The 72,089-nt window shown below is 37.4% G+C and overlaps 2 non-coding genes across 2 annotated transcripts; one reads left to right on the top strand and one right to left on the bottom strand.

The window, feature by feature from the left end:
- The first annotated feature begins 2,459 nt into the window (after window positions 1-2,459).
- On the top strand, window positions 2,460-2,570 carry LOC142547892 (small nucleolar RNA R71). The gene has a single exon (XR_012820787.1). It is a non-coding gene; the product is annotated as a small nucleolar RNA R71 (small nucleolar RNA).
- A 31,976-nt stretch (window positions 2,571-34,546) lies between these two features.
- LOC142547865 (small nucleolar RNA R71) lies at window positions 34,547-34,652 on the bottom strand. The gene has a single exon (XR_012820756.1). It is a non-coding gene; the product is annotated as a small nucleolar RNA R71 (small nucleolar RNA).
- Window positions 34,653-72,089: the final 37,437 nt, after the last annotated feature.

Genomic DNA, 72,089 nt, shown 5'->3' on the forward strand with positions numbered 1-72,089 from the left:
CATAAACCAAATAGCATTCTTTTAAATGCAAAAGTTCCGAAAGGACAAGTAAAAGTAGTTTTTTCTTGATCTTCTAATGATATAGGTATTTGATAATACCCCGAATACCCATCAAAAAAACAGTAATAAGAATTTCCTGCTACTTTTTCTAGAATTTGATCTAAAAATGGTAGTGAGAAATGATCTTTTCTAGTTGCATCATTTAATTTTCTATAATCAATACACATACGCCAACTAGATGGAATCCTAGCTTGTAATAACTCTCCCTTTTCATTTTTTATAACAGTGATGCCGGACTTTTTAGGTGCTACTTGTGTTGGACTTACCCATTTACTATTTTAAATTGGATAGATAATTCCAGCGTCTAATAGTTTTAATACTTCATTTTTAACAACTTCCTTCATATGTGGATTTAACCTTCTTTGTGGTTGTTGATATGTTTTAGCATTTTCTTCCAAGTGAATTTTATGTGTACAAATTAAAGGATTCATACCTTTTATATCTTTCAAAGTCCATCCAATTGCATTTTTATATTTTTTAAGTAATTTAATCAAATCTTCTTCTTGATTTGGCAAAAGAGTGGAAGAAATTACAACAGGAAATGTTTTATTTTCACCAAGAAATACATATTTCAATTCTAATGGTAAAACTTTTAATTCAAGTTTTGTATTATCATCTTCTTTAAAATTACTTTTAGACTCAAAACTTTCTATTGAAAAAACTTCAGATTGTTGATTTAAGTTTTCTTCTTGTATATTTTCTTCCACAATTGGTTCAATTTCATTATCATATTCATTTTCATTAATACTTGGTTGTTTACATAAATTTAACACATTAAGTTCTAGAGTCATATTTCCAAAAGACAATTTCATTATTCCATTTCGACAATTAATTAAAGCATTTGAAGTTGCTAGAAATGGTCGTCCCAATATTACTGGAATTTCATTATGTACTTCTATTGGTTGTGTATCCAAAACAATAAAATCTACAGGATATATGAATTTATCAACTTGAACCAACACATCTTCTACAATACATCTAGGTATTTTGATTGACCTATCCGCCAGTAAGAGAGTAACAGAAGTGGGTTTTAATTCTCCTAAATTAAGTTTTTCATAAACTGAATAAGGAAGTAAATTCACACTTGCTCCCAAATCCAACAAAGCTTTTTTAATTTTATTTTCTCCAATAATACATGAAATTGTTGGACAACCAGGATCTTTATATTTTAAACTAGAATTATTTTGAAGAATAGAACTTACTTGTTCAGCCAAGAATGCTTTTTTCTTCACATGCAATTTTCTCTTTACAGTACATAAGTCTTTTAAAAATTTTGCATAAGAAGGTACTTGTTTAATAGCATCTAATAATGGAATATTTATCTTCACTTGTTAAAAAACTTCATAGATATCAGAATCACTTTTTTGTTTTTTATGATTTTTTAATGCATGAGGAAATGGTGGAGGTATATTTGACTTATTTACTATTTCAGATGATTTATCCTTCACCATATTATTCTTAAAATTTAAGGTATCATCATTCTCAAAAGTATCAGGATTATCATCCTTACTCTTTGATTTTAAATGATCCTTGTTTTCATTACTATATGGATCATTAACTATTTTACCACTTCTAAGGGTAATAACAGATTTTATTTGATCAAATTTTTCATTTTTTAATTCTTGATTTTGATTTTTAGGATTAGGTTGAGGTTGAGATGGAAATTTTCCTTTTTCATGAATATTAAGTGCAGATGCAAATTTTGCAAGAGTTTCTTTCAAATCACTCATAGATTGACTGTTTTGAATATTGATAGACTCTTGCTTTGGATAAATGCATGAATTACATCTTCAAAGTTTTTTCTTGGAGGTGTAACATAAGGAATATAACCTTGATGATTTTGGTTATTTTGAAAATATTGTTGTGACGGTTGTGCATTATTATCATTCCTCCAACTAAAATTAGGATGATTTTTCCATCCAGGATTATATGATGGTGAAAAAGAATCTAGTATTGGTTTTTTATAATTGTTAACATAATTTGCTTGTTCATGGAGACATTCTTTAAATGAAGGTAATGTTGGACAATCTTTTGTAACATGATCTTGTGTATCACATATATGACAAACAATTTCTTGAATACTTTTTAATTGACCACTCTTTTTCATTTCTAATGACTCAATTTTTCTTGCTAAATATGCAAATTTAGCTTGAATATCTATATCATCTTTAAGATTATAGATACCACCCCCATTTGTTGAATTATTGTTTTTAGTTGTTGGTGGTTCTATTGTGCCTATATTATCCCAATTTTGAGCATTTTCTGCTAATGAATCCAAATATTCCATAGCTTCATTTGGGTTTTTATCTTCAAAAGTTCCATTACACATGAATTATATCATTTGCCTATCTTTTGGTATTAGACCTTCATAAAAGTGAGAAACTATTCTCCATGTTTCAAAACCATGATGTGGGCATGTATTAAGTAATTCTTTATATCTATCCCAACATTGATAAAACGTTTCTCCTTATTTTTGAGAAAAAGTTGTAATTTGTCTTTTAAAAGAGTTTGTTCTATGGGAAGGGAAAAACTTTTTGAGAAATTGTTGTTGCATTTCTTCTCATGATCTTATTGAACTTGATCTTAAATTTTGTAGCCATGTTTTAGCTTTATATTTTAAAGAAAAAGGGAAAAGCTTTAATCGAAATATATTCATGCTACAATTTTGATCATTATAAGTGTTACAAACTTCCTCAAATTCTCTTAGATGCAAATATGGATTTTCAGAATCTAAACCATGAAAATTTGGTAAAAGTTGAATAATTTGAGGTTTGAAGTTGAAATTAGATGCATCAGGAGGAAAAACTAAACAAGATGGGGCACTAGTTCTAATAGGGTTCATATGGTGCCTAAGTGTTCTTAATTGATCATGTTCTTGATTATTATTATTATTATTATTATTATTATTATTATTATTATTATCTTGATTATTTGAATTATCATCCATGTTTAAATTATTTTCAGATACTCGAATAAGTCTACCACTTTTTTTTCGACTCCAAATACTCATACAAAAAAAAAAAAAACACAATACTTATAAATAAAACATAATTAACAAATATAAACTTAATTTATACCTCCCCGGCAACGGCGCCAAATACTTGCTACTACTTAAATAATAATTCACCCAAGTGTAGGTTGTCTGTAAGTAATATAATTCGTAAGTACGAGATCGATCCACAGAGAGGTTATTTTGAGTTTAAATTTATTAATTTATAGATTACCAAATGCAAGAATTAAGTTTACAAATTATAAACTTTGTCAAGGCTTGAGGATTTATTCTTAGTTTATGTAATATTGTTTAACTAAAAGTAAAACAAAAGAAACCACCATAAATAATGGTTCCAAAAAATTAAACACACACATAATATAATATAGTTCCCACTATAGAAAATACCGAATTAATCGATATTTTATATATGGTACCTATGATTATAATTATGACTATATAAATAAATAATTGCATAAAGTAAATGTTAAATTAAATCATTATATTTCATTTAGAACAACCGGCAGAGCAACGCTATTGCCTAAATGAAATATATTGATTTAATAAGTTAGTTGCGGTAAAGTAAAAGTTAGTTGCGATAAAGTAAATATTAGTTGCGATAAAGTAAAAGTTAGTTGCGAGAAAGTAAAAGTTAGATGCGAAAAATAAAAGTTAGTTGCGATAAAGTAAATGTTAGATTGTTAGATGTTAGTATTAAATCATAATATTTCATTTAGAACAACCGGCAGAGCCACGCTATCGTCTAAATGAAATATTATGATATTATTATATAAATATATATATATATATATATAATAAGTGATGAAATATTTATTGTATCAAAATTAAACAACAAATCAAGATAACACTTTAATGGTATCAAGCATTTGATGTAAATTGATAACAACAAATAATTCATTTTTATACCTACAATAAAAATATGTTAGCTAAATGAAAAGAAATAAAGAAAGAATATACAAAATATAAACAATCTTACTTCACCAAGAATGCATCATCTTCACCTTGACATAATAGATTTAGCTTGCCATAAGATTACTTTTGATCAACACTAAAATATCACTCATAGTTGAGAACATGAAAGAAAATATATTGGAACTTAGAACTTTGATACACACTCACACTATATTTTACAATGAGATAGAATGATTCTCAAGCTAGCACAATGCCTCTATTTATAGGCCAAATGAGAGAAAGGGTCAAAATTTTTATTAATGCCATGTAGTTGCAATAGTATTCTTTGTCTCCTCCAAGTTCAATTCCATGTCCCTTCTTTCAATGCTTTGTTCCATGACTTTAATCACCGAATTTGACTCTGCTCAAAATGGCAAACATGTGGGGAATTGTCTGTAGATGAATTTGGCCACTTGGTTCACCTCATTTGGTTAAATATTGAAATAGTTATGATATTTTTACTATATGCTGGTCATAGTAAAAGTAAATTTGTCCTCCTTTTGATATTTGCACAATTTGATCATCTTAAGGATCTTTTTAGGCAATCATGTCTTCTGCAAAGTTGTAGATAATTTCTCAAGGATTCAAACATGTTTGAGTCACCTGCATTTGAATTTTCTAGCTTGAGTTATCATTATTCTACCAACACGTAGAAAACCTGAAAATAAAACATATTTAGTAAGACAATTAAATATAAACAAACAATACTAAAATAACATAATTTTAAAATTTTAATGAAACTTAAATTTTAAAATACAGGTTTTAACATATAATAAATTATTAATTTTAAGTTTCATCATAGTTTGACATAAGGTATTGTCCGATTCCTCAACACTTGGTCTTTCGAGTCCACTATTCGGGTAGGGACTTCTTCATATTTGAGTTCTTCATTCAGGTTTCCTTCAATTATCAGTGGTGTAACCTTAAGTACATGACTCAGATCCGAGACATATTTCCGCAGTTGTGAGATATGGAAAACATTGTGTACTCTGGACATCTCAGGTGGCAAAGCTAGACGGTAAGTTAAGGTTCCCACTTTCTCCAGTATCTCGAACGGTCCCACATACCTTGGATTCAACTTTCCGGATTTACTGAACCGAACTACTCCTTTCATGGGAGAAACCTTAACGTAAGCTTTCTCACCAATTTCCAACTGTAAGGGTCTTCTCTTCAGATCGGCCCAGCTCTTCTGCCTATCTTGGGCTGCCTTGAGTCTCTCCTTGATTATGACTACTTTATCAACGGTTAACTGAATAAGTTCTGGTCCGGTAACAGCTTTTTCTCCGACCTCGTCCCAATATAGAGGCGATCTACACTTCCTTCTATACAAAGCTTCATACGGAGCCATCTCGATGCTACTGTGATAGCTGTTGTTATAGGCAAATTCGATCAAGGGTAACTGTTCACTCCAATTTCCAGAAAAATCCAGTGCACATGCCCTCAGCATATCTTCGAGGGTTTGAATTGTCCTTTCGGTTTGGCCATCAGTCTGGGGATGATAGGCCGTGCTGAGAGTGACATTGGTTCCCATAGCTTTTTGGAAACTTTTCCAAAATCTTGATACAAATCTTGGATCTCTGTCAGACAGAATACTCGCTGGAACTCCATGTAGCCTCACTATGTTGTCCACATACAAAGTGGCTAATTTATCCAAATTATATTTCATTTGTACTGGCAAGAAATGGGCAGACTTGGTCAATCTGTCAATGATCACCCAGATCCCATCGTGACCCTGTCTTGATCGTGGTAGTCCTACTACGAAATCCATGGAGATGTTATCCCACTTCCACTCTGGTATTTCCAATGGTTGTAAAAGTCCTCCAGGCCTTTGATGTTCCGCCTTGACTTGTTGACAGACTAAACACTTAGCAACAAAGACAGCTACATCTTTCTTCATACCGTTCCACCAGTAATTATTTTTCAAATCCCGGTACATCTTGGTGCTTCCTGGATGTATTGAAAGTCTCGATTTATGTGCATCGGCCATCACATCTTCTCGAATTCTATCGACGTTTGGCACATACAATCGTCCTTTCATCCAGAGTATCCCATTTTCGTCAATTTGTTCTTGGATTTGTTTTTTAATTTTAAGGATGGAGGTGTCTTGACTCTGCTTCAATTTGATGGTCTCTCGGAGATTTGGTTGCACTGATAGGGAATTTAAGTTCACCTTCCCAGAGTTCCTTCGACTCAACGCATCTGCCACCTTATTTGCCTTACCCGGATGGTAATTAATTGACAGGTCATAGTCCTTGAGAAGTTCCATCCACCTTCTTTGCCTCATGTTTAATTCTTTTTGAGTGAAAATGTACTTGAGGCTCTGATGATCAGTAAAAACTTCGCATTTTACTCCATAAAGGTAGTGCCTCCAGATTTTAAGCGCGAATACCACTGCGGCTAATTCCAAATCATGAGTGGGGTAATTCTGCTCATATGGTTTTAGTTGCCGTGAGGCATAAGCAATTACCTGACCTTCCTGCATAAGCACACACCCTAATCCTTCCTTTGATGCGTCACTGTATACAGTGAAATTCTTATCATCCTCGGGAAGAATGAGTACTGGTGTGGATGCGAGTTTTGTCTTCAGGGTTTCAAAGCTTCTTTCACATTCTTCATTCCAAATGAATTTCGAATTTTTCTGAGTAAGTTTGGTGAGTGGAATGGCTATCGAATAAAATCTTTCCACAAATTTTCTATAGTAGCCTGCTAAACCCAGAAAACTCCTTACTTCAGTCACTGTCTTTGGTTGTGGCCAATCTTTGATTGCCTCTACCTTCTTAGGATCTACTGACACTCCTAATTCAGAAATTATATGCCCTAAGAACGCCACACTTTTTAACCAAAATTCACATTTCTTGAATTTGGCATATAGTTCCTTTTCTCGAAGTGTCTGCAAAGTGAGACGCAGATGCTCTTTGTGTTCTTCTTCACTTGGTGAGTACACAAGGATATCATCTATGAAGACAACCACAAACTTGTCGAGATATGGTTTGAATACCTGTTTCATCAGGTCCATGAATGCTGCAGGAGCATTCGTTAGGCCAAAAGGCATTACCGTGAATTCGTAATGTCCATATCTTGCTCTAAAAGCAGTTTTAGGGATGTCTTTCGCTTTGACCTTCAACTGATGGTCACCAGATCTCAGATCTAGTTTTGAGAAGACCTTGGCTCCCTTTAACTGATCGAAAAGATCATCTATTCTTGGGAGTGGGTACTTATTCTTTATGGTGATCTTGTTCAACTCCCGGTAGTCAATACATAGCCTCATGCTTCCGTCCTTTTTCTTTACAAAAAGCACTTGGGCTCCTCACGGGGATGCACTGGAGCGAATCTGCTTCTTGTCTAGTAATTTCTGCAGTTGCTCCTTTAGCTCTTTTAATTTGACTGGAGCCATTCGGTATGGTGCCTTTGATATGGGCGCAGCACCAGGGACCAAATTGATTTCAAATTCTACTTCCCTATCTGGTATCTCTCCCGGTAGTTCCTCGGGGAAAAAATCTGGAAATTCTTGAACAATTGGAATATCCTCCAACCTTGGGACTTCTTCTTCTTTGATTTCATTGATCACTGCCAGATAAATTTCTTCTCCTCCTCTTATGGCTTTCCAGGCTTGTGAGGCAGATAACAGAGATTTTCTTTCTTTTGATTTTCCATGGAATAAAATCTCTTCTTCATGAGGAGTCTGGAGTCTAACATTTTTCTTTTGGCAGTCCACAATGGCATGGTATTTAGCTAACCAGTCCATTCCAAGAATGATATCAAACTCAACCATATTGAGTTGAATCAATTCTGCTTCAAAAATTTGTTTGCTGATACAAATTTTATAGTTTCGATACACTTTTTGGGTCTCAATTATTTTACTTGCCGGTGTTGCTACTCTTAATGGTTCACTAAGAGTATCATGTTCGAGCTTAAGCTTCTTAGCAAACCTTCTAGACACAAATGAATGTGTGGCACCACAATCAAACAAAGCATATGCAGGCATTTTATTGAGTAAGATGGTACCTGCCACCACTTCATTGGTGTTATCAGCTTCCTCTTGGGTTATTGCATAAACCCGAGCATTAGTCTTGTTTTCATGTTGCTTGCTGGGCCCCGTCCCTTTGTCCTTGTTGTCAGGACAATCTTTAATTCTATGACCCACCTTTCCGCACTTAAAACAAGCGCCTGTCTTCCGATAACATTCTCCAACATGTTTCTGTCGACATGTATCACACCACTTTCCTTCGGTGTTACTTTGAAAGACCCACCTGAATAATTTGGTTTCTTAAACTTGGGACCATTCTGAGTAGATTGACTGCTCATCGGTCTTTTGTTCTTGTTTTCTTCCTCGCATCGCTTGATATCAGTTTCTGCGCTCATTGCAGCGCCCATCAAATCCGCAAAGTTGTTTGGCTTGAATACTGCCAATGCCGACTGAATTCGACTGTTGAGGCCCTTCTTGAATCGATGCATTTTTAACGTTTCATCTGACATGATCGTTGGGACATAGGTTTCTAGATCGTTGAACCGTGAAGTGTATTCCATCACTGACATATCCGGAGCCTGTTTGAAGTTTTCGAATTCACCCAACTTCTGTAGTCGAAATTCAGCGGGATAGTATTGTTTCAAAAATTCTCTCTTAAAAATCTACCATGTGATCTCTTCCACTTCTGCCAAAGATGGTGACACAGTTTCCCACCATTTCCTAGCTCGGTCTTCCAAAAACGGTGTTACAACCTCCACTCTCAGTTCTTCAGGTATCTCCAGTAAATGTAGTTGTGTTTCGACGTTCTTGAGCCAGTTGTGGCTGACTTCTGGGTCTGGGTTCCCATCGAAAGTTGAAACTCGATTCCTTCTGAGAGATTCGTAATTGTACTTAATCCCACGCGATTGCGGTTCAGGTGGTGGTTGGATGGCGTTAGCCAATGGGTTGACGAATCCTTGTAACGTTGCAGCTACGATAGTAGCTATTGTCATCATATCCTCTTGACTGAGATTCACTCTGGGTGGTGGTGGATTTTCGTTTTGGTTGGCACCACGGGGGCTACGGTTGTTTCGGGGTGGTCTCCCTGCCATTTCCTATAAACATGTATTTTATTAATTCGTTTGCCACAATATTTAATCAAAGGAATAATTTCATTAAATTGTAAAATTTTTCTTACAACCAAATATTTTTCAAAACAAATGATTAATCAAATATTTCTAGATACAATCAAAGCCTATTCTAGAACTCTCTCTCTACTCGTCTATAATTTCTCCGTCCCCTACTGCTTCATTAATTTCTTCCTCCACAGGGTTCTCTTCCAGTTGTTCTATGAGTTCTTCCATATTGACCATCTCATTTTGTAGGTGCTCAATGTAATTCTGCAGTTGTGTGTTGTGGTGATCGAGATTGTTTACTTGATCCTGTAGTTCTTGTATTGTTGATTGGCTCACTTTTTCATCGATTTCTTGATCTTCAATCCGCTCCTGAAGACGACGTTGGGTTTTGAGAAGACTATTATCTCGAATTTCGAGCGTAAAGTTCTTATCTTGCGCTTTCTTCAACTCTTGCTTGGTGATCTCGTGCTGACGCTCTGACTCTAGATGATAAGCTGCGTAATGTCTAATGTCTTCGCGTAGTTTCTTCTCTTCCACTCTGGCCTCACGAAGATCCTCCATCATTAATTTCTGACTCCTTTTCCTGAAGTTTTTTCTGAAGTTCATTTATAATGCTTTGAAAGTCCATGTTGGTTTCCTATAAAAACATTTAAATAAGATACTCATCCATTCTTAAATATGCAATAAGATAATAGAAAGTTTCAAAATAGTTTGGTACACATATTATTTTCTTAGTCACAAGTTTACTACATTCCAGATACTTTATTATAATGCTAATCTAATTGAACATCTCTCCGCCGTCGATGTCGCTGGCACTGTCGTCTCCGGCCACCTCCATCGGTGCTATCTCCTCTTCCTCCTTGTTCTCTATCACCAAATGTAGGTAGTTATTTTGATCCTGAAGTCTGTCCATAGCGCTGTGGAGCTTCGAAATGTACCGATCCTGCCTGGCGTTGTACTCCTCCTGGCGCTGACGGGCTTGAGCAGCACGTCCTCTTTCTGTTTCTACTCTCTCTAGCAATTCTCTGTTCAGCGAAGCCAGACGCACAATGCGAGCTGAATCGGTGGGTATCTGAAGAAGTTTTCTCTCAGCCAAGTCCAGATGATGAGCAAGTCGATGTACGTCGGTCTCCAATATGTGCCTAATCTCACTAGGCTCCTGTTTTTTTCCAGCTTCTCCCTAGCCACTTGCGTCCTCAAGGTTGCAATCTCCCTAGCTTGATTATCTATGGTAAGCTGACGCATACGAAAAGCAGCCTGAGCGCAAGTACATGGAGCAGCCATTTCCTAGGATAAAATGAAAGTAAAGCATCAAAATCGTATAAAGGATAGAAATGCACAAATAAAGGGCACAATTAAAGTGGTCGTGGAAAAATTTTTGATTCTAAGAATTGCGAAGCGATTGAAGGGATAGATTTTTTGAAATCTGTTCGAAATTTAGGAACAGATGGAAGCTGATTTTCAAGAACAAATGAATGTTGGACTCAAATTGGGATGCACTAGGCTTTTGCCAAAATTTGACTTCGCCAAATTTTGTCTATCAAAATCTCAGCGGGATTATGAACCTGGTAGCTCTGATACCACTTAAATGTCATGCCCCGAGTCCGAAGCATCGGTGACATCTGGCATTGTTTAACAGTTAAATTGAAAACAATAAAGCCTCGTTTCAAATCAAACCAGTCTTTTTCATAAATAAAGTATTGTCTTACAATGACAATGGAATAAAATACATCAGAGTTTCAAATAGCGGAAACGAAAGAAAAGTAAAATCTTGAGTTCTGATCTTGATCTCCGGTTCACCAACCCCAGAAAGCATCTTGCTCTTCCTCATCCAGTTGCTCCTCATTTTTATCTGAAATTCGTAAGGGGTGAGTGTTTTGGGAAACACTCAGCAAGTAGGGGTCGATCGATTCCAAAGATACATATAGAACTTAGTTTTATTAAAACGTTCTTTTAACAGATTTTCAAAACTTAATATTCTTAACTTATCAGGACAGAGACAAATCGAATAAATGACAGAATTCATCAGATGATTCAGAACAATTCGGAAACCGATTACTCAATTCAAAACAAAACATATCAGAACAGACAGAACACTGTTACTCATCTCATTTTCATGGACAAATTGTTCCCAATATGTTAGTCCTCTAAGGGGTGAGGCCAGAACACGGTTTTATACCCACCAATGGGGGCCAGACAGAAATGGTTTTATACCCACCATTGGGGGCCAGAACAGAACATGGTTTTATACCCACCAATGGGGGCCAGACAAAATCACAATTCTCGTCCCATTTCAAATTCGAATCGTAACAGTGCAACACAGAATTCAGAGTTTACCAAACAGAACGTATCAGAGTTTTCAGATATCAGAGTTTCAGACGGATTCATCGGAACCAAAGAATTTCGAATAACAAACAGAGCACATATCGATCGAAATTTTAAAACAGAACATACTGAATTTTCGAAAAAAGGACACACATAAACGCATGTCATAACTTATATATTCAAGTTTTAAAATAAAAAAAAGTATAAGTAACAAAAGCCCACTTACTGTATTTGCAGATTTTGATACAACACGTCTTCTCAAAAATCGGGCAGCACTTCGGCGTAACTTTAACGAATGCTGTTGTTGATCGAGCAGCACTTCGACGCAAGGTTCTTGTACTGGACTGCACAAACTTCCCTTCTTTCTTCCTTGCTTGCTTGGCCGAAATTTTGGAGAGTGGGGGGAAGAGGGAGCCGAATTTTCTTGTTGGGGTGCCTTTCTCTCAACCTAGATGAGTGGTATTTATAGGCACAAAAACCCTTCCACCTAGCCACCCCTTGGCCGAATTCTTTGTCACCAAGAAAGGCTTGAATGTAATCATAATGTTGGTCCAAAATTCCATGCATAAATCTCCAAAATCCCATGCATTCTTCAAGTTCTAGATTAGTCATGAATGTGGCTCAAAATCTCATGCACTCCTTAATTGTCACCTTGATTTTCTAAAGAGTCATTTCCTGCATCATCAATATGTCCTAGCCCTTAGCTCCTCCCGCAGCTCCTTCATGGGTTAACGCAAAGGTTAATTCTTGCACATTTAATTTGTCCAAACTCTTGGCTCAACTTATAGCTCCCTTTTTGGTCTTGTTAGGACAAACTTGGTTGAGCTGCTTTGAGCTGACAGATCGTGTCTTTGAGCTAGGGTTTTACTCTTCTCGTGACAACACTTCGATGGATGTGGTAACTTGTGGCTTGGCCTCCTGCTGAGCTCATTTCCGAGCTTTGAAGTTGCTTCCTCGAGTTAAATTTAATGAAAATCTAAGTTAATAGTCAAGTTATTTAGTTGGAACAAACATTTTTGAGCTTAGTTTGAGTAAAGTTTCAAGTTCGTATTATTTACTTGATTTGCTTCGGATCGTAAAATCTCGGGTTCTCACACCCGAAGAGCCAAGAGAGGAGATACAATCTTCTAGAAGATCCAAGAGAGTCTCGAGACCACCTATGAGGTATGGTCTGCTTCTTGAAGAGGGCCATGCTGAGCCTAACCATGGATGCGATCCAAGGACCTTCAAGGAAGCATTATCTGATGTCGATTCATCCAAGTGGCTTGAAGCAATGGAATCTGAGATGAATTCCCTGCGTTCGAACCAAGTGTGGAATCTCGTTGATCCACCTGAAGGAATTGTTCCCATGGGGTGTAAATGGATTTACAAGAGGAAACTTGGGGCGGATGGAAGGTATTGACCTTCAAGACGCGATTGGTGGCAAAAGAATATACTCAAAGACAAGGAGTTGACCTTGAGGAAACCTTTTCTCCAGTTGAAATGTTCAAGTCTATAAGGATATTGCTAGCCATAGCTGCATGGTATGACTATGAGATATGGCAGATGGATGTCAAGACAACCTATCTTAATGGGGATATTAAGTAAGAGATTTACATGTCTCAATCTGAAGTGTTTACGTCTGTCGGAAGTGAGCATATGGTATGCAAACTTCAAATATCTATTTATGGTCTAAAGCAGGAATCTAGGAATTGGAACCTTAGATTCGATAGTACAATCAAAGAGTTTGGTTTTACTAAGAATCCTGAGGAACCCTGTGTATACAAGAAGGTCACTGGGAGTGCTGTGACATTCTTGGTGCTTTATGTTGATGACATTCTACTCATTGGGAATGATGTAAGAATGTTGCAATCAACTAAAATATGGTTAGCGAGTAAGTTCTCGATGCAGGACTTGGGTGAAGCATCTTTTGTATTGGGAATATAGATCTATAGATATAGATCAAGAAGATTGTTTGGTCTCACCCAGTCCACATACATTGATTCCATCGTGAAACGGTTCGATGGATAAGTCCAAGAGAGGACATCTACCAATGTGTCATGGCGTGTCCCTATCCAAGTCTATGTCTCCCAAGACTGATGCAGAGATAGCGGCGATGAAATACATTCCGTATGCATCTGCAATTGGTAGCATCATGTATGAGATGATATCTACACATCCTGACGTGGCTTTCGCACTAAGTTTAGTGAGTAGATATCAATCGAACCCTGGTCTTCCACATTGGAAAGCTGTGAAAGACATCATCAAGTATTTGAGAAGGACCAATAAGTTGTTCTTGGTCTATGGGGATGGAGAACTGAAATTGGAAGGCTATACCGACTCTAGCTTCCAAAGCGATATCGATGACTCGAAGTCAACCTCTGGGTTCATATTCATGCTCAATGGTGTTGCTGTCTCTTGGAAGAGTTCCAAGTAAGACAGCACAGCGGATTCCACCACTGAGGCAGAATATATTGCAGCATCAGCTGCAGCAAAGGAGGTTGTTTGGATAAGGAATTTTTTCCAAGAGTTTGGCGTCATTCCTAATGGAGTTGCTCCTGTCCCGGTGTTCTGTGACAACACGGGAGCCATTGCTCAAGAAAAGGAGCCAAGGTCTCATCAGAAGTCCAAACATGTATTGAGAAAGTACCACATCCTCCAAGAGATTATGGAAAGAGGAGAAGTGTCGATTGACAAAGTGGGCTCCGCAGATAATGTTGCTGATCCACTAACTAAGCCTTTACCAGGACCATTATTCGAGAAGCATCGCGAATCGATGGGTTTGAAGCATATGGGTAGTTGGCTCTGGTGCAAGTGGGAGATTGTTAGAGTAGGTGCCCGTCGAGCCCAGTGTTGGCCTAGTGTTCACAATGAAACTCTATGTATAAACAATCTTTATTTTAATAATATTTGAAATTATTGTTTTGGCACATCTTTATCTGTATACCCATGCAAGTTGCATAGACAAAGTCCTTGAATATACAAATAGTAAAAAGAATATGAGATGCTCATATGATGAGTATCATGAAACTCATATTTGGAATACTGAATATTCTAAACAGTTCCTAGTCGATTCAGCCGCCGCTAAGAAGGATATAGGCCGGTCGAGTTTAAGACTAGTATCTGAGATGTGAGTACCATGTTTCATTGGTAGGGGATATTGTGATGTCCGAGCATGCAGATAGGTGCTCCTAGTAGAGTGCACTAAACAACCCTCCATATAAGACTTTCCAAGTGGTTCTCACTTATTGAGTGGAAACATCCTAGTTTATGGTTGTACACTATTAGTCCTTATGACCCGGGACAACATTGAGACTCTATGTGCTAGCATTACACTTTGACTTGTTTACCGACTCTCATAGGGTCATCAGGTGGCAAGGTTGGGTGTTTTGTCGAAACATATAGGAGTCGATGAATTGTAGTCGGGGATTCACCACTTACCTTCGGGTATGGATATCCTATGTGATCACATGTTTATATAGTATGAAATCTCTGATCAGAGTATGGTGGTAATTATTAAAGAGGTTTCATAGATTACACCATCGATGCAACTACGACATGACACATAGTATCGATTCTTTGACTGTTCTCGATATACCAATAGTTGTCGAATCGGTCGGGATATATGAGATGAAGGGACCGTACTGTACGCTAACCATAATAGATTGGTTCTTGCAGGCACTATCATTTGATACCTAGGGAATCATTTAAGCGATGCTGCTAGGCGTTTAACATGATTGGTTGGGTACTATCAGACTTGAGTTCTGACGTTCTTAATATGAAGGAGTTGATAAGTTAGAATGAAGCAACTGGGGTATGCTTAAATAAGGAAATGTTTAGTCCCGAATCACATTGAGATGTGAACTCAAGGCTAGTTGTATCATTGAACCATTGAGGGTCACACAAGTGCCAATTTTCTAGATCCCGTTGAGAAGTAAAATAGTTCAATGTGTTGAACGGCTTATAAAGGAGTTTATAAGCGCAAATAAAAATAGAAGTATAACTTCTATAATGAGAATGTAACTTTTAATTTGAGGAAGTGTTCCTAAATTAAAAGTTGACAAAACAAATAATGTATTTGAAAATTGTGATTTTCATAAACATTATTATGGACTAAATTAAATTAATTCAAGTGTTGAAATTAATTAAACACTAGTGGACCTAGTATAGTCCAAAAAATTTAAATTAATTCAAGTGTTGAATTAATTAAACAGCATTGGGTCTTGTAGAGCCCAATTAGAAATAATTATTAAACTAGTGGGCTTGAGTAAAATCAAGTAAAGCTTAAATGGTCTCAAATGTGTTTGACACATTTAAATAAAAGTCCATGAACCTTGTAATTGTTACAAGCCCAAGTCAAAAGGCATGCAAAGAAGGTGAAAGGTTGGAGACAACTTTTTCATAAAACAATGCATGACATGCTCATGCATTGAATCACTTTTTGAACAATCAAGAAACTCTTCCTTCTCTCCCTTTTGAACATGATGGCCGAAACTTAGGGGGCCTTTTTTTCCATATTTTTCTCTTCATTTTTGTTGAGGAATCCTTACACTTCTAAAATAAATCCTCTTATTTTTCTATTGCAAAATAAGAGGGGTTCTAGCTTGTTGGTAGTGGGCTTAATATTTGAGCAAGGAGTGCTCAAAAGAAAGCTTGAAGATTATTCTACCATTCAAGAGCTAAGGTGTTTAACATCTTAGTTGAAGCCATCATCAATCTTACGAGATTGATAAGTATTTCTTTAAAACATTCTATGTATGACATTTTGTTGTTTTCGTATTTGCTACACACTTAGTGGGTGCTCGGTTTTCATGTTCTTGTTGTAACAAATTTTAAACTTCCGTTACGCAACCGGGCACCGTAACCGATCCCCTTTCAGCAGTCGAACTCAGTGGTCACCAACTTGAACTCAAATAAATATGGCGGTGAATAGTCCTATCTATATGAAACTCTCGTGTAAATCTTCGGGATAAGGAAAGAATCCAAAGAAATCCGTGATATGACATTCAAATTCAAAAATTACTAAAGATGATATGAGATCAACACAAGTCTGATACCTCGGAAAACTTACCCTATCAGATTCATGTTCATATGAAAAACTTGTCTTGCTAGAGTACCTGTCATACAAGGTAACTATTCTTGACTTTATAAATATCAACTATCCTTTACAACTTTATTCATTCACTCATTGCTTACACAAGCACTACTTATATCTAACACACTTAAATTTGCTCTCAGAATTAACTCTAGCATCGGAGAGGCTACGTTGAAAATATTTTTGATACCCTCTAACGTTTTTTCGTTCCCACATGATTCTCCTCAGCTATTTACAGATCAAGAAGTTCTGCTCGGATCGGTCTGCATGAGCAAAGTTCTATATCATGAATTGTCAAGTTTGTCTTTTGCTTTTATATATTCCAAAAGAATCTTAAAAAATAGGTGGAGATGTTTTTGTAAGCTAAATTATCATGGCAAGGGCAAAATAGGAAAACGTAATATATATGTCTTGTGTTAATAAAAAAGAGTCTAACGTTAAGTGAAAATCTACAAGATAGGTTTATGAAGTAATTAAAATCAAAAACATATACTATTCAACTTAAAATCAATAAAGTTGTCGTCGATTTTTTAATCTTAAATTTTTTAATTGTATCGTGAACCACATTAAAATTTTGAAAGATAAAAATTAAATGCATCGTAATTTGGGGAAGAAATTATAAAATATTTTAAATTTTTTAATATTATTTAAAATAAAAATAATATTCCGCTAAATATATTTTATGTCAAGTCATCTATTATATAATTTTATGTAATGATTAAAATTAAATTATACTTATTATAATTGTATTATATAAAATATAAGTGTGGGGATAAATAAATTTTCATTATTAATCGTAAACTTTGTCTTTCATTATTATTTTTACAAAAATGATGAAAATTTGAACTGAATATGTTCTGATTAAGCGTTTATAACTAGGTCAAAAGCTATAATTGTTATTCAATATGCAAATTTATTTTTTTATACTTGTGACATCACAGAGTACACCTACTTGAAAGCTAATGGATCGGGTTGTTAGGCTAATGAGTACGGGGATGTGTATGTCTATCTGTTGATGTTGTCTCATATCCATTATAAATCAGTTTTACACTTTAGCTATCGCCGATCATGTCTCTAGCAGAGACGATATTACCTGTTAAGATCTGACGTCACTCTTTTACTGCTCACCTAGCCAACCAGATCAAGCGACACAATATCAACAGCTTGACGCAAGAGAAATTTCTAGGAGGTCACACATCTTTGTACTACTCTCACTCATTCTAGCTACTATACACTTGAATAAGTATCTTGCAAACACAATATTAGGATTAAACGCTTACCACTAAGATAAAAGTTATAGTTGTTAGCAAAAATGCAACTTTATTTCTTTATACTTGTATTAGCATAGAGTGCACATACTTGGGAGTTAACGGGTCGGGTTGTTAGGCCATGAGTCTAAGGAGGTGCGTGTTTATCTGGTGGTGCTGTCTCATATGTCTTAGATATCTGTCTTACCCTTTCCTTACAACCAACCATTTTCCTCAGCAGAGACATTATTACACATTAAGATTTGATGTCACTCTTTTACAACTCACATATCAAACCATATCAAGTGGAACAATGTCAACAGCTTGGTGCACGAGAACTTCCAAGTAGGTCACTCATCCCAGTACTAATCTCGCTCATCCACGCTTAAACCAACATTCTCCCCAGGGACTATAGAAATATGTTTCTTGGAAGATTTGAACTCATGACCTCGCTCCGATATCAGTTGTTAGGATCAATCGTTTACCACTAGGCCAAAAGTTATAGTTGTTAGCAAGACGTAAAGTTATTTCCTTATACTTGTAACAACATAGTGCACTTATTCGGATGCTAATGGGTCAGACTATTAAGCTCATGAGTCCAGGGAGTCGTGTCTAACTTCTGGTGTTGTCTCATATCCCTTGAAGATCAGTTTTACCATTACCCTACTGCTGGTCCTTGTACCTAGTAGAAAATATTACTCGTTAAGATCTGACGTCATTATTTTGCATCTCACCTAACCAATTATATCAAGCGCCTCAACATCAACAGCTTGACGCACGATAAATTTTCAGGAGGTCACACATCTCATTACTACTCTCATTCGTTAATGCATAACCCAACACACAATAACAAGTTTTGATATCATAAAAATCAAGATTGTTTATGTTTCTAGACTCAAAAATCTTGTGTTTTATGATCACAAAATATGGATGATAACAAGAATGATTTTAATCTAACACATTTTTCTCCTTTTGTGAGAATAAAAAAAGGTTTTTCTAATTAAACAAACAAACCAAGCACAAAGTTTATCTTCCCTCGAGATTTAAATTCAATCTCCTCTTAAAATTATAATTATCTCCCCCCTATATTTTTGAAAATTTTGGATTACAAAAAATGAAGAAATAACCAAAAGAATGCACAATAATAACACTAACATTGAATTTCAACTCAATTTAAATGTCATTTATGAAACATATTCAACACATAGATACATAAATTTTAAGTTTCAACAAGAATAAAAAATTTTATGTCAAAAGTTTCAAGCAACACAAAATCAAGATAAATTTGCCAATCCAAATACTCATTAAACAGTTAAGAGATTCTCTTCTTATTCACTAAATACAATAATAATTGAAAGGAAATTGCTAAGCATGCGAACATACAAAACAATGCTAACACGAAATAGAATATAATATGGACAACAAATTCAAATACTTCTTGCAAATTAATATGAAAGTTTTAAAAAGAGTGTACTGAGTTTTATTCATGATGTGTAAAATGTTGGGTAATCGTTTTCTCCTGTCTAAATCGCAGCGGAAGTTTTAAAATTTTATTTTAACAATCAAAATATTTGGACACGCGTATGATTTAAATTAAATAAACATACATAGGATGTTTAGTAATATACTTTTAGTGAACAATTTTCACTTGGCTCCAACTACTCCTGTAAAAGCGGACGTAGATATCGTCGTAAATCCCTACGAACTTTCTTCAAAATCATTTCTTTGATCTTCGAATCAGGTCCACAACTAGAACAAAGGTTTTTCTTCTAAATTGCACTAGAAATTTAGAACAAGTTTTGCGTAGAGATTAATTAAAACGAGAGGCGGCTCAAAACCCTTGAAATTATTCAAGGTGGTGGCCGAAAATTTTGGAGGATATGGGAGGTGCAATTTTCGAAAATATGCAATGATAAGGAGGCTAGGGTTTGTGCCTCTTTACTTAATTATCAAACTATGACCTAATTTCCATAAAATTAGATTTAGGTTTCATAATTAACACTAATAGAATTGATTAATTAATTGGACTACTCCAACTAGTTTAATCAATTAATTCAAAGTCCATTAAGAACTTTAATTATTTAATATGTTGGAATTGTACTCGTACAAGCCCATTAAACATACCTCCCACTATATATTTAATTTAATATCTAGTAAACTCAACTTTTGAGTTTAATAAATTAAATTCTCAAATTTTATAAATTCAACTCTTTGAATTTATTATCTCCAAATTTTAAATATCATAAATTAAACTTCTTGAATATATTATCTCATAAATTTAACTCATTGAATTTATTTCTCAAAATTTAATTAACGGCGCGCATTAAAAGCACGCTACGGAAAGTAATATTATATACTATCCGCAGCGTGCAATAATGTGCGCTGTTAATACCCTATGCATTCACGGCGTGCATTAAAAGCACGCTGCGGAAAATGGGTCTGAATTTTTATATTAGCGACAGTTGTGGTAAAACCGTCGCTAATTTAAAGGTTGCGACGGTTTAAAAAACCATCGCTATATTTAAAGACGGTATACGATAAACCGTCGTCGATTTTAAATCGGCGACGGTTTAATAAATCACCGTCGCTTTTAGCGACAGTTTTTATTAAACTGTCGCTAATAGCGGTAAATCAGCGACGGTTATATTTAAACCGTCGCTGGAAAACCGTCGTTAATAGTTGAAAATTGTCTATAAATATCAGATTTTCTTTCCACTTTCCTCCACACCACTTCACAACACTAAAAATTTTTCTCTCTTATACGATTTTAATTTCGATTTAGGTACATTTTTTTGTTTCAATTTTTGGTTAATTTTTTAAGTGTTAGTTAAGATTATCAGTCAATTGTATTGTAGTTTTTTTAAAATTTATTAAATTATAAAAGTATTTTTTTTATTTTTACACAAACTTTAGCGACGGTTTTTGAACTGTCGCGAAATGTAGCGAAGGTGTTGTAATCGTCGCTAAATTTAAATACCGTCGTTAATTTAACGACGGATTAAAACCGTCGTTAAGTTAGCGACGGTGTCTTCGGTTTTGAACTGTCGCCAATTAGCGACGGTTTTGTCAAAAACCGTCGCTAATATTTAGATTTTTTTTAATATTAACGGTGTACATTGCACGCTGCGGATAGTTGTATTAACGGCATACATATGCATGCCGTCGATAATAGTATTAACAGCGTGCACATGTACGCTGCGGATAATTTTGAACTTTCAACAGCTTGCACTGGCTCCTACACATTTTGCAATTGCACCCAACCTCGTCACCTTGTGTCCCTCGCGGAGTCGGTGAACAAATCGAAGCACAATCCTAGTATGTAGAGCCTCAGTGTTGTCCCGGTCGTAAGGACTAATATTGTACAATCACAACCACGGACTTTTCCTCTCGATAAATGATAACCACCTAGAAAGTCCGAAGGAGGGTTGTTTGGTACAATCATCGTATGATTACCTGCATGATTGGACATCTTTATGCCCTTACTGTGACGTCTACTGTTTTAAAAGTGCGGAAATATTTTTTTTTTTAAAATAAAAGCTCGCATTTTTGAAATAACATTTAAACATTTCGCATTACAAAAAAATATAACATTTAAAAATGATCTTAAGTATATGACAATAAAAACAGTGCAGTTTGAAATAACCAAATTCGTCCAAAATCATACGTAAACATAAACCTATAAAAATCGTAAAATCATCGTATGAAAATGTTCGTATGCTCTCAAAACCCGTAAATCATAATGAGGAAAACATGCGGTTCTCGGGTCGTGTCACCGCACCAGATCTGCCTACTCATAGTTCGGCACCTCCAGTCCCCTCATCATCAAGCTCATCTGCATCACACACGCTTAGTGAGTCTAAAGACTTAACACACCTGTACCAGGAATAACAAGTACATATACATGGCACAAAGCAGTGAAAAATATCATACTCAACATATCTTTCATGAACTTAAAAGCATAACATAAACGTGTCATATAAAATCGTAACGTATCAAAGGCATGTCTCATCATGTCATCATATACGTATACATTTCATTTAATTGAATTCAGTTCATTAGTTGTGACTTTCGCATCAGCTCTATTCGATGGATCCATCTACGTATAACCACAGTACTGGGCGGCGGGGACTTCAGCGACAGCATTACCCGTCCACTGAGCCTTGGCCTCAGCTCATCATATCTCATGTCATCGTATACATATGCATCGTCAGTCACAACCAACTCTCATCCTTCAAAAACATCATCATATTCATCACTTAATAAACATGCATATACGTAATTTTTCTTTATAAAGATGCATATACGTAATTTTTCCTTTAAACCAAGCATGCAACTTATTTATCGTAATTACATAAAAATCATAAACATGATGCATAAACATTTAAATCATGATAAAAAGTGCTCAGGGCGCTGTCAGGACAAAAATCTCACCTCGGGTGCAAAATGAAAATTTTGCCCCTGAAAACCCAAAATGACCGTTTTACCCCTGAACCTCTAAAATTTGACCCGAAACTTACCAAAATCCTTAAAATATCCCAAAACATATTTAAAAGTATTTATTAGACGTAAACTCGAGCCCGTTTCAAAACTTAAACGATTTGTTTTAAAGCTTGGACCGGCGTCCCGGTTTTAAACCGAATCAACCCGAAACTCAACCAAATTTTTCCTAAATCGAACCATGACTCAAACCTCCATGACCAGACTCTAACCCACTTATTTCAGAAAACTTAGGACCTAGAAACAATCCCAAAGTTTGCTGGAAATCTCCAGCATATGTGCACAAATTTTCCAGCTTGAGCGATGTTACGATAAAAATCATATCTATCTCATTTCTTATCAGAAAATTACAAATTTACTATCGAATTGAAGTTAACAGAGAGTGCTACAAATCATATTTTGAACATATTTCCAGAAAACCAACCAATAAGTCCTAGAATTTGAACTAACCAAGGGTGATGGGTTTTGAGACCTAGAAATTCTACATCTTGAGCGAATTTACGATAAAAATCATATCTTCCTCGTTTCTAATTAGAAAATTATGAATTTGATATCAAATCGAAGAAAACAGAGAGTACTATGTTGAACACATTTCTAGAAAACGAACCAGTAAGTCACAGAATTTGAAATAACCGAGGGTGAAAAAAATCATATCTCCCTTGTTTCTTATCATAAAATTACGAATTTGCTATCGAATCAAAGATAACAAGGAGTTCTACAAATCATATGTTGAACAAATTTCCAGAAAACCAAACAATAAGTCGCCGAATTTGAAATAGCAGAGGGTGACGGGTTTTGTGACAAACTTCAACAACAAAAACCGATCGACCCTCGAGTTAACCTATCTAACCATCGAGTCCAGCCTATTGAAACCCTCTAACCATCTTGTACAGCCCTTAGAAACACAAAAACCGGCAGCCCCTTGCACATATACAAGAACACGTGAGTTTCATGCAACAATAAACGAATTTCATGTCAAACTTTTCACAAAAATGAATACACAAGCAAGATCGAAGGATGAACATGCAAATACATATATTTCAGCATATTTATGGCGTGAATGAAGAGAAAACATGATACAAGAGTGCTTTTGCATTTATACGCTCGAAAACTAGAAGAACCGCGTGAAGGGGAGGCACCGGAGGAGCTATGGACGACCTTGCTTGAAAGAAAACTAAGGGGCCGAAGCTTGCTGATGGAATGAGAAAAAAATGCTGCTGAAAACGTGGGGAGTGGCTGCTAAAAAGTGGAGTGGGCGGCTGCCAAATGGAGGTAGGGAGATTAGGGTCTTAATGATAGGTTTAGATATAATATAATTAGTATAATGGGCCTTTAATTAAAATTAATGAGGTTAAGTTGAATTTTAGGCCCATTATGCATAATATAATCCCATTAAGCCCAAAAACACTACTGAAAAATATTTCGTTTAGGTACGTTTTTTAAAATATTTACTGAACCCTCAAAAAGTCTCCCGATTCGATAAAATTTACGTACCAATTAAAAACATGCTCCAGCGGGTAAAAATACCCAACAAAGCTCATTTCTTGAAAATACCTTATATTAATTAATAAAAATTAATCATGTAATAAAAATTATTTTCCTGATAATTCCCCGGTCTTCGTTCCTCGTTCGAGCGGGAAATGCATCTTAAAAACCATTATTCATGAACTTTAAATAAACAATGAATTAAAACACAAATTAATAAAATAAACATGCATTTAATGCTTTAAAACAATTTAATCAAATACTAAAGAAATTTAATAACTTACATGCATGTGGTTCACGTGGATCTTCAAATTTTTGGGACGTTAATCTTACCATGAAACATGGCACACAACATCACAGATGTTAATCTCAAGCTCAAGCGGCCTTTATCCTTGTTTTTAGGCGGCTGGATCGAGTAGGAACGAATTCAGAATATATAGTGTTTACAAATGAGTTTCAAGATCGAACTATGATTTATTTGTATTAAAGTATAATCAAACACTTTATATATGATGATTGCATGTGTATACATATAAAGTAAAATGAAACCATAAAAAGTCAAATTATATTAAAATACAGATTGATTATTATACTTGAGTCAATAAATTCGCTAGCCAATTGTTGGCTTGCAGGGCATCTACTCTAACAATCTCCCACTTGGGCTAGAGCCAACTATCTATAAACTTTAATCTCATTGTCTCGCGATGCTTCTCAAACAATGGTCATGGCAAGGGCTTTGTAAGTGGATCAGCAACGTTATCTGCAGAGGTGACTCTTTCGACTGATATATCTCCTCTTCCCACAATCTCCCGAATGAAGTGGAATTTCCTCAGTATATGTTTGGACCGCTGATGAGATCTTGGTTCCTTTGCTTGTGAAACGGCACCAGTGTTGCTTACGCCCAACTCTTGGACGAAATTCCTCATCCAAACTGCCTCTTTGGCTACAGGAGATGCAACAATATATTCAGCTTCAGTGATGGAATCCGCAATGGTGTCTTGCTTGGAACTTTTCCAAGAGACAGCCCCACCATTGAGCATGAATACATACATAATCAGAGGTCGATTTTGAAATATCTACATCATTTTGGAAGATAGAATCAGTGTATCCTTCCAATTTCAATTATCCACGCCCATAGACCACGAACAAGTTCTTAGTCCTCCTTAGGTACTTAAGAATATCCTTCACAACCTTCCAATGCATTGAACCAAGGTTTGCTTGATATCTGCTTGTAACACTCAGAGCATAAACAACATCAGGGCATGTTAATATCATACCATACATGATACTACCAATCACTAAAGCATATTGAAACGTGTCATCATCTCTATCTCTCCATCAGTCTTGGGGAACATTGCTTTAGATAGAGTAACAGCATGACACATTGGTAAGTATCCTCTCTTAGGCTCTTCCATAGAGAATCTCTTCACAATTAAATCGATATAAGTCACTTGGTTGAGTCCCAGCATCCTCTTTGTTCCATCTCTATAGATTTATATTCCCAATACATAGGATGCTTCACTCATATCTTTCATTGAGAATTACTTGCTAACCATACTTTAGTTTATTACAGTAATCATACATCATTCCCAATGAGCAGGATATCATCAACATAAAGTACTATGAATGTCACCAAACTCGCACTAACTTTCTTGTACACACATGGTTCCTCAAGATTTTTGGCAAAACCAAATTCCTTGATAGTGTTGTCGAATTTGAGGTTCCAACTTCTGGACGCCTGCTTGACACCATATATTGATATCTGAAGTTTGCATACCTTATGCTCACTTCCTACTGATGTATATCCCTCAAGTCACATATAAATATCTTATTTAATGTCTCCATTGAGGAATGTCATCTTTACATCCATTTGTCATATCTCATAGTCATACTATGCTGTTATGGCTAATAGTATTCTAATGGACTTAAACATAGCTACTGGTGAAAAATTTTCCTCACAGTCTGATAGGATCGATTAACTTGCGAAAGAGTGTTTAGAATGGGGGGTTGAATAAACACTCACGATTTTCACAATCTTTTCGAATGTTGATTCAGTTTAGTTACAAACTGAAACTCGGAATCTTGTCAGTCGATATTAATAAGTTAACAATAAAGTGCGGAATAAACTGACTAATAGATATAACAAAAACTGAAATAAGAATACACGAGATTTTATGATATTCGGAGATTTCAATCACTCCTACGTCACCCTTTCTATCACAAAGATAGGATATCCACTAAAAGACTTTGATCGATACAAACACTTGTACAGACCCACTTCAGTTTGGAATTAACAATGCCAAAACTGAAACTCTTAGTTTACAATATGTTTCATAGTACTCAACTGGACTTAGCACAACTAATCTCTTTAAAGATCGAATATACAACAAAACAATTTGTGCTAGTAAGCTAGAAAAATAGCCTAGAATGCTACGAATAAATATGATAAGTGTGAGCTTCTAATATTTGAATATAAGCCAGAATTTCAGCAGAGTAACAACAAGATTGATAGAATAGTGAATCGTTGTTTTTCAACTGATCTTCCCTGATATTTATAGGCTTCTCTTCAACGGTAATAATCAATGTAATTTGAATCTTTATATCTATTGTTTATCACGTCAATATCTTTCTGAAATTCGTACACTGCAGCTTTTCTAATATGCGGCATTCCCACTGTTAGTTGCAGTCTGCTTAGTACTGTTGTCGGTTGAATGTCCTTTTCGTTAATTGATGATGTGTACAGCTGAAGGATCAGCTGATAAGCAATAGATGATAAGCTCACAACTGAATATATCAACTGATCAGTTTCCAACTGATAAGTCAGTTGTTTGCGTAAGTTCAGCTCAATTGATTCAGTTGCCTTTGTTAATTTGCGCATTAATCTTCAGTTATAGGCAACTGTCAGTTTGAGTATTTTTTCAGTTACTTTCGAACATCTTGATCAGTTCTCATCCAATTGATTTAAGCATTTAGTTTGTCAAACTACCGAAATTTATCTTCCATAAATTTCTCCCTTTTTTGTGTTTGACAAAACTTGGAATATATGAACTGATCAACTGCAACTGAAAAAAATCTTTGAATTCTTTGTAGATAAAATAATTCTTACAATGTACAGATTCGTACAAAGAATAAAAGAATGAAATAATCTTCAAGAATATTAAAAAATATGCCATAATCTTCAACCTCTAACTGAAATCAGTTGATTACTTCTGTTGATCTTCATCTTTTCTTTTTTCCTTTGTCTTCTCATTTTTGAACTTTTTCTTCTCCTTTTTCTCCCTTTTTGTCAAACTCATCAACCTTTCTCGATAATATACGAACATCCGAGGTGATGTTTGACACAACTTTTGTAAGGCTCGAGATTTATTAGTCTTCATTGATGTGATATTCGGAAGATATGAGTATGCATGACATGTAATGAGAAGCACTAAATGAGATTATGAAGTGGTGCATGAAATATAGACCGCACCCGCGGTAAGGAAAGGACCGCACCCGCGGTTGAGCTCATGAATTGTGGAAGAATTACAGTAGCATGAGCGCACCCGTGCTACGAACAAGACCGCACCCGCGGTTGATGGACAGAGAGTTGGAGATTAATTACGGAAGTGACACCGCACCCGCGGTGCTAGACAGACCGCACCCGCGGTGTTGTACCAGTGAGGTCAGCGCACCCGCGTTACAGGACTGAGCGCACCCGCGGTCGAAGCTTTCGGAAAAGTTGATGTATATCATTACACTGAGCGCACCCGCGGTGTGACGTGCAACATGAAAAATAAGCCACGTTTCCTGGTGTTGCATGCAGTATATATATAAGAATTGCACGCTTCTCCTTATCAAAATTCAGAAAAGGGATAAAGCTTTTGAGAGAAAATCCTTACGCCTTTGTAGATTTGTGATTGTGAAAGATCAGCCCGTTAGATTTTCAATCCGACTTCAGCACCGAGTTCCTATCAACGCAGGCTATAACTGGACGTAAGTTTTGTTACGTTTAGACACGATTTGAAGGTATGATATTGTCAGAATTGAATATGAATCAGATATGATGTTTCTGCTACAGTAGACATTGTATAACTTAAGCCAGATTAAAGAATAGACTGTTTATGAAATTGTTATGAATTTCAGAGTTGATTTAGTTGAGATTCTATATCAGAGTTGTGTTATTATTCAGATTGTGGGTTGTACTGAATTCTGGTATTATATCTGTGATGTTGAGATAGACGGGGTTATCGTGACGGTATTGCTATGCCGTCGAAACATCATTAGATTGATATTGATCAGATTCCGTAATGATTTCGATGATATCGTTGATATGAATTAGATTGTACCTTGTTCAGATATGGATCAGATTATATACTGATTTGAGTATTGATCAGAACAGGTTTTGAATCGAATTATATACTGATATTGTATTTATACGATTGTCATTGCCAGACTGGTTATGGACAGATTGGAATACAAGACTTCGTCTTCGTCAGACCGGGAAGACAAATGTATAATTCATGTTTTGTTTTGGGGAAGACACAACTCAAATGAGATTCAATTTGAGTTGCCCAACAAAATCACATACTAGGGTTGTTGTTTACCTTTTGATATAATTGATTTGTTTATGGAATTATATTCAAATATCTTGATATGACGATGTCTTGTTTATAGATTTATATTCAAGCATTTGACATAGGAGAGTCATTGGCAGACTTGCCAAACTAGATGTTCGGTGGTATCGACGCTTCGGATCAGATTCAATCCGATTGTAGACATTCGATACAGACAGGACCAAAGTCTAGGAATAAGACGTACAGTTACCCCGATTGGGAGGGTAGGTGACAGACAGTGACGTCTTATTCACACCGGGATCCCTAGAGTTAGAGTCGAGTCGAGTCAAGATATGAATTGAATTGAGTTGCATGCTTATTTTATTTTGGTTTCAGAGATTATGGAACCCATTGTTACGGCATGCTTATTTTGATTTGATTTCCTAGACTATGAAACCTATTGTTATGAATTTTATGCATGATAATATGCTTTATGATTTATATTGTGTATATGCATGTATACATGTTTTATACTGGGATTTATTCTCACCGGAGTATCCGGCTGTTGTCTTGTTTTGTATGTGTGCATGACAACAGGTGGGACAGGATCGGGGTCAAGAAGATGATGAGAGAAGATGAGTTAGAGTGGTGATTCCGGACTTGGATGTAGACTTGGTTTGATACTTGAAATTTAGTAGTTAAACCTTAGACTAGTTTGAACTAGAAGCATGTTGTACAAGATTTGTATTATTATACTGGTTTGTATAATCGATTGATTCCATTACCTTCCGCATTTTAAAGAAAAATTTTTAGACCCTGTTTATCTTAATTGATAATTAAATCCCAAAGATGATTAAGTTGATGATTAGCGTCCGGGTCCCCACAACAGGTGGTATCAGAGCGATAGATTCTTTAGACTGAGATAGAAGAGAATGAGCGGGGTAGATTGAGTTTTCCTTCCTTGCATGTGATTGCTAGCATGAGATTTATTTTAATGTTGACTTACATTGTGTGTGCTAGCATGACATTATGCTTTACTGCTTTGAAATACATGTTTACCTGATTATCTGATTTGAGTTGGTATTATGTATCACTGAGTATGAATCAGATCTGATTCATGATCAGCAGTAAGATGATCAGAGAAAGATTGGAACAGATTTGTAGTATTTGAGTACTAATGGTTTGATAAGCAGATATACCTCCACGGAGAATTCCAGAAAGGGGTAGTACTTCGACTGAACAGATAGATGTATCAGAAACTCAGATGGAAATACAGTTGGAAGAATTTCAGTTATTTCAGCCGCCGATTCTGAGTGGTGTCGAGACGTCTGAAGATCGTGAGAACTGGTTTGATGACATAGAAATACTGTTTGAGTTACTTGATTATTCAGATGAGCAGAGAATTAAACTGATATTCCACCAGTTACGAGAGACTGCCAGAAGTTGGTGGATTACAAGTAAAAGAATGCTAGAACAGAGAGGTACAGTGATTTCGTGGTAAATATTCAGAACTGAATTTTATCGAAGATTTTTCTCAACTTCGTACCGAGAGGACAAGAAAGCAGAGTTTGAGAATTTGAGACAAGGTCAACTGAATGCAGCTGAGCCTCTTCAGCTGGCACTTCTTCAGTTTCAACTGAGTGCAGCTGAGCCTCTTCAGTTTCTTCAAGAACTGTCTGTTCAGTCATGGCAGCTGACTGAACTGGCTCTAGAGTCTCTTCAAAAATTGTATGTTCAGTCATGACAGCTGATTGAACAGGCTCTTCAGTTTCTTCAAAAATAGCCTGTTCGGCTGGTTCTTCACTTGAAAAAATTTCTTCAACTGCTATAGTTGTATCCAGCTGAATATCAGTGGTTACTGAATTGATAACCTCATCAAGATTCTCCAATGATAGCTCAACATTAGAATAAAGTTTAAGTTCAGCAGTTGAGGATGTAGGTGTAGGCGAAGATGGTTGTGCATTAGTTGTAGAAGGATCAGTTTCTTGCTGATAAGATTCAACAACTGGGTCCTTGGTTGGATTTTAAACTGATTGTTCAGCTTGCTCTTCTGATGAAGCATCTTGGGATTCTGCTGGAAGAATCAGTTCTTGGTCCAGTTCCAGTGTTTAATCTCCGTCTGTAGCGTGATAAGATCCATTTCCAGTTGGTTATAGACATCTCTGTCATTGTAGGCAGTTGGACTGGTAGGATCATAATTCAAGCGCAAATGAGCAACCATTTTTGATAACTGCTTGGCTTGTATCTGATCGAATAAATACTTCTCACGCTGCAAGGCCTGTTCAACTGAAGCATCTTTGACCACCCTCAGAACAGCTCTTTCCAGATTAACAAATTTCTTTAGAACTGATTTCTTCTGAAGTTGCTTTGCAAAAACTTCAGTTCTGAATTTGACTCATTCCTTGTAGACTGTGAGCTTGTCCGTGGAAAATTCATTGATCTCTTTCCAAATAAGATCAATGTGAGTTTGGATTGTGTCGGTTGGTCGGGGCTTTTCTTGCAACTTTCCATTGCCTTTAGGATCAGTCGGGACATGAGGGAGACTCAGTCCTGATGTTGTTGCATCAATTCTCTCTCCAATCATTTCCCTTTGGGTCTGAAAAAAGTTAGAGTTGAGAAACAAGAAATAGTGATTAACGGAGCCTTGACTACAGTTTATTTCTTCTTATCACCAGATTTGGTGATCTTCTTCTTTGACTAGTCATCAGAAAGAGGTAACTGAACCTCAGTTGATGGTTCAGATGGCACAGCTCTCAGAGGTATAGCCTGGATAGGCTGTTGAGCTCCTGAATGAATCAACATTTTAGTTGGGATGGTTCCAACTGCAGCACCAGGTTTTGTCTTCTGAGTCCTTGGTCTCTTGGTGATTTTGGGTGAAGGAGTCTTCTCAAAATCAGACTCACTGATGATCAGTTTCGCTTGATTGTCTTCCTGTGAACTGTCTTCTTGGTCTTCTGAGTAGATTTGGGGGCCTCCTGCATCCCGATTTCCTTCTTCACCTTCAAGAATTGCTCAGGAGACATATCCAGTTTGGGCTTTGGCGGCTAGACATTCTTGGCATTGAAGATTTTGAGCTTGGATGATCTTTCAGAATCATCACCCACCAACCCCTTGACTTTCAGCAAATAGCTGAGCTGCACTACATATCCCTTTGATTGCTTGGACGACTGAAACATGTTCTTTAAAATGTTGAATATGATATTCTTCCAGTTCAGTCTCCTGTCAGCCATGATAGCAGTCATAGCTTGAAATTATTCCAGCATGAGAGCAGCAAAGGATCATGCCTTCGCTAATAGTCCCTTGGCTACAATATCAGCCAGCAACTGAACTTCTGGCTTTAGTTCCTTCTTTGGATCGGAAACTTTGATTTTGCGTCCATCAGCGGAGAGTGCAGTTTGCATCTCATCAACATCAGCAGTTTTGATCTCATAAATGTTAGCTAGCCCATCAGTAGGCAGCTGAAATAGATTGTTTAAGGAGTCCTAATCAATGATCAGCAACTGACCATTGACAGTAGATGTGATGTTGCCAGTAGTAGTGACGTAGCCATTTGCGTAAAGCTCTTGAATCTCTTTAGGGTAAATTTCCTGGGAAGATAATCCCAAAAATGATTTGAGTCCAGCTGCTTCCAGTTTGCTAAAGATTTTCTTCATAGCTTCATCAGGAACAGCCATAACTGAGGCAAAATTTATTGTCATAGCATTCAGAAAGTGAGCTGGAACTTGAGTTTCCATTTGATGAAATGATTTTCTGCGAGAAAGAGTGCTTTGAGTTGGATTTGCTCTGTAAATCTGAATAAGCTTAAAGAAAAACTGAATAGGAGCGGGGTATAGAACAAATGTATGTGACGATTCAAATTTTGGACACGTGTCAGTCCAAGAGAATTTGAATAAAAGTGTGTGTACGTGTGATGAAAACATGTGTAGAATATAAATGGATCATGTGGGTCCATGTTTCAAATGCTATTCATTGAATGACAGCAATTAAATGCGTAATCAATCAGTCACATTACTTAATATGGAATATTATTCGATTTATCAGTTAACTTATTGGAGAATATCAGTTAGGTCAGCAACTGAATGATCAGTTATGAGCTGAACCAATTCAGTTAAGGGCCTCCTAACTATTGTCTTCTCAGTTAACCAATTATATTCGACATTTCCCCTCAACAAATGCATAAAAATTAAAAGAAGGGTAAGAGAAACTTAGTCTGGGTCAGTTAAGTCTATTTTGTAATTGATGACTGATATAGGGGGATTTTACTTGTTTTTCATATCATGTTATGTTGCATTGTGTTGCATTTATCATTTAGATTGCATGCATTTTGTATTATTTTGGCATAATTTATGTTTTATTGTTGCTCATGCGTTTAGTTGGTGAAAATGAAGGTGAGTCGTGCATAAACTGAAAATTAAAGAAAAGACTCGAAAGCCATCCGCCCGGGCATTTCCAGGGCGTGAGTGAAGGATTTTTTTTTCAAAGGTCATCCGGCCGGGCTGAAACTTAGGTCCACCAGGGCGCGTCAAAGAAAAATGAAATTACAAGATTTACAAAGGTCATCCGCCCGGGCGGAAACTTATGTCAGCCCGGGCGCGCTTGTATTTTTGGAAAGATTTTGGACGATTTATTCCCTTAATTTTGAATGGGGAGGATATGGAAGGGAGATTGCACGAAAATTGCATGATTATTCATCAGCCAAAAAGTCTAAGTAGGGGAGAAAAGCTTGGAGAAAGTGCTTGGAGTTGAAGATTCGAAGATTTCCTAGCACAGTTCTTCGCAGATCTCGTCTAGTCTAGTATTTCTAATTTAGTTTTTATCCTTTAAACACTGTTGTGTTTATTTTTATTATGAATTCTAGTAGATAACCTAAAATATTTGTAGGGATTTAAGGGGATCCTACCTTGAACTCTGATTTAGTTAATTCATATTGCAGTTGTTGGTTTATTCTTGATTGTGTTACTGTTTTTCCTTTTGTTGTTAGAGCGTAGCTAATTTTAACAACGTTTTATATTGCGAGTGAGTTCGAGAGAATAGCTTGTGATAGGAACGAGTAACATAATCCGTGGATCTACAATTTACATAGATATATGAAATTGGATACGCGCCGATAGTTATAGTCCTAAGGGTCGAAAACTAGGGGATTTTATAGATCGACATGCAATTGGCTCTTGATAAATAATTAAAGACATTTAATTACTTCACTGAGTAGAATTAGTTTAGCATAGCTCGAGAAAGTGTGTTCAATTGAATAGGAAATCCTGTCGGAAGCGTAAATCACTTTCGAAAGAATTAATAAATTAACGAGGGGTAAGTGAACTGAAATTCCCAACAAATTCATTTCTCATTGAATTTTAACCAACCATTTTAGATTTTATATTTCATTATTCAAGTCTTGAATCTTTTTTATTTTCATGTTTATTTGAGTATAGTAGTAAAATATATCAACCAAATTTCGTTGCTAAAGATTTAATAAATGAAAATAATAATTGTCAAATACATTCTTCAGTGGAATGATACTCATACTCACGTACATTATACTATTACTTGACATCGTGCAATTGCGATTAATTTTGAGCATACAAAACCATATTTTTATTGAGGATTCTACAGTGCAAGTTTTGCTCGATCAAGTTTTTGGCACCGCTGCCGGGGACTGTTAATTCACAATTTTATTTTAGTTATTTTCTTTCGCATTGTTTCATTTTATTAAGTCAACACTCCATATTCTATTACACATATCTCTTCCAGTGCATGCCAAAGTCACTTAACGTGGAGTTTGAGCAGTTTGACCCTGAAATTGAAAGAACTTTCCACATGAGAATACAGCAGCAGAGACTGAAGGAACTGATGGAGAGACACGAGCACGAGCATGAGGAGGAACATCATGAACATAGACATGTTGAGATGCCACGCCGCATACCGATGCTAGAGTATGCCCAGCCTTCTTTGGATGGAGCACGCCCCAGTATTGTGAGACCTATTGTGCGGGAAAACCACTTTGAAATCAAGCCAGCGATAATTCAGATGATTCAGAATACAGTCCAGTTTGGAGGATCTGCAGTAGATGACCCAAACACGCACATCGCCGATTTTCTTGAAATTTGCGATACTTTTAAATTTAATGGAGTTTCTTATGATGCTATTAGATTGCGTTTATTTCCTTTCTCCTTACGTGATAAAGCTAAAGCATAGTTAAATTTTTTGTCTGTAGGTTCGATCACCACATGGGAGGACATGGCGAAAGCGTTTCTCATTAAATACTTACCTCCATCTAAGACCATGAAGCTGCGGGCGGACATAACCACATTTGCTCAATTCGATCAGGAGTCTTTATATGAAGCATGGGAGCGCTTCAAAGATCTATTACGAAGATGTCCTCATCACGAACTACCACTTGGGTTAGTTGTTCAAACCTTTTACTATGGCTTGCTTACTCCTAATCGTACTATGATAGATGCTGCTGCTTGTGGAAACCTGCTGAGAAAAACTGCTGAGGAAGGATATGAGCTGTTGGAGGAGATGGCTGCTAGCAGCTATCATCCTCAATCTGAAAGGAACAACCAGCGAAGAAGTGCGGGAGTTCACCAGGTAACTGACCTTTCTGCTATCACAGCACATCTTGATGTTTTGAACAGGAAGTTGGATGGGTTGAATATGAGTGGCATGACTATGCGTCTTCAAGAGATATTTTGTGAAAAATGCGGAGGAGAACACTATGTTAAGGACTGTCAAGACAATGGTCCTTTTTATGTGCCAGAAGGGGCACTTGTGAATCAAGTGGGAGTCCAAAACCGTCCAAGGAATGATCCGTACTCAAACACTTATAATCCTGGATGGAGGCAACATCCCAACTTCTCATGGGGTGGTCAAAATAGTCAGAATCGACCACAGGGAGGACAACAATATGAGAAACAACCAATGTACATATCTGACCCTCCTAGAGAAGAAAAGTCCAATTTGGAGCAGATGATGTCTAGGTTCATCTCATCTACTAAAACTAGACTCCAAAACCAAGATGCATCGATAAAAGGGCTAGAGAATCAGATTGGACAGTTAGCAAAGATGGTAGCAAGTAGAGAGCCGGGCACCATGCCAAGTAACACCGAGACCAATCCAAAAGAGCAAGTGAAGGCCATTGAGTTGAAGAGTGGAAAAATTTTAGAGTCGAGAGAAAAAGAAAAAAAATCAAGTGCCGGATGAACAGATTGAGACATCTAAAGGTAAGTTTTCTAACTCTACACCAGCACCCACTGCACAATCTAAAATTGTTATACCTCCTCCTTTCCCTGCAGCACTGAAAAAAGCAACACTTGACGCACAATTCTGTAAGTTTCTTGAGGTATTTAAAAAATTGCATATCAATATTCCTTTTGCTGATGCTTTGATGCAAATGCCTAGTTATGCTAAATTTTTGAAAGACATATTAGCTAATAAGAGGAAATTGGAGGATCACATGACGGTGAACTTAACTGAAAATTGCTCTGCTTTGGTGCAAAACAATATCCCACCGAAACTAAAAGACCTAGGGAGTTTTTCTATTCCTTGCATGATTGGTGATGTTGTTTTCCATAAAGCTTTGTGTGATCTTGGAGCAAGTATTAATCTTATGCCTTTATCTATATTCAGGAAACTCAGATTAGGAGAGCCTAAGCCAACAAGGATGTCCTTGCAACTAGCTGACAGATCTGTCAAATACCCGCGAGGAGTCATAGAGGACGTCTTGGTAAAGGTGGGCAAATTCATATTTCCTGCAGATTTTGTGGTACTTGACATGGAGGAAGACGTGGAGATGCCCTTGATTCTAGGAAGACCATTCCTTGCGACTGGCAAGGCCCTTATTGATGTTCAAGAAGGGAAGTTGAGATTGCGAGTGGGCGAGTAAGAAATTACTTTTGACGTCTTTAATGCTCTTAAGCATACACTGCACACTGATAACTGTTTTAGAATTGATGCTATGGATTCACTTGTGTCTAGCTATGTGCAGGCGGTGGGGTCATTTTTCAAGATGACGATGAGTGGTTGCCACCGACCAAGGCCCTTGATGACGCTAGCTGGATACAGAAAATGGCAGTACGGCGGAAGGCTTTTCCCCAGTTTGGCCCTATATGGGATGGTTTGACTTTCGATCCCGTGCCACAGCAGCCCCCACCACCGGCCCCGCGACCTCGACGTCGCCTTCTTCAGGACCGGATGGACGAATTTGCTGCCTTCGCGGACCATCAGTTACAGTGGCAGGCTGTGAGTCAGACGTATCAGACTGCTACTGATGCCATGCTGCGTCTATCCCTGAGCCACAGTGGTATTGACCCAGCCCTTATGCCACCATCTATGCCAGCTTTGCCGCCACCATTTCAGTTCCACTATGCCGATGCCCCAGAGCCGGATGCTGGTGTCATTCCCCAGAGGCGCACGAGGAGGACGATCTTTGAGAAGGGAGTCACTTCTGTCCCTTCTTTTTATTTCCTGCATTTTGTTTAGATCATTTTGTTTATTTCTGTTTCTGTTGAATGTTTAGGTCATATTGCATCTATTTTGTTATACACTATCTGCCTGATTTTCTATCGTCTGTTGCATTGGGGACACTGCCCGACTTTAGTATTTGGGGGTGGATGGGTGTTGTTTTATGTGTTCATTTTTTTTCTTTGTTGGTTTTATTTGTGGGCATTTAGTTTTAGTCGTTTTTTTAAATTGGAGTGTGTCAGCCGACAGTGTTCCAAGTAGTACTAGTTAGCCAAGGATGATTAAGAGGTGATGAGACATGCCCTATCTGTCGTGTACTTGCACTTCTTTAGCACCTACTGTGGTAAAGACATGAAGTTTTATTTAAAACGTTGAACTCTCTTTGCACAAATGTTAGAACTAGAAGCATGCATGATAAGATGGTGAAAATTTAAAACTAAAGTGGGGAACGAAGATGTTTGAAGGTGTAAATTGAACTTGATGATATTCTCTAGAATCGAGGTATCTATCAGCAGCGTTAAAAAAGAGAACGATGGAGATGTAAGGTGTGGGGGAGCCGAATAAAGGAATGAAATCCTATTATTGGCTAAAGTTGGAGATGTAAGGTGCTGGGGAGCCAAATAAAGGAATGAAATCCTATTCCTGACTAAAAATGTAAAACACATGGATTTGAATCTGAGATGAAAGACTCTAATTTAGTCCTTTTATTACTGTATTCCAATTCAGTCAAAAAAATAATAATAAAAACTGCTGCTGGTGATTACTGAGTGCAGAGGAATAAAGGAGAGTAAGATTTACACTAATATACTGATTTAAATCTCTGACCATGGTTGAGAATGAATCCCTCTGTCATTTATGTTGCTAGGACTAACGACACACACATACATGTTCAGGTTTTATTTGAAACAATGTCTAGACCAAAAGAAAGTGCGAAGAATTGTGCTTTTGCATTGATCGACAAGGGAATATGTTGAGTTTCGCTGAGGCTAGTTGATGAATATGAATTCACTGTCGAGCTACTTTGTGTCATGTTCCATTTTTTCTTGTCACCTGTTTTGCTCGAGGGCGAGCAAAAGGTTAGTATTGGGGGGTTGATATAGGGGGATTTTACTTGTTTTTCATATCATGATATGTCGCATTGTGTTGCATTTATCATTTAGATTGCATGCATTTTGTATTATTTTAGTATAATTTATGTTTTATTGTTGCTCATGCGTTTAGTTGGTAAAAATGCATGTGAGTCGTGCATAAACTGAAAATTAAAGAAAAAAGTCGAAAGCCATCCGCCCGGGCGCCTCCAAGGCGTGAGAGAAGGATTTTTTTTCGAAGGTCATCCGCCCGGGCGAAAACTTAGGTCCGCCCGGGCGCGTCAAAGAAAAATAAAATTACAAGATTTACGAAGGTCATCCGCCCGGGCGGACCGCGCTTGTATTTTTGGAAAGATTTTGGACGATTTATTCCCTTAATTTTGAATGGGGAGGATATGGAAGGGAGATTGCACGAAAATTGCATGATTATTCATCAGCCAAAAAGTCTAAGTAGGGGAGAAAAGCTTGGAGAAAGTGCTTGGAGTTGAAGATTCGAAGATTTCCTAGCACAGTTCTTCGCAGATCTCGTCTAGTCTAGTATTTCTAATTTAGTTTTTATCCTTTAAACACTGTTGTGTTTATTTTTATTATGAATTCTAGTAGATAACCTAAAATATTTGTTGGGATTTAAGGGGATCCTACCTTGAACTCTGATTTAGTTAATTCATATTGCAGTTGTTGGTTTATTCTTGATTGTGTTACTGTTTTTCATTGTGTTTTAGAGCATAGATAACTTTAACAACGTTTTATATTGCGAGTGAGTTCGAGAGAATAGCTTATGATAGGAACGAGTAACATAATCCGTGGATCTACAATTTACATTGATATATGAAATTGGATACGCGCCGATAGTTATAGTCCTAAGGGTCGAAAACTAGGGGATTTCATAGATCGACATGCAATTCGTTCTTGATAAATAATTAAAGACATTTAATTACTTCACTGAGTAGAATTAGTTTGGCATAGCTCGAGAGAGAGTGTTAAATTGAATAGGAAATCATGTAGGAAGCGTAAACCATTGTCGAAAGAATTAATAAATTGACGAGGGGTAGGTGAACTGAAATTCCCAACAAATTCATTTCTCCTTGAATTTTAACCAACCATTTTAAATTTTATATTTCATTATTCAAGTCTTGAATCTTTTTTATTTTCATGTTTATTTGAGTATAGTAGTAAAAATCAATCAACCAAATTTCGTTGCTAAAGATTTAATAACTTAAAATAATAATTGTCAAATACAGTCTTCAGTGAAACGATACTCGCACTCACGTACATTATACTATTACTTGACATCGTGCACTTGCGATTAATTTTGAGCATAACAAAACCATATTTTTATTGAGGATTCCACAGTACAAGTTTTGCTCGATCAATGACTCTTCGTCTTCCTCTGTCTCTTTAAGGGCTGTCTATAAATAAGACCTTTGTTATTCGATAACAACATCTAAACACTAATGGATTGCTCAAGCAGTTCCAACGTTCCTCATCCTTTATGGACACCTAATCATTTTGAAAGATTCAAGAAGGCTCTTGAGAAGTACGTCTTTTCAAATGTTATATCCGAATGGACCACGGTTCATGATCTCCAATCAATTCACAGTGGTGAATTTCCTGCTACTGCTAAGCAGAGATCAATTGAAAGGAAATACAAAATCCATTTTGATGTCGACCACATTTCAGAGCTTGTCACTGATCAAGTTCTATTGCATGTGATGCTGTGGAAGGAGTGGCACTTGCTTGAAAGTATTTCTACTACAGAAGCCTTCAGGAGTATCAACAGTCATGATTTAACTAACTAGTTGACTGTTTGGCAAGATGCTGTTGGGAGAGAAATGAATCGTGTAGTTTGGTTTAGATTTCATTCGCAATAAAATCCTATTATGATTCATTGTTCTTTCCTTTTCTTATCTACAAAACTAACTGACATAAGTTGACAAAACAATTAACTAACTGAATAAGGTAACTGATAAGTGATTAACTGAATGAACAACAACTGACAGAACAACAATAAACTGATATAAATAAGACAAGTCAATTAAACAAAGAATATTGCAAAAGTGAGAAAAACTTAGTCTCTGGTAAAGGTTTGGTGAAGATATCAGCAGCTTGTTGTTCAGTTGGCACATATTCTAGTCAGATTTCTTTCTTCAGAGTATGATCTGTGATGAAATGATGCCTGACATCAATGTGCTTGGTCCTTGAGTGAAGAACTGGATTGTATGTGATTGCAATTGTGCTTGTATTTTCACAAAATATTGGTGATTCTTTTGCATCGACTCCATAATATTTCAGTTGTTGCTGAATCTAGAGAAGTTGGGCACAGCAGCTTCCAGCAGCAAGATATTCTGCTTCAGTTGCGGAAGTAGCTATGGATGTTTGTTTCTCACTGGACCATGAGATCAGTTTCTAACAAGATCCACTGGTGCTTTTACGATCTAGCTTACATCCTGCATAATATGCATCTGAATATCCAACTAAATTGAAAGAAGATTCTTTAGCATACCATAATCCCACATTTTGTAAGCCTTTAAGATATTTTAAAATACGTTTGGCAGCTGAAAACTGCGATTTCTTAGGATTTGCCTGAAATCTAGCACACATACAAACAACAAATACAATATCAGGACGACTAGCAGTTAGGTACAATAAAGAACCTATTAAACCTCTGCAGAGTGTCGTCTCAACTGATATTCCCCCTTGATCATTGTCTAGTTTGTGTAGAGCCCAAAATCAGTACACGTAAAACACATGCATTTATTTAAATTGTTACTTAATTAATTAATTTTAAAATGATTTTTAGCGACGCATGATTTATGAAATTGCATTATTTTGAATTATTACAAGTTAATGTGATGCGCGTTAAAATATTTTTTGAGTTTCATGTTTCAAGCGAATATTCGATGCGGGATCGAGGAAAGGAGACCGGCGACGATTTAGACGATTTGTAAAATGTGGTATTTTATTTCAAGTCAAGAAAGTGTCATTTTAAATGATTTATGATGTTTTAATTATTTTAAAGCTTAATTTAATTATTAGATGATTTTTAAGATTTTAAAGTTTCAAAGTTATCACTTGAGTATTTTATTCTAAATTATTGGATTTTTAGTAAAAATTAATAGTGATTTAGTATTCTTAATTAACAAGTTAATTAGTTATTAAACCCTTAATACCCCACTAATCCACTAACCCACCAACCATTAACACAAACACACGTTACACACACACATGCAGTATATATACACACACACTTGTCCTATGATACACACATCTCTTGCATCCTTTCATTTTTTTTGTTTGGCGAGAATTTGGATGGTTCTTAGGCTCTTTATTCAGCAGCCCCATCTCCACCTTTCTCCTTCAAAATTTCAGCAACCACACGTTGATTTTAGTAGAAAAATCGTGCCTCAAGTTGCCTGGATCGCTTCCCGCACCGCGTCGTTTCGTTATTCGTTGTATCGTGAGTTTTAAAGATCAAATGCATGTATATTCTTTCGTTTTTGAATCGATCTTGTCATAGTAATTATTTTGATGTATATTTTATGAAAAACATGTATATGTTATGCAAAAGTTTGAGCAAAAATGTTTGAAACGATTTTGGATCAAAATTTTGGATCTCAAAAACCGAGTCTTCTGTATTTTCAAATACTGGGAATTTTTGGTCGATTTTCTGAAAAGCCTTTCAACATATAAAACATAGGAATTTTTGATACCTTCAATTTGACAGTAAACTCGTAATTTTTAGATAAGAAACGAGTGATTTATGATCATTTTCGTGGGACTGCACAAGCTGTGAAATTTCTGTGTCATAAAATCCGTAACCCTATGTTATTTTGAATTCTGCGACTTATAGGGTGGTTTTCGGGAAATGTTTTCAACTTATGATTTTTAGTACATCATGTTATCTTTGATTTGACAGTAAATTCGTATTTTTTTGATAAGAAATGAGGGAGATATAATTTTTACCGTGACATCGCTCAAGCTGCAAAAATTTGTGCATGTTCTTCTCATTTTCTCAGGTTTTGATTGCAGGCTTCATTGGGATCTTCTGAATCTTTGCTGCTTTGGTTAGGGCAGCATGTCCAGAGCATTCCAACGAAGCCCTTGACGTTTTTAAGTATGTTCGATGTGCAAAAGAAAATGTTTTATTTCTGAGGTATGTTAAATGATTTGGGACCAAATATGAACGGGTTTGGAAGTCGGTGAACATGGCCGAAGACCTCTCCACCCCGGTAACGTATGACCGGGTTTGATCAGGATTGGAAAGCGGTAAAGTATGACCAGGGACTATTCCACCCGGTAAAGTATGACCGGGGATCTTGTGTTTGTGGTAGTGGAAATCCCTGCCAGCCCAGTACTGTGGTTTAGTCTGATCAGGCGCATTTATGTATGGGTCACTTGATTTGAAACATATCTGTACGGAAAATGATGTTATGCATGTTCAAGTATGTATGATGCAAGTATTTTAATGTAAAGTTTTACGATATGATGGCACGTCTGCGTTTATGTAAGTACGTTAATGTTCAAGTATGTATGTCCTACTTTAAACTGCATGTGGTTTTATTATGTATTATTTGTTATTCTCAGTTTATACATGTTGAGTCTTTAGACTCACTAGACTTGATCGGTGCAGGTGAGGACGAGGTTGAGGAGACGAGAGGTGGGGACCAGTGAGCCGGTTCGGACTACGCAGAGGCTAAACCCGAGGACCGCTGTAATGCCCGAGATTTTATCCTGTAAATCCGATATTATTGATTTATGAATTGATGTGATTATGAAAGGACAACTCCGAGAAAGAATTTGGAAAAGCATGAGTATTGTGTGTGTGAAGTCCAGCAGACCTCGCGCGGAGATGAGACGCGCATCTGCGCGAGAAGCACATGCCGAGACAGTAAGTCTCGCGCATATGCGCGAGATGGGGCGCGCATATGCGCGAGCTTGTGACTTTCATAATTGCCGAGACATGCGCGAGCAGGCGGATTGTCCAAGCGCTGAGACAGAAAGTCTAACGCATATGCGCGAGGACCGAGCGCGCATATGCGCGAGCAGTGCTCTATGGGAACGTTACACTTGTCTTGCCATGCATTTGAACATGTATAACTCTCCATCTTCAGTCCATTCAGAGGTGAATAGCAGGAATCGAGGCCCTCCATGAAGAATCCTCAAGGTTTTTCTCTAAATCCTTTGGAATTTTGATTGTGCGAAATCCGGCCGTCCGATTTTCAATCCGAGTTTAGTTTCGTGCTTCTCTTGTCAAGAGCTTCGAAAGGATGTAAGTTTTATTACTTTCCTACATGGTTTGAAAGTTTGGTGTTGGAAGATTCATAATATGATTGATATTATGTGTTCTTGAGATTATAGTAATCGTATAATCGAAATCGGATCGAAGAACAGACACCGTACGCAATTGTTATCATTTTCCAGCTTATATGTGATTGAGACTATGCAGATTTTGAGAACTCTAGCTTGTATTTGTTATTGATTATGAGTTGTAATTGGTATCTATTCATATTGAGTTGCCGGGGTATCTTGAGTTTGCGTCGTTATGCCGTCGAAAGTTAACTAGATTGAGTGTTGATCAAATCAAGTCTTGCCTTGAGTTGTATGTGATATTGTACTTCTCGATTATGTCATTCAAGATTTGGTATTGAAGGCTTCGAAGACCGAACAAAGCCAGATTGATATTTGATTTCGTCAACCAAGAACTACGAAAAGAAAGGTATAAATCAATGTTAAACCTGGAGAGATAACTCGAGTAAGAGATAGCTTGAGTTTCCCAAAACCACATACTATATTGTTATTGTTTTGTTGTGTCTGCAATTCTTGAGATTAATATGCTTAGTCTATTGATTTATAGCAAAGCATGCATTTGAGTCTTTGGTAAAGGTGCCAAGTCACTGGACGTTTGGTTTATATCAATGTGCTTAGGAGAAGACCGACTCCTATTGTAGAGATTCGATATAGTGGGCCAAAGTCTAGGAATAAGAACGTACCACCACCTAGCAGGGGAGAGTAGGTGGGAGACTTGTTATGTTCTTATTCAAACCGGAATCCCTAGATAAGAGTCGAGTCAAGATTAAGAGTTTAAGAGTTTGATTTACAGCATTGTATCGATTTATGTTTCATAGAGTCTAATACATATTGTTTTACAAACGTTATATGCTTCTGTATATGTTTGTATGAAATGCATGTATACATTGTTTATACTGGGAAATATGTTTCTCACCGGAGTTATCCGGCTGTTGTTGTGTTTGTATGTATGCATGACAACAGGTGGGACAGGATCAAAGTCGAGAAGAGCATGAAAGATCGAGATTAGAGTGATGATCCGGGCTTAGATGTAGAACTGGTTGTTATACACTTGACTTGTGGTTAATAACACTAGTTTGTTATGACTTTATTTTGTACAAGACTTGTACTTTTTATCATGTTGTAGTTATTGCACTTGATCTTGTAATTAAATAAGAAGGAGCATAACTTGTTGTAGTATTTTGTACACTTGCTTATGAGATGCTCGACTTTAAAAAAAAAATTCGACCTAGCTTATTTAAATGATCCATTTAATCCCAAGAATGATTGAAGAAAATGAGTTAGCGTCCAGGTCCCCACAGCTGCCTATGTTTCCAGAATTTCTTTATGCATTTAAACTCATTTACTCTGATGTTTTGTAAAAAACATTTTATGTTGTTAAAAAAGAGTACTTTTGCAAGCTCGTTTACATTCAAAAAATTTTGTCAAACATTTTATTTGTGATGCATTTTGAAAGATGATTTTCTTATTTAAGAAAATTTTTATTTTTCCGCAAATTTAAGTAGTTCAAAATATGGTACGTTACAGTTGGTATCAGAGCGGTGTTCTTGTGAACGGTTATGCCTACTGACAGTTGCGAGAAGCTCACGAAGTCACACCTCAAATCCGTAAGTTTTAACGTTTTAAATTCTTTCATGTAGTAAGCTTCAAGTCATGATTTCAGCATGTACATGTTTTAGACTCGAATTACGTGCATCTTATGATATAGATATTATGTTTATGCACGTTGGGTTTACGTGTTGGGTAAATAATGGAACAATATGCCTTCTAGATGTATGGTTGCCCGTGGAGCAAGGGATGAGAAAGGGGAAGCTAAGGATGGGGATAGGGCCACTCCTCCTCGTCCACTGCCAGACATGCAAGCTCAGATGTTTGCAGGGATGACTCAATTCTTCGTACAGTTTGCGGGGAACAATACGGCCGTAGATACAGGTGTGAGGCCCAGACCAGAGGATGTTTATGAGAAGTTCAGGAGGATGGACCCAAAAGAGTTCCCGGGGACTACTGTCCCGATGGTAGCTGAGGGATGGATTAAGTCCATCGAGGTGATTTTTGCATTCATGGAGCTGCAGGATACAGACAGAGTTAGATGTGCCACTTTCCTGTTGACAGGAGATGCCAGAATATGGTGGGAGAACGCATCTGTGTCGGTGAATTTGCAAATACTGACTTGGAATAGTTTCAAGGAGGTCTTCAACTCCAAGTACTTCACTGAAGAAGTACGATCCCGCCTGACTAGGGATTTTATGACTTTGCGATAGGGAGACAGCAGCGTCGCAGAGTTTGTCAAGAAGTTTGAGAGGGGGTGTCACTTTGTGCCCCTAATGCTAATGACGCCCGGGAGAAGTTGAGGCACTTCATTGATGGGTTATGGCCGATCTTGCGCCGTGATGTGAGAGTTGCTGGTCCTACCACCTATGCCATTGTCGTGTCGAGAGCCCTGGCGGCGGAGCAGGACCAGAGGGAGATTGAGAACGATAGGCAGGGCAAGAGGCCCTATCAAGCACCTCAGCAGCAGCGACCCCAGTTTAAGAGGCCTTTCCAAGGACAACAAGGGAAGAGGCCATTTCAGGGACCGCCGAAGGGCAAGGTTCCTATTCCACAACTGAAGTCTCCTCAGAGGCCGGAGTACCCAGTGTGTCCGAAGTGCAACCGTCAACACATGGGCCAGTTTTTATGGGTTCTGGAAAATGCTTCAAGTGCGGAGCCAATGATCATATGCTGAAGGACTGCCCGCAATGGAAGCAGCCTACCTAGGGGAGAGTGTTCGCCATGCAGGCTGAGGAGGCGAACCCAGATACGAATCTTCTGACGGGTAACCTATATAATTCAGCACCGTATTATTTTTGCTATGCATGTTTAAAATTTGAGTTGGGATTATTAGTGTGGTTAGTATTTTTGGTGACTCGTGTAGAGATTTTCTATTATGCTTGAGGGTAAGATTAGTATTTTGAGATATAAGTTTGGTGTGTGGTGCTACGTCTCTCAGGAAATATTTTCAAAAAGAGAGTAGGCACGAAGGCCTTGATAGATTTCGGGGCCATTCATTCTTTTATATCTGAGACGTTCGCTAATCATTTGGACGTGAAGTCCATTGGACTCGACGTGAACTATTCAGTGACAGTCCCATCAGGGGAAGAGTTATCAGCTACTAGCATGGTCAGAGACATCGATCTCGAACTGCAAGGTCACCTAGTGTATGCCGATCTGATTGTGTTTCCGATGCCTGAGTTTGACATTATCTTGGGAATGGACTGGCTAACAAAGAACAGAGTTCTTATTGACTTTCAGAAAAGGTCTGTGCTAGTAAGACCGTTGGGCATGGAGCAGTTTCTCTTTGAGCCGGATAGATGGAGGAGTTTTCCTCGCATGATCTCTTGCATACAGGCACGGAGACTTATTCATAAGGGTTGTCAGGCTTTCTTGGTCAGCATTGTTTCAGCACCTAACGCACCCACTCCGTCGATATCTGATATACCAATAGTCAGAGATTTTCCTGACGTGTTTCCTGATGACATCACAGGACTTCCACCAGAGAGAGAGGTGGAGTTTTCCATTGACCTTATGCCAGACACTGTGCCAATCTCTAAGGCACCATACCGTTTAGCTCCATGGGCCGCACCAGTGCTTTTCGTAAAGAAGAAGGATGGGAGCATGAGGTTGTGTATCTATTACCGAGAACTGAACAAGGAAACGATCAAAAACAAATACCCACTTCCAAGGATTGAGGACTTGTTCGATCAGTTGCAGGGAGCCACAGTTTTCTCTAAGATAGATCTGCGATCTGGGTATCATCAGATGAAGGTAAAAGATGCAAATGTTCATAAGACAGCCTTCAGAACATGATATGGGCATTACAAATTCTTAGTGATGCCATTCGGATTGACGAATGCTCCTGCAATTTTTATGGACTTGATGAATCGAGTATTTCAGCTCTACCTAGATCAGTTCGTCATAGTGTTCATTGACGACATTCTTATCTACTTGAAGAGCCAAGAGGAGCACGGTCAACATTTGGGTACAGTTTTGCAGGTCTTGCAGAGTCGCAAGTTGTTTGCAAAATTTATTAAGTGTGAGTTATGGTTGGAGAAAGTAGCATTTTTGGTCATATAATATCTAGCAGTTGTATTGAGGTGGATCCAGCAAAGGTGGTAGCAGTTAAGGAATGAGTTGAGCCTAAGAATGCGTCAGAGATTTGCAGTTTCCTAGGCCTGGAAGGCTATTACAGGAAATTTATTCAGGGGTTCTCCTCGATTGAATTGCCACTCACTTCATTGACTAAGAAAAATGCTAAATTCGTATGGAGTGGAGGGTGTCAGAAGACCTTTGATACTTTGAAGCAAGCTCTTATCACAGCGTCAGTGTTAGCCATGCCAGCAGGGCAAGGCAATTTTGAGCTATACATCGATGCTTCTAAGCTCGGTTTAGGCGCAGTATTGATGCAGCACGGTTGAGTTATAGCTTATGCCTCCAGATTCGACGACTGTCCTCACTGTATCAAGACGGGTCTTTCCAGCGTGCTTATGTTCTCACTCACACGCATCCTAGGAAACTTCCCAGGAGGTCAACCATCCCAAAATTTCCCCAAGTCAAGCACGCTTAACTTTGGAGTTCTTATTTGATGAGCTACTGAAAAGAAGATGCACCTTCGTGATATGAGTAGTACCAATCAAATCTTTTAAGCCCTCTTCAACTGTACAGTCCATTACATTGAACAGTCTCGGGATCCCTCTCATTCCCGTGTGGGTCGGTTCATTCATGTTCCATCCACATAGAAGCCTGCCAGGAGCCGCTCATTGTCCGTGCAACTGATGGCACCGGCGATCACCCCCCGCCCTCTTCGGCCCCGGGCCTCACATGCCCACCAGCTTCCGCTTGGTTCGTCCCCGAACCACACCGTACTAAGAGAGGTCGGCTCTGATACCAACTATAACGCCCCAGATTCGACGACTGTCCTCACTGTATCAAGACGGGTCTTTCCAGCGTGCTTATGTCCTCACTCACACACACCCTAGGAAACTTCCCATGAGGTCACCCATTTCAAAATTTCCCCAAGTCAAACATGCTTAACTTTGGAGTTCTTATGTGCTGAGCTACAGAAAAGAAGATGCACTTTCATGATATGAGTAGTGCCAATCAAATCTTTTAAGCCCTCTTCAACTGTACAGTCCATTACATTGAACAGTCTCGGGATCCCTCTCATTCCCGTGTGAATTCCCTCCACATAGAAGCTTGCCAGGAGCCACTCATTGTTCGTGCAACTGATGGCACCGGCGATCACCCCCCGCCCTCTTCGCCCCCGGGCCTCACATAACCACTTAATCCTAAGTTTCTTAATGACTTACAAGGATTTCTCAAAACAACGTGCCTGATAGGGCCTCATGCCACGCCTATCGACCTCAATGTCCATCTGGTCCTGCCCTGCCGCCAAAGCTCTCGACACGGCAACTGTATAAGTCGTAGGACCAGCAACCCTAACACCAAGGCACAAGATCGACCGCAAACAATCCATACAATGCCTCAGACTCTCCCAGACTTCGTTAGCAATTAGGGGTACAAAGTGACACCCCCTTTCGAACTTCCTGACGAATTCTGCCACGCTGCTGTCTCCCTGTTGCAGCGACATGAACTCCCTGGTCAGGTGGGAGCGTACTTCTTCAGTGAAGTACTTGGAGTAGAAAACCTCCTTGAAGCCATTCCACGTCAGTATTTGTAAGTTCACTGACACTTACGCGCCTTCCCTCCAAAGCTTGCGTCTCCAGTCAACAAGAAGGTGGCACATCTAACTCTGTCTGCATCATGCAGCTGCATAAACGCAAAGATTACTTCGATGGACTTAATCCATCCTTCAGCTATCATCGGGTCAGTAGTCCCCGAGAACTCCTTCGGATCCATCCTCTTAAACCTCTCGTAAATTGTCTCCGGTCTGGGCCTCGCCCCTGTGTCTACTGCAGTCTGGTTCCCTGAAAACTGTGCCAAGAACTGGGTCAGGCCTGCAAGCATCCGAGACTGAAAATCTGGGGGTGGAGGAGGAGGAGTGTCTCTCCCATCCTCTCGAGTCTCTCTGTCCTCATCCCTTGATTCCCGGTTAATCATGCGTCTAGGAGGCATACTGTCCCAAAATTTTCCCAACACATAAACCCAACATGCATGAACATACTACTAATATCATAAGATGCACGTGAATCGAACATAAAACATGGACATGCTGAAATCATGACTTAATGCTTAATACATAACATAATTCAAAACTTTAAAACTTACAGACTTGAGGTTTGGTTTCGTGAGCTTCTCGTAACTGGCAGTAAGCATAACCCTTTACAAAAAACATCGCTCTGATACCAACTGTAGCGTACCGTTCTATTTAACTACTTGAAATTTGCGGAAAAATAAAAATTTTCTTAAATACAAAATAAACTTTCAAATTTGCATTAAAATAAATTTCTCGTCTAAAACATTTGCAATAAAAACAACCACAACCAAATTTTCCAAAAGTAATAATCGTTTAAACATCATAAACACTTCATAAAAATCATAGTATTTGAAACAACATGCATAAAAGTATTCATAAAAACATGGGCGGTCCTCGGGTTTAGCCTCCTGCTCAGTCCAAGCCAGCTCATTGGTCCCCACCCCTCGTCTCCTCAAAGTCATCCTTACCTGCAACGATCAAGTCTAGTGAGTCTAAAGACTCAACATGAATAAACTAAAAATAACAAGTAATAAGTAATAAAATCACATGCATCTTTAAAATAGAGCGTACTTACTTGAAACTTGAACTTGCATACTTAAAGCCTAAAAGTAACATCCTTGAAACTTGTACATACGTATATAAACATAGACGTGCCATCATCATAAGACTTTTCTTAAACATGCTTACATACTTGTACATACTTGAACATACATAAACTTCATCATTTTGAGTAGAGGCATGTTTCAAAGCAAGTGACCCATACATAAATACGCCTGATCAGACTAAACCACAGTATTGGGCTGACAGGGAAGATCCACTGCCACATACATGAGATCCTCGTTCATGCTTTAACGGGTGGATTGGTCCCCGTTCATGCTTTAACGCTTCTCAATCCTGATCTAAACCCGTTCATGCTTTAACGGGGTGGAGAGGTCCTCGGCCACGTTCACCGACTTCCAAACCCATTCATAATTTGGTCACAAGACATTTAGCATACCTCAAAAACTTAAAATATTTTATTTTGCACGTCGAACATGCTTACTTGGTGTTGAGAGATTCGTTGGATCTCGCTTGGGCCATTGTTGCACGTACTAACATGAGTTCAAACACTTATCTTTCATAGCTTAGACGTAGGTACTCGTTCTCACCACCGAAGTAAATAAATGGCTTATGACATTCTAAATCTCTCGGAACTTGACCTCGTTTAATAATCGTACTAAACCATTATATAGAACCCCAAAACAAATCCTATATTTTTACACAAAAAAATTTTAACCATCGTACTAAACCATGATATAAAACCCCGAAGCAAATTCTAAATTTTTTTTTTATTTTTAGAGGGGGGTACACGGACCCCGTGTAGGGGTCCGGGTAGGCACGAAAATTTCGTATTTTTGAAGGAAAAAGGACACGGACTCCGTGTCGAGGTCCGGGAAAGGGTCCGGGTAGCCTCTGTACATGGAAATTCACGAAAATTCACTAACTTAATGATTCATTCTTCCAACCCAAGCCTAAGGAACATGAACCAACACCTCGAAACTCATCCTAGGATGTTATTTCGTTGATTCAAACCCGTACAAACCCTCAAACGTCCCCAAACATCAACATCGTTTCGCTTCCTACAACTTCTATTACATCCCAAGCCAATTCCGACACAAACGAACCACCAAATAACATCTAAACACATCTCATAACATATCTAAATGTAGTAGCACAAGCCCGGCGATACCCAACGAAATCTACAACTCAAAAACTTCAAAACATGATGACATCATTTTCATAAGATAAAAGGTTTGAGCAGTCACACAAAAATAACCATAACTCACTTGTTTCTTGACCAAAAATTTTGAATTAAATATCAAATCGAAGGTATCGAAGAGTACTACGTTTTATATGTTGACAATTTTTCAGAAAACGAACCAAAATTTCAAAGGAACCGAAATGACAGCAAAACGTCTTTTTGAGATCTAAAATATTTCAGAAATCGATTCAATGCATAATCGCTCAAACTTTGCTCATAATAATCAAACTTTTATGCATAACATACATCAAAATATCTACTATGACGAGATCGATGCATAAAACGAAAGATTATACATGTCTTTGGTCTTGAAACGATTGAAGATGACGAATACCGGTGCGGTGGAATACGGGGGAAAACGATCGGTTGACGTCTGCTGCGCGATTTCTTGAAGAAAAATGACCGAAAATCTGCTTAGAATTCGTAGGGAAAGGGGATGGTGGCTGCTGAAAAGAAATCGCCTCAAGAACCCTTGGCTTCTCCAACAAAAGAAACGTGTGTGTGTTGTTTATAGTGAAGGGGTGTGTGTGTGCATACTTGAATGTGTGTGTGGTGTGTATTAAGCCACAAGGTGAGTAAAACGTGTGGGTGTGTTGTAGTTAGGAAAAATTTTGCTTAATTGACTAATTAGCAATCTAATTAATTAACTAACTCATTATTACTTTACAAAAATCCCAAAATTAAAATAAAATACACAATTGATAAACTTTAAAAGTTTAAAACTTAAAATCATCTAAAAAAAATTAAATTAAATTTTAAAATGCTAAAAACTTCATAAATCATTTAAATATAAAATTCTTGACTTTAAATAAAATACCACATTTTTTTTATCGCTTAAATCGTCACCGGCCTCTTTTCCCGATCCCGCATCGAATATTCGCCTGAAACATAAAACTCAAGAAAATATTTTAACGTGCATCTTAAAAACATAAATAATAAAAATAATGCAATTTCATAAATCATACATCTCTAAAATCATTTTAAACTTAAGTAATTAATTTAACAATTTAAATACATGCATGGGTTTTACGTGTACTGATTTTCGGGCTCTACAGAATGTGCATGAGAATAACTACCCGACTCATGATCTTTAATTAGCTGCCGTTGTCTTTGGGTTGAAAATTTGGAGACATTATTTGTACGATGAGAAATGCTAGATATTCACTGATCACAAGAGTCTCAAGTATTTCTTTACGCAGAAAGAACTGAATATGAGACAAAGACGATGGTTGGAATTAGTGAAAGACTACGATTGCAAAATTAGCTACCATCCGGGGAAAGCTAATGTTGTGGCAGATGCTTTGAGTAGAAAAGTTGCAGTCGTAGCACAGCTGTCAGTGCAGAGATCTTTTCAGTCAGAGATTCATAATTTTGGACTGGAAATTTATCCTAAGAGCAAAGCTCCTAAACTGTCTAATCTAAAAGTCTAGTCCTCTTTGCTAGACCGAATACGTAAAGGTCAGCCTTCGGATGAGAAGTTACAGAAATGGAGACTGAAGGATGAAGCCAAGGGCAGTGTACTCTACACAATGTCCGATGGTATTGTGAAGTACAGAGGAAGGATGTGGGTGCCTAGTGTTGATTCAATCAGAGAGGATATTCTGACAGAGGCACATGCATCTCCGTATTCCGTTCATCCAGGGGTTACCAAGATGTACAAGGATTTGCAGATGCTGTATTGGTGCCCACGTATGAAGCGAGACATCCGCCGATTTGTATCTGAATGTCTCACTTGTCAGCAAGTAAAAGCAGAGCATCAGAGACCAGCAGGAATGCTTAAGCCGCTCCCTATCCCCGAGTGTAAATGGGAGAATATTACCATGGATTTCGTTGTTGGTTTACCGAGGTCAGTAAGAGGATCCAATGCAATTTGGGTTATAGTGGGTCGACTAACTAAGTCAGCACATTTTCTACTGGTGAGTACGACTTTCTCCATGACTCAGTATGCAGAGCTCTATATCAGGGATATATTTCGATTGCACGGGATCCCAGTTTCTATTGTGTCCAACAGGGACCCGAGATTCACATCGTCCTTCTGGAAGAGTTTACATGCAGCCATGGGGATGAAGTTGCTATTCAGTACTGCATTCCACCCTCAGACAGATGGTCAGTCTGAGCGAGTGATTCAGATATTGGAAGATCTGTTACGAGCTTGTGTGATCGATTTTCATGGGAATTGGGAATCCAAGCTACCTCTAGTGGAGTTTACCTACAACAACAGTTTCCAATCATCTATATTTATTTCTCCCTACGAGGCTCCGTATGGGAGGAAGTGCAGATCGCCGATTCATTGGGATAAAGTCGGTGAGAGATTGGAACTAGGTCCAGAGATTGTTCAGCAGACTGCAGATGTGGTGGTCAAGATCCGAGACAGGATGAAGATCGCTCAGAGTCGTCAAAAGAGTTATGCTGACAAGAGAATAAGGGATATTGAGTTTGCCGTAGGAGATCACATATTCATTAAGATAGCACCTATGAAGGGTTTTATGAGATTTGGGAAGAGAGGCAAGCTGAGTCCAAGATTTATTGGGCCATTTGAAATTCTTGACAAAGTTGGGACACTAGCCTATCGTGTAGCCCTACCGCCGAATCTGGCCGGTGTACACAACGTATTCCACGTTTCAATGCAGAGAAAGTATATAGCAAATCCTTCGCATGTCTTGAGTATTGAGCCGTTGCAGTTGGCTCCAGATCTGTCGTATGAGGAAAGACCTATCCAAATTCTAGACAGACAAGATCGGAGGCTTCGGAACAAGGTGACCAAGTTGGTCAAAAGCCGGTGGCTGAATCAATCAGTGGAGGAGGCCACTTGGGAGGCCAAAGCAGACATTAGAAGCCGCTACCCGGAGTTGTTTGGTAAGATTTAATTTCGAGGAATAAATTTATTTAAGTGGGGGAGGAATTGTAGAGCCGTAAAACACATGCATTTATTTAAATTGTTACTTATTTAATTAATTTTAAAATGATTTTTAGCGACGCATGATTTATGAAATTGCATTATTTTGAATTATTACAAGTTTATGTGATGCGCATTGAAATATTTTTTGAGTTTCATGTTTCAGGCAAATATTCGATGCGGGATCGAGGAAAGGAGACTGGAGACGATTTTTAAAATGTGGAATTTTATTTCAAGTCAAGAAAGTGTCATTTTAAATGATTTATGAAGTTTTAATTATTTTAAAGCCTAATTTAATTATTAGGTGATTTTTAAGATTTTAAAGTTTCAAAGTTATCACTTGAGTATTTTATTCAAAATTATGGGATTTTTAGTAAAAATTAATAGTGGGTTTGTATTCTTAATTAACAAGTTAATTAGTTATTAAACCCTTAATACCCCACTAATCCACTAACCCACCAACCATTAACACACACACACGTTACACACACACATGCACTATATATACACACACACTTGTCCTATGATACACACATCTCTCGCACCCTTTCATTTTTTTTTGTTTGGATAGAATTTGGAGGGTTCTTAGGCTCTTTCTTCAGCAGACCCATCTCCACCTTTCTCCTTCAAAATTTCAGCAACCACACGTTGATTTTAGTAGAAAAATCGTACCTCAAGTCGCTCGGATTGCTTCCCGCACTGCGTCGTTTCGTTATTCGCCGTATCGTGAGTTTTAAAGATCAAAGACATGTATATTCTTTCGTTTTTGCATCGATCTTGTCATAGTAATTATTTTGATGTATATTGTATGAAAACATGTATATGTTATGCAAAAGTTTGAGCAAAAATCTTTGAAACAACTTTGGATCAAAATTTTGGATATCAAAAACCGAGCCTTCTGTATTTTCAAATACTGGGAATTTTTGGTCGATTTTCTGAAAAGCCTTTCAACAAATAAAACATAGGAATTTTTTATACCTTTGATTTGACAATAAACTCGTAATTTTTGGATAAGAAACGAGTGAGTTATGATCATTTTCGTAGGACTGCACAAGCTATGAAATTTTCGTGTCATAAAATCTGTCACCCTATGTTATTTCGAATTCTGTGACTTATAGGGTGATTTTCTGGAAATTTTTTCAACTTATGATTTGTATTAAATCATGTTATATTCGATTTGACAGTAAATTCGTATTTTTCTGATAAGAAATGATGGAGATATGACTTTTACCGTGACATCGCTCAAGCTGCAAAAATTTGTGCATGTTCTTCTTGTTTTCTCAAGTTTTGGTTGCAGGCTTCATTGGGATCTTCTGAATCTTTGCTGATTTGGTTAGGGCAGCATGTCCAGAGAATTCCAACGAAGCCCTCGATATTTTTAAGTATGTTCAACGTGCAAAAAAAAAATGTTTTATTTTTGAGTTATGCTAAATGACTTGTGACCAAATATGAACGGGTTTGGAAGTCGGTGAACGTGGCCAAGGACCTCTTGACCCCGGTAAAGTATGACCGGGTTGATCAGAATTGGAAAGTGGTAAAGTATGACCAGGGACCAATCCACCCGGTAAAGTATGACCGGGGATCTTATGTATGTGGTAGTGGACATCCCTGCCAGCCCAGTACTGTGGTTTAGTCTGATAAGGCGCATTTATGTATGGGTCACTTGCTTTGAAACATATATGTACGCAAAATGATATTATGCATGTTCAAGTATGTATGATGCAAGTATGTTAATGAAAGGTTTTACGATATGATGGCACGTCTACGTTTATGTAAGTACGCTAATGTTCAAGTATGTATGTCCTACTTTAAAATGCATGTGATTTTATTATGTATTACTTTTTATTCTCAGTTTATACATGTTGAGTATTTAGACTCACTAGAATTGATCGGTGCAGGTGAGGACGAGGTTGAGGAGACGAGAGGTGGGGACCAGTGAGCCAGCTCGGACTACGTAGAGGCTAAACCCGAGGACCGCCTATGTTTCCAGAATTTCTTTATGAATTTTAAACTCATTTACTCTGTTGTTTTGGAAAAAAAACATTTTATGTTGTTAAAAACAAATACTTTTGCAAGCTCGTTTACATTCCAAAAATTTTGTCAAACATTTTATTTGTGATGCATTTTGAAAGATGATTTTCTTATTTAAGAAAATTTTTATTTTTTTGCAAATTTAAGTAGTTCAAAATACGGTACATTACAGCTTGACTAATGAACTAATGGGAGTACTTGCAGCTGAACATGTTTACATGCCAAATTTCTTGAGCAGTTCCTTCGTATATTTGGTCTGACTGATAAAAATATCAGTTTCCAGTTGCTTCACTTGCATATCGAGGAAAAATGTCAGTTCATCCATCATACTCATCTCAAATTTGTCCTGCATTAACTTGGCAAACTTCTCACATAATTTGGGGTTAGTTGACCCAAATATAATATCATCAACATAAATTTGCACAAGTAAAATGTGGTCATTCTTAGAGAATTTGAACAAATTCTTATCAACTGATCCAACAGTAAAATCATGATCCGTTAGAAATTTTGAAAGTGTTTCATACCAAGCTCTTGGAGCTTGTTTAAGACCATATAAAGCTCTGTTCATGTGATAGACATGATAAGGAAAAGAGTGATTGATAAAACCTAGTGGTTGTTCAACATAAAATTCTTCCTATAACTGACCATTCAGAAAGGCACTCTTCACATCCATCTGGTAGACTTTAAGTTCTTGAATGATGCCTAGGCAAGGAACATTCTAATTTCTTCCAGTCTTGCAACTGGTGCATAAGTTTCATCGTAGTCAATTCCTTCTTCTTGCCTGTATCCTTGAGCTACAAGTCTTGTTTTGTTGCGTATAACTGAACCATCTTCGTTCAGTTTGTTTCTGAATACACATGTTGTACCTATAACAATTTTAGAAAATGGTCTTGTAACTATGTTCCAGACATTGTTATGGGTAAACTGATTTAGCTCTTCTTGCATAGAATTTATCCAGTTAGGATCAGCAAGAGCTTCATCAGTTTTCTTCAGTTCCAGTTGTGAAACGAAGGCTGAATGAATAAATAGATTAAGCATTTGATTTCTAGTTCTTACCGGGTCAGATGGATCACCTATCACTAATTGTGGAGGATGTGATTTCTTCCATCTGAGCTCAGTATTTGTTGCGTCCATATCAGCAACTGCTTCAGTTGGCAACTAAATCTTCAGTTTCAGTTGGAGCTGTATCAGTTGGTTAGTGAATATTATCAATATGCTCCACCAACTGATTATCAGGAACAACTTCTTGTTCAATTGATTGATCCAGTACTTCTGGTTCAGGTGTTTGAAGGATGTTTCGATTGATATGATTCTCTTTTTCATTATCATCTGCAGCCGAATATTTTGAAGTAGGAAACCATATTTTTTCGTCCATGCCAGATCTCATATGGTGTTTTCAGATGATTGTTATTAATCATTGATCTGTTCTGAGTGTAACTTCTGCCCAAAACCTTTGAGAAAAACTAGAATCAGCAAGCATTGTTCTAGCAGCTTCTTCAAGGGTCCGATTTTTTCTCTCAGCTACACCATTTTGCTGAGGAGTTCTATCCGCTGAGAGCTCATGCTTGATCCCTGTATTTTCTAAAAATATTGAAAGATTTTGATTGATGAATTCAGTCCCTCTATCAGACCTTATTCGATCAATCCCAACTGATTTTCTATTTAATAATCTTTTTAAAAGCTTAATCAGTTGTGCAGCAGTCCGGTCTTTGGATTTGAGAAATATAACCCAAGTAAATCTTTAAAAATCATCCACAACTACTAAAGTGTATTTCATTCCCCCTAAACTCATGACTGGTATTGGACCAAAAAGATTCATATGTAACACTTCTAAGCATCGGGAGGATGATTTACAACCTCTATTTTTGAATGACGATCTTACTTGCTTCCCAAACTGACATTCTGAACAAATTTTATCTTTTGAGAAATCTATTTTTGGCAAACCAGTGACAAGATCATGGTTACTCAGACAGGCAATAGATTTAAAGTTTAAGTGGTTCAATCTCTTATGCAACAACCAGTTTTTAGAAGATTTGGAAGCAATTAAACAAACTGTTGCATAAGGTTGATCAGTCAAACTGACTTTGTAAGTATTTCCACAACGATTTCCAGTTAGGATGACCTCATCAGTTGAGTTTCTAACTGAACAAGTGTGTTTGTCTAACTGAACTGAGAAATTATTATCGCATAACTGACTGATACTAATCAGGTTATACTTCAAATTCTCAACTTGTAAAACATCTTTGACAGTAAAGTTACCATGGATAAGCTTACCCTTACACACAGTTTTACCTTTGGAGTTGTCTCCAAAACTGATGTTTGGTCCAGTGTATTTGATCAGTTGAGATAGCAGACTTGCATCCCCTGTCATATATCGTGAGCATCCACCGTCTAGATACCAGGTGGATTCCTTGTTTGTACCTGTCACCTGCAATCACACACAGTATAGATCTTGGTACCCATATTCATTTGGGTCCTAAAATGATTAGTCTTTTAGGAACCCAGAATTGGACCAGTCTAACTGACTTTCCAGTTGCTGTGTTCCAAATAGTTTTTCTCGACTTTTGGGTATTAAGTGTGTGGTGTGAGGAAGAAACAATATGATTTGTATCCTTTTTCAGCTGACTGTTCTTTTGATATCGTTTCTAAACTGACTTACAGTTGTAGTAATAGTAATAGACATTCCTTAAGTGTTGATTTTTGTTACTGAACCGTTTAGCTGACCAGTTTCTTGAATCAGTTGAACTCTTAGAGCTATATCCAATTCCATACCGTTTGGTTCTGTTCTTACTTTCAGTCGATTGAACAATTGGTTTACTTGGTTCGGAAAATTAATTTACCATAATTGATTTTACAAAGGTAATGTACTTTCCTTTGTTTTCATTCAACCTGAGTATCACTTGGAGAATTTTCAACATGACTGTTAAAGCCTAAATAAGTTTTATCATCAACTGATTTTTGTGAATTCTGCATTTCATTCAATGTAACTGAAGACTTGTTCCAAGCTTGAATCAGTTCAGTATTTTTTGAAATTTTAGTTTTTAACTGATATATCAAAGCTTGGTTCTCAATCATTTCAGTTTTTTGCTCTGCAATCTCTCTTTTTAGACTCAACATTTCAACTGACTCATCAGTTTCAGTTTTGTCATCATTGGGATCATTTTGCTCAGCTTTGACCTTCCCAAATGATCGAGCAAGTTTGTGATACTCATTTACTATGTCATGCAAAGTGATAAAGAGTTCCTCACGAGTGAAATCAGTATAGCTGAAGTCAAATACATGTTCACTTGTTGACTTCAGTTCAGCATCATTTGCCATTAAGCATCTGACTTCTTCTTCTTCATCACTTGAACTCATTGGGCTTTTAGGTTCTGACTCATCACTGTCAGTTTCTGCCCACTTTGACTTACTCTCCTCAGCTAGAAGCACCTCATGTTTCTTTCTGAGAGATTTTTTGTCATGCTTGGTTCTTCTTCTGTGCTCATAGAGCTTCTTTTCTTTTTCAGTTGATCCTCGACTCTCCTTCTTTGGCTTGGTACAGTCAGTAATGAAATGGCTAGTCTTGCTACAGTTATAGAAAGCATAAGGTTCTTCTTTGGAGTGATTTTTCTGATAATATTTTTGGAAGTTTTTTAGATTTCTCCTCATAAACCTTCCAAACTTCTTGACAAACAATGACATTACTTCATCGCTCAGCTGATCAGCAGATTTGTCAAATGAGCCGGTTGGTTCCAGCTTGACAGCAGTTAAAGCAGTTGTGAAATTTTATGTAGAAGTGTTAGGATCGGTTGATAGGTTAAAATGTGTTTAGAAGGGGGGGTTGAATAAACACTCACGATTTTTTTAATCTTTTCGAATGAAGTGTCAGTTCTGTGACAAACTGAAACTAGGAATCTTGTCAGTCAATGACAATCAATATAACTGATAACAATTGCAGAAATAAACTGACTGAAAGATAGAATAAATAACTGAATAAATAACACGAAGATTTATGGATGTTCGGAGAATGAAATAACTCATACGTCACCCCTACTATCACAAGGATAGGATATGCACTAAAAGATTTTGATCGATACAAAGATTGTACAGACCCACTTCAGTTTGGCCTTAACACTGCCAAAACTGAAACTCTTAGTTTTGCTAAATATCTCACAGTTCTTCGACTGAACTTAGCACTGATCTAGTTAAAAATCAGATAAAAATACAACGATTTGTGCTTGTAAGCTCGAAAGGTAGCATCAAATGCTACAAATAAATCAGATAAGTGTGAGCTTTTGATCTTTGAGTAAGAGCTATGAATTCAGCAAGGTAACAACAACCTTAAGAATAGATAGATCGATTGGTTGCTTGCTCAACTGCTCTTCTCACCTATTTATAGGTTTCTCTTCAACGGTAAGTTTAAATGTAATTTGAATCAATATATCCGTTGATTGCCACGTCGATATTCTTCTGACATTCGTACACTGTAAGCTCTGAAATGCGGCGTTCCACTACGAGTTGCAGTCCGCTTTGTACTTTTGCCAGTTGAATGTCCTTTTCAACTGATGACGTGTACAGCTGAATGATCAGCTATTAAGCTCACGACTGAATATGTCAACTAATCAATTTCCAACTGATCAGTCAGTTGTCTCCGATAATTCAATTCAGCTGGTTTCAGTTTTCTTCGATAAACTGCGCATTAATCTTCAGTTAGGAAACTGTCAGTTGATCTGTATAGTTCAGTTACTACAATTAACTTGATCAGTTAGTCCAATTAATTAATCTCTTAGTTTGTCAAACGACCGAAATTAAGTTTCCAAGAATTTCCTTCTTTTTGGTGTTTGACAAAACTTGTAAAGTATGAACTGATCAACTGAACTCAAAAAATATTTTCGAACTGATTGTAGATAAAATAATTCTTCTTATGTATAGATTCGTACAAAGAATAAAAGAATAAAGAATTCTTGCTAAGGTCTTCAATTGATCTTTATCTTATGTACATATTCGTACAAAGAATAAAAGAATAAAGAATTCTTGCTAAGGTCATCAACTGATCTTTATTTCTTCTTATTTCCTTTTTCTTCCCCTTTCTGATATTTTATTTCTCCTGTTTCCCTTTTTTTGTCAAACTCATCAACTTTATTTGATAAATTCCGTACATCTGAAGAAAGATTAGAAACTGCATTCATTAGGATTTCTTGCAGTAGATCCATTCGTTTTGAGACAGTACTTTCCAGATAGTCTAGACGTCTTGTCACTAAAGCTTGCGTCTAGAAGTGTGCTTCAGTTGAAACTCTTTCTTTACGGAGCTCTTCCATCTGAAAGAATAAGGAAGAAACATCCTTCTGGATTTGCTGCAGTCTACCCATGGTATTATCATTAATAGAATCAATTCTCATTGTGTGCAACAATTGCATTGATTTGATGTCAGAAATGGAAGTCATTATACCGACGAGGTTGGTCTGAATATTTGTAATTTCCTCGAACAGAGACTCAGTTTCTATTGAAATGCCTGGAGATATGGCTCCGGAAGTTTCTGGGTGCTCTCTGTTTTCTTCATTGAAAATGATCAGTGCCCCCTCAGTTGGTTCAATTGTAACTTTGACCATTTCTGAAGTCTCTTCTGGTAAGACTTCTTGTTGAGCTTGAGGAGGAGAAGCTGGATCAGTAGCAGGGTCTGATGATGCTTTAAGTAGTTGATCAGTTGAGACTGCAGTTATTTCTGGAATAGAATGTCCATCTGATGCTTCATTTGACTGAATGATAGACGGCTGATCAGCTGCCACTTTGTCAGTTACAACTGAGTGCAGCTGAGCCTCTTCATTTTGTTCCAAAACTGCTTGTTCAGTCATGATAACTGACTGAACTAGCTCTTCAGTTGTCAAAATCTCTTGTTCAGTTGTGAAGGGCAACTGAACTGGTTCTTCAGTTCTGAAAGTGACAGGTTCTTCAGCTGGTTGAATAACTGGCTATTCAGCTGGCACCCCTTCAGATTGTTGAAAAACTCCCTGTTCAGTTACAACTTCTGGATCTTTAGTCATGATAACATCTTCAACTGAACTTGATGTTTCTAGCTGAATATCATAAGTTACTGATTTGATGACTTCATCAAGATTTGCCAATGATAATTCAGCTTCTGAATAAAGCGTTGTTTCAGCAGTTGAAGATGGTGTAGGTTGAGCAACTGATGTGGAAGGTTCAGTTGCCTGTTGAGTAGTTTCAGCAGCTGAGTCTTTGGATGGCTCTTGAACTGACTGTTCAGCATGCTCGTCTGATGATAATTCTTGGGAGGCCGATGGAATGATCAGTTCTTGACTCATTTTCCAGTTTTTTATTTCCATTTGTAAAGAGAGAAGATCCGAGTCCAGTTGATTATGCACAGCTGTATCATTGAATGCTTCTATCACAAGGATAGGATATGCACTAAAAGACTTTGATCGATACAAAGATTGTACAGACCCACTTCAGTTTGGACTTAACACTGCCAAAACTGAAACTCTTAGTTTTACTAAATATCTCACAGTTCTTCGACTGAACTTAGCACAACTGATCTAGTTAAGATCAAATAAACAATACAATGATTTGTGCTTGTAAGCTCGAAAGGTAGCCTCAAATGCTACAAATAAATCAGATAAGTGTGAGCTTTTGATCTTTGAGTAAGAGCTATGAATTTAGCAGGGTAACAGCAAGCTTAAGAATAGATAGAAAGATTGGTTGCTTGCTCAACTGCTCTTCTCACCTATTTATAGGCTTCTATTCAACGGTAACTTTAAATGTAATTTGAATCAATATATCCATTGATTGCCATGTCGATATTCTTCTGATATTCGTACACTGTAAGCTCTGAAATGCGGCGTTCCAAGTTGCAGTCTGTTTGTACTGTTGTCGGTTGAATGTCCTTTTCAACTGATGACGTGTACAGCTGAATGATCAGCTGATAAGCTCACAATTGAATATGTCAATTGATCAGTTTCCAACTGATCAGTCAGTTGTCTCCGATAGTTCAGTTCAGCTGGTTTCAATTGCCTTCGATAAACTATGCATTAATCTTCAGTTAGGCAACTGTCAGTTGATTTGTATAGTTCAGTTACTACAATTAACTTGATCAGTTAGTCCAATTAATTAATCACTTAGTTTGTCAAACGACCAAAATTAAGTTTCCAACAAGAAGGTTCCCCTTCTCTGGTTTGTAGTTCAAACTTGTATGCCTTTAGATCTGCAAACAAATCATGAAGTTCAACCTTGTTAAGGTCTTTTGATTCACGCATAGCCATGGTCTTGACTTCCCACTCTTTAAGAAGACCTCTTACCACCTTCAGTGCTATTTCTTTGTTAGAATAAATTTTCCAAGTGCATTCAGCTCGTTTATAATACCACTTACCCTCTCATCATATTCGTGCATCGATTCTCCAACCTTCATCTTGATATCGTCTAATTTCTAAACAACAAATGATAGCTTGTTTTCCTTGGTTTGTTCGTTTTCTTCACAAAACAGAATCAGTTTCTCCTATATCTCTTTAGCAATTTTGCATATTTTTATTTTGCTGAAAGTGACTTTATCCAGCGTTTTATATAAGATGTCCTTAGCCACATTGTCAAGGTTGCCTTTCCTCTTATCATCAGTTGTCCATTCCTCTCTGGACTTCTCAACGAGATGAGGTGCCCTATCAATTATTGCAACTGATGTATTTGCTTTTAAGATTTTCATGGGACCTTCACTAATGACATACCACATGTCGTCGTATTGTGCAGCTAAATGAGCCTGTATTCTGATATTTCAGTCATCGAAATCTTCTCTAGAAAACATTGGTATTTTATTGAATGAAAACATAATGATCAGCTTTGTGGATAAGAATATTCTGAGACAAGATTCAACTGCTCTGATACCATTTGATAAGATCGATTAACTGAAGAGTGTTTAGAATGGGGGGTTGAATAAACACTCACGATTTTCACAATCTTTTCGAATGTTGAGTCAGTTTAGTGACAAACTAAAACTCGAAATCTTGTCAGTCGATATCAATCAGTTAACAATAAAGTGCTGAAATAAACTGACTGAAAGATAGAACAAAAATTGAAATAAGAACACACGAGATTTTACAGATGTTCGGAGATTTCAATCACTCATATGTCACCCCTTCTATCACAAGGATAGGATATCAACTAAAAGACTTTGATCGATACAAACACTTGTAAAGACCCACTTCACTTTGGACTTAACAATGCCAAAACTGAAACTCTTAGTTTACAATATGTTTCACAGTACTCAACTGGAGTTAGCACAACTGATCTCTTTAAAGATCAAATATACAACAAAACTATTTGTGCTAGTAAGCTCGAAAAATAGCCTTGAATGCTACGAATAAATCTGATAAGTGTGAGCTTCTAATTTTTGAATATGAGCGAGAATTTCAGCAGAGTAACAGCAAGATTGATAGAATAGTGAATCGTTGTTTTTCAACTGCTCTTTCCTACTATTTATAGGCTTCTCTTCAACGGTAATAATCAATATAATTTGAATCTTTATATATGTTGTTTGCCACGTCAATATCTTTCTGACATTCGTACACTGCAGCTTTTCTGATATGCGGTGCTCCCACTGTTAGTTGCAGTCTGCTTTGTACTGTTGTCGGATGAATGTCCTTTTGTTAACTGATGATATCTATAGTTGAAGGATCAGCTGATAAGCAATAGCTGATAAACTCACAACTGAATATATCAATTGATCAGTTTCCAACTGATCAGTCAATTGTCTGTGTAAGTTCAGTTCAGTTGTTTCAGTTGTCCTTTTTAATTTGTGCATTAATCTTCAGTTATAGGCAACTGTCAGTTTGAGTATTTGTTCAGTTACTTTCAAACATCTTGATCAGTTAATACAATCGATTTAAGCTTTTATATGTCAAACTACCGAAATTTAGTTTCCAACACAGTCAGTTCCTTGCCTTTGAGTATAATCTTTTGCTATCAGTCTTGCTTTGAAGTTCAATACATTCCCATCCGCCCCAAGCTTTCTTTTATAAATCCATTTGCATCCTATGGGAACGATTCCCTCATGTGGATCCACCAATGTCCGGACATGGTTTGAATACATAGAGTCCATTTCAGACTGCATGGCTTTAAGTCATTTGGATGAATCAGTATCAGATATTTCTTCTTTAAAGTTTGTTGGATTGCATCCAACACAAGGCTCATCGTGGAATTGTTCGTGAAAAAGCGTATATTTAGCAGGTGGTCTAATAATCCTATCAGTCCCCTAGGTGCGTGTACTTCAACTACTGACTGTTGGGGATCATGTTCAACTTCTATTGTTGAGGGAGTATCTTGAATTTCTTCAAGATCTATCATCACACCTTTTCTATCTAATAGAAATTCCTTCTCTAGGAAGGTGGCATTTCATGAGACAAAACACTTTTGCTTCATTGGGATGATAGAAATAGTGTCCAACAAAATTCTTTGTATACCCCACAAAGTAGCACAAAATGGATCGACTATCCAATTTGTCTCCTACTGCTTTCTTTACGTAAGAAGGACATCCCCATATTCTTAAGTAAGAATATTTGGGAGTTTTTTCATCCATATCTCATATGGTGTTTTATCTACTACTTTTGAATGGACATTATTCAACAACATTACCGCAGTTTCAATCGCAAAACCCCCAAACGATGTAGGTAATTTAGTGAATCTCATCATAGATCGAACCATGTCCATCAAAGTTCGATTACAACGATCAGAAACTCCATTCAATTGTGGTGTTGCTGGTGGAATCCACTTTGAGATAATCTCATTCTTTTTTAGATAATCCAAAAATTCAGTACTCAAGTATTCTCCACCTCGATCAGATCGAAATGTCTAATACTTCTTTCTAATTGCTTTTTCCATTTCTGATCTGAGTTCTTTGAACTTTTCAAATGCTTCAGATTTGTGTCTCATCAAATAGACATGCACATACCTCGAATAGTCATAAGTAAAGGTAATGAAGTAGGATTGACCATATTTTGTGATAACACTTAGCGGGCCACAAACTTCTGTGTGGATCAAATCCAATAGACTGTGTGCACATTCCACGTTTCCCTTAAAGTGAGCCTTTGTCATTTTTCCTTTTAAACAGAACTCACATGTAGGTAGAGAATTTATATATGACAAGTCAAACATGCCTTCTCCCACTACTTTGTGCATCCTTCTTTGGGAAATGTGACCTAGTCTAGCGTGCCACATTTGTGCAGTATTTAGATCATCTATTTTTTTTCTTTTGTTCTTGGATATTGTTCAACAGAATATCTTTCAATTTTAAGTTATAGAGATCGTTCATTAATTCTATGGTTTTATCAAACACTCATTCTTGTAAATATTGCAAACACATTTAGCAAAAACACAAGAATAATCATCTCTTTCAAGCATAGAAATAGAAATAATGTTTTTTAACAAATTCAAGAACATATAAAATATCTCTCAAAAGTAATTTAAATTATTGTTCAAAATCAAAGTTATGTCTCCTAGAGCAGTTGCAGCAACTCTTGCTCCATTTCCCTATCTTAGAAATGTCTCACCATCACTAATTCTCCTGCTTTTTTCCATTACCTGCAAATCATTGCATAGATGAGAACCACATCCGGTATCCAATACCAAATAAGAGAAATTAATTGAGAGGTTTACTTCTATGTAAAACAAGCCATAACTAGACACTTCTGGGCAATATACTCTGTTCAGTTATGTCTCCAATGTATAGGCTTGTTGAAGTGGAAACAGAAATGTTCTGACTTGTCGGGATTTGAGGCCCCCGAAGTGGGTTTCTTGTATGACTTCTTGTTGGGCTTGTTCGTCTTCAGAGGGGCAGAACGCTTCTTACCTTTATTTTGGGCTCCCTTTTTCATACCATACGATGAGCCAATTAAAAGAACATGCTTTTCTTTCTTGATTGTGGCCTCTTAAGTAGAAAGCATTTTGACCAACTCTTCAAGGGTGGCCTCAAGCTTATTCATATTAAAATTAACCACAAATCCATTGAACGATGGGGGCAGTGAAAGCAGGAGAATATCACTCGAGAGCTCACTAGTAATAACCATGTCGAGTCCCACCAATTTCTCAATGAACCCAATCATCCTAACACCATCCTCATGGACCGAAGTCCTATCTCACAAACGTGCAGTCATGAGTTCTTTAACAGTAGCGTGTCTTTATGATTGCACATACACAATCTTTTCCGAATTCAAAACAATTTTTAAATTTCGAAACCATTCATTATAGTTATGGCCAATCAACTTGTTTTGATCGAGAATGATTGATCGAGAATGATTGAAAGCGGGTTATGAGTCTTCATCGTAAATATACCGAAATGTAAACAGAATAATGGTTATTGATTATTTTAAAATAATTTTAAGATATAAAATATGGATTTTTATTTTATAAATTTATCTCCCAGTATTTTGACATTTCCACCACCTCCTGATGAAAAAGAGAAATCGTATTTTCTTAATGGGCACGTAGAGTCCAATTGGGCAATTATGATCCCGAATAATATCAACCAATTATACTTTCTAAAAGGTAGAATTCAATTGCATCCCTATGCAACCTCTCCATGTTTCGCCTTAGGTTTAATAAGGACCCAATAATATGATGTCATTTATTTTCACGTGTCAAACCGACCCATCAATATCGAATTGTGATCGACGGTCGCCATGAGTTCCCCCAATAATATAAGCTGAAGTCATGAGAGTTCCACTGAATTCACATCATATGTCCGGTGAAAGTAAAAGTTTTCCTGTAACGTACCGTACTTTTTACTACTTAAAAATTTGCGGAAAAATTTAAAATTTTCTTGAATAAGAAGTAAACTCTCAAAATTCGACGAAACAAACTTTTCATCCCAACGTAGTTGCATAAAAGCTCTCAAAGTAAAGGTGCCAAAAGTATTTGTTTAAAATCTCATAACCTGTAACATGAAATCAGAGTATGTTGGACATTCATAAAAACTTAAAACATGGTGGTCATCGGGTTTAGCCTCCCGCTCAGTCCAAGCCAGCTCACGTGTCCGCACCCCTCGTCTCCTCACATGCATCCTCACCTGCATCTATCAAGTCTAGTGAGTCTAAAGACTCAACACGTATAAACTGGAAGTAACGAGTAATACGTAATAAAACCACATGCAACTTCAAAATAGAACGTACATACTGGAACTTGAACTTGCAAATAAACTTGAACATACGTACATAACATAGACGTGTCATAACGTGAAAACTTCTCATAAACATGCTTGCATACTTGTACATACATAACTTCATCATTTTGCGTAGAGGCATGTTTCAAAGCAAGTGACCCATAACATAAATCGCCTGATCAGACTAAACCACAATACTGGGCTGACAGGGAAACATCCACTGCCACATACATGAGATCCCCGTTCATGCTTTAACGGGTGGATTGGTCCCCGTTCATGCTTTAACGCTTTCCAATTCCGATCTAAACCCGTTCATGCTTTAACGGGGTGGATTGGTCCCAGATCATGCTTTACCGCTTTCCAATCCCATACATAAATTGGTCACAAGACATTTAGCATACCTCAAAAACTTGAAATATTTTCTTTGCACGTCAAACATACTTACTTGGCGTTGGGGGATTCGTTGGATCTCGCTTGGAGCCGCTGCTGCACAAACTAACATGAATTTCAACACTTAACTTGCATAACTTAGACGTAGGTATTCTTGCTCACCACCGAATTAAATAGATAGCTTATGACATTCTAGGTCACTCGGGACTTGACCTCGTTAAATCATCGTACTAACCATGACATCAAACCACGAAACAAACTCTATGCCGACATGTGAACATTTCCCAACCATAAAAAACATGAACTCACTATTCGAATTTGAAAAGAAGGGGAAACCAAATATTCGGACAGAAGGAGTGGCGCTCGGGTGGTAAGAATTACCGCTCAGGCGCTGAGCAAAAAAAAATAATTTCTTCGAAAGTGAGGGTGGCGCTCGGGCGGTAAAATGTTACCGCTCGGGCGCCGAGTTTTCTGAAGCTCTACTCTCGGACAGAATGAGTGGCGCTCGGGCGGTAAGAAATTACCGCACGGGCGCCGAGTGTACTGAACCCGCGATCTGCCTCTTAATACCATTAACCAAAAAATACGATTCGTGAACCAATCCATCGAGACTCATCCTAGGACACTATGACACTGACTCGACTCCATAACACATCCCAAACGTTCCCAAAGAAACGACGCACCACACGCAACGCAATAAAACTCATAAACTCAAATTTTAACACCAAAATAGTTTTCACTCGTCCTCCCAAGTGCCTAACGACGCGAAACAAAACATCAATGACCTTCCCAACATCATTAACCACATACCTAAACACAGCAGCGATCACCAGTCAATCTCTAACGAAGCCTGCAATCATAAAACTTCAAGAACACATCACTAGCATATATTTTCAGAAAACGCAATTTGAGCAGTCCCACGAAAAATGTCATAACTCACTCCATTTTTATCCAAATATTTCAAATTTTATATCAAATCGAAGGTATCAAAAAGTTCTACGATTTTCATGTTGAAAGTTTTCTAAAAATCGCGACTGAAAAATCGCAGTTTTAAAAAGAAAAGCAAAAATGAGATTTTCAGATCCAGAAACATTCAAAATGCGATCTAAACAATTTCCGCTCAAACTTTACACATCACACATGTATTTTTATGCATAAAAACAATGCAACACATACTATGACATGATCAACGCAGGAAAAATAGAATATACGTGTCTTATGATGTTTAACGTTACCGAAACGACGACACCGATGCGGGGAAGAAGCAAGGGAAGATCCGGGATGAACGTGGCGCGATTTCCTTGAATGAAAGTGACGAAAATTTGCTGAGAATTGTAGGGAAAGGGGGCGGCTACTCTATCCTCTAAGAACCCTAGGATTCTCCTCTCCAAAATAAAACAAACTAATGGCATAGGTGTGTGTATAGGCATGTATTAGTGTGTGTGTGCATGTGTTTAGTTAAATTAGGGGAGTAAATATTGCTTAATTAATAATTAATCATTAATAAGATGTTGATCAAACACTAGCCTTTCTTTAAATTTAAATGAAATCTCTTACTTTAAAATAAAGTGTTCTAGTGTCAAATCTTCAAAACATTAAAATCATAAAATCACCTAATAATTAAATTAGGCTTTTAAAATGGTAAAACTAAATAAATCTTTAAAATGCCTCAATTCTCACTTAAAATAAAATACCACGTTTTAAAATTGTCAAAATCGTCGTCGGTCTCTATTCCTCGATCCCGTCTCGAATAATCGCCTGAAACATGAAACTCGAAACACATTTTAACGTGCATCACATAAACATAAATAATGCATTTAAATAATTTATGCACCACTAAGACTCATTTTAAAATTAAATAAATGCTTTAACAATTAAATAAATGCATGAGATTTAAATGTACTGACTTTGGGCTCTACAGTTCCTCCCTCATTTATATAAATTTCGTCCTCGAAATTAAATCTTACAAAACAACTCCGGGTAGCGAATCCTCACATCTGCTTCAGTTTCCCAAGTGGCTTCCTCCACTGATTGATTCAACCATTGAACCTTGACCAACTTGGTCACCTTGTTTCAAAGTCTCTGCTCCTGTCTGTCTATGATTTGGACATGTCTCTCCTCATATGACAGATCTGGAGCAAGCTTCAACGGCTCATAGGTCAGAACATGCGAAGGATTAGCTAGGTACTTCCTCAGCATTGAGACGTGGAATACATTGTGTACTACGGCCAGATTCGGCGGAAGGGCAACACGATAAGCTAGTGTCCCAACTCTGTCAAGAATCTAGAACGGTCCAATAAAACCTCGGACTCAGCTTGCCTCTTTTCCCAAATCTCATAACACCCTTCATAGGTGCTATCTTCACAAAAACGTGATCACCTACGGCAAACTCGAGATCTCTCCTCCTCTTATCAGCATAACTCTTTTGGCGACTCTGGGCGGTCTTCATTATGTCTCTAATTTAGACCACCACATCTGCAGTCTGCCGAACTATCTCTGGACCAAGTTCTGCTCTCTCACCAACCTCATCCCAATGAATTGTTGATCTGCACTTCCTCCCATACAATGCCTCGTAGGGTGCCATACCTATAGATGCTTGAAAACTGTTGTTGTAGGTAAACTCCACTAGAGGTAGCTTGGATTCCCAAGTCCCTTGGAAATCGATCATACAAGCTCGCAATAAATCCTCCAAAATATGAATCCCTCGCTCAGACTGGCCATCTGTCTGAGGGTGAAAAGCTGTACTGAATAGCAACTTCGTCCCCATGGCTGCATCCAAACTCTTCCAAAAGGACGATGTAAACCTCGGGTCCCTGTCAGACACAATAGAAACTGGGATCCCGTGCAATCGAACTATCTCCCTGATATAGAGCTCCGCATACTGCGTCATGGAGAAATTCTTCTTTACTGGCAAAAAGTGCGCTGACTTAGTGAGTCGATCCACTATGACCCAAATGGCACTAAAACCTCTGACTGACTTCGGCAAACCAACAACGAAGTCCATGGTAATATTCTCTCATTTCCACTCAAGAATAGGGAGTGGCTTAAGCATTCCTGCTGTCCTCTGATGCTCTGCCTTCACCTGTTGACAAGTGAGGCATTCAGACACAAATCTGCGGATGTCTCGCTTCATCCCTGGCCACCAATACAACATCTGCAGATCCTTGTACATCTTGGTACCTCCTGGGTGAATGGAATACGGAGATGCGTGTGCCTCTGTCAGAATATCCTCTCTGATCGAATCAACACTAGGCACCCACATTCTACCTCTGTATCTCACAATACCATCAGACACTGTGTAGAGTACCCTGCCCTTGGCTTCGTCTTTCAGTCTCCATTTCTGTAACTGCTCATCCGAAGACTGACCTGCACGGATACGGTCTAGTAAGGAAGATGGACTGTCAGATTAGACATCTTAGGAGCCCTACCCTTAGGATAACCTCTAACTCAAATCTCTGAATCTATGACTGAAGAGATCTATGTATTGACAACTGTGCTACGACTGCAACTTTACGGCTCAAGGCATC

Source organism: Primulina tabacum, chromosome 5, assembly GCF_025594145.1.
Source record: "Primulina tabacum isolate GXHZ01 chromosome 5, ASM2559414v2, whole genome shotgun sequence".
NCBI lineage: Eukaryota > Viridiplantae > Streptophyta > Magnoliopsida > Lamiales > Gesneriaceae > Primulina > Primulina tabacum.